Source organism: Notolepis coatsorum (assembly GCF_963971535.1).
Source record: "Notolepis coatsorum genome assembly, chromosome: 4".
Lineage (NCBI taxonomy): Eukaryota > Metazoa > Chordata > Actinopteri > Aulopiformes > Paralepididae > Notolepis > Notolepis coatsorum.
In genome coordinates, this window is record NC_140168.1 from 9,559,699 (window position 1) to 9,631,787 (window position 72,089).

Genomic DNA, 72,089 nt, shown 5'->3' on the forward strand with positions numbered 1-72,089 from the left:
ACCGCGACCATGTGGACCTATTCGCAGAGAGCGATGAGTACCAACCGAGACCTGCAGCAATACTGAGGAGCCGGACCAGACGCTCAAACCCTGTGCCACCACACGTCCAGGTACTGTCCACCCTGGAGCCAGCACTGAGGAGCCGGACCAGACGCTCAAACCCTGTGCCACCACACGTCCAGGTACTGTCCACCCTGGAGCCAGCACTGAGGAGCCGGACCAGACGCTCAAACCCTGTGCCACCACACGTCCAGGTACTGTCCACCTTGGAGCCAGCACTGAGGAGCCGGACCAGACACTCAAACACGTCCAGGTACTCTTGGGCACATCATCTCTCTCAGTGTTTTGCTATAATTTTTTTGGACTTTGATTTCACATGAGCCCATTTCAGCCGCTGTGCACTCCTCTCCTGACACCACGTTAACTTCACCTGTTAACTCGTCCTATGCCGCTTTTTCTGGGTATTGACACTACTAAATAAGATGTCACGCTAAGATGTCACGTTCTACGGTATATGGTCTTTATACTGGTATGTATACATACATGGTATGTACAGTACACTGTATGGCGCGACTCTACAGGGTGACTGGATTAGGAGGTAGAGCAGTCGTCTGGTAATCGGAAGGTTCCCGGTTCGGTTCCCGCTCCTCCCCGAGCGTGTTGGCACCTTGCATGGTTGCCTCCGCCATCTGTGTGTGAATGTGAGTAACAAAATTGTAAAGCGCTTTGCATAAAAGCACTATATAAATGCACCATTTACCATTTATATTAATACGACAGCTGAGCTCTCGCTCTCTCTCTCTACCCTCTCTCTCTCTCTACCCTCTCTCTCTCTCGGCTCTCTCTCTCTCTCTCGTGGTCTCTCTCTCGCTCTCTCTCTCGTAGTTATGGGTAATTCTAGTTTCAATAATTAATCTACAGTGTGAAGTTAACAATACAAAAATGTGAAAGTGTTTCTTTTTAGTTTTTCACCTACAATAAGGGTACAGTCGTATACTACTTGATGTTTTCAGATTACAGTGATAACGATAGGTTATGTAGATAACCTAGTTATATTAGTATAGGCTAAGCTCCCGCTCTGAGCCTTACGAGATACTCTATATCGCCTGTGATACCTAATGTATCTCCCACGAACAAAAACACATGCACCCCACCTGTATGGGGCCCCGCCCCTTATGGTGGCACCACCCATATAATCATGACTCTGGTCATGACACACCCTTCCTCGCCAAAAACCCGTCCCAGGAAAAGATCCCTCAAGAGGGAACTCAGGGCGCGCAGAGCGGGAGCTTAGCCTATACTAATATAACTAGGTTATCTACATAACCTATCGTTATATTTCGTATGGCATCGCTCCCGCTCTGAGCCTTACGAGATAATGGGGAAGAGCGGGTGCGAGACCCGACAGATGTACCCCCTGAGGACCCGTAAGCCCACATCAAGGGGTGCGGGGAGCCCTGTCACCCCATCCTTCCTAACGAAGGGGGGGCGCAGTCAACTCCACCTGAATGCGAACAAGAGGGAGCCAGAACCCCTTGAACACACCGTACAGGCGGAACCACGTGTGACTCAACACACTGCGGCCCATACCCATACACTCCCGCTACCCGACCAAAGGACGGGAAGCAGGAAAGGCCACAGACCCCAGAACCGCCTGGGAGACAGAACCCCCGGTCATGTCCATGAGGTAAAACCTTACAAAGGGGCCCGGCGAGGACCATGAAGCTGCAGCACAGATGTCCTCCACCGAGGCCCCACCCAGGAGAGCGGCAGAGGCAGCCACCCCACGAGTGGAGTGCGCCCTGACGCCCCCAGGGGGATCCTGCCCAGCCAGCGTGTAGCAGAGGGTAACACCCTCGCACAACCAATGGGACAGGCGCTGCTCCGACAGTGCCTTACCAGCACGAGCCCCACCGTAACAGACAAAAAGCTGGTCGGTAACCCTGAAATCCTGAGTACGGCTGAGGTAAATCCCCAAGCACGGACTGGACATGACAGGTGAAGGCCCGCATCTAACTCACCAGTGTGAGGAGGAGGACGAAACGCCTGAACCACAATATCCCGGGAGCGGAAGGAACTCCGGATATTCTCAGGCACGAAAGCAGGATTAGGTCGCAGAGTGACACCGCAATCGGTCCGAAAAGACAGGCACTCTGGACGTACCGAGAGAGCACAGAGCTCACCTACGCGTTTAGCGGAAGTGACAGCCAGAAGGAACGCGGTCCTGAAGGACAGCTGTCCCAACGGCGCCCGCTCGAGCGGCTCAAACGGGGCCAAGGACAACCGACCGAGGACCAATTGAAGATCCCAAGTCGGAGCCAAGGAGCGTTGCACCGGCTTAACGCCGTAAGCGCGACAGTGGAGGGAGCATGCGCATTCCAGATGGTAACACCATCAGGATCAAGAACCTGCACCCCTCAACGTACCCGTCCCAACAACTGACCTAACAGATGTATGGGGAAGAATCCCTGGCGGCACGGCATCGGTCCCAGACCTGCCTGGCCATGTCCAGACGCAATCCTCACCCGTCAGGATGAGGGCCGCCCCGCGACAGTACACCTGCACCCACATTCTCCCTGCCGGGGATGTGGGGAGCCCTTAGGCCGCGCAGATGGAGGACGCCCATAGCCAGCCGCCCGCCGCCTGGTGCAGACAGGGGGAGCGTACTCCTCCCTGTCTGTCGATACACGACACTGACGTCGTATCGTCCGTCCTGATCAACACCATTTGTGGACCAGAAGGACCGCTTTCAACACCAACACATTGAACGTAGCGCAGACCGGGCAGCATGGTTTGCCAGCTGCCCCCTACTGCGTTGGCCCGACGCATCACCAGCGAGGGAGGCGTCGGTGAAAACGCGACGTGAGACAGCGCCGTAACCGTCCTAGGACGGAACCTCCCGAGCGTGTTGACAACACGCTCCGAGATGGATGCCCATAGCCCTCCAACCGTTGACTGGGAAGAGGAATACTCTACATCCAGTCTACAGCAACCCCAGGCTGGTAGAGACCTGCCTGGTACGAGACCTGACGATCCACCTTGACCGCGAAGGACCAGAACGTCATCAGGGCAGAACACTCCGTAACCCCGGATGACGCAGAGGCCCCAGTGCGGCCTCCACGCACTTGGTGAAGATGCGGGGAGCCAGAGAAAACCGAACGGCAGCCTCTGGTACTCATACGCTAACCCTGCAAAGGAAGCGTAGGTAAGCCCTAGGATGGAAGATCGGGGATGCGCATACGCATCCTACAGGTCTATGGAGGAGAACCAGACCCCCACCTGACAGTGTTCAACAGGTAGGAGACGATCCAAAAAATGCTGAACCTTCCCATGGGACAGGTCCAGCCTGGGTCTTACACCCCTCCCTCCCGACTTCTCGGGCAGAGAACACCGGGAGGAGAACGCCACGACGATGGCTTGCTTCGTCCACAGAGATTGGATCTCGTCGACCAGAGCTGTCCCTGCTGGAGACCCCGACAACAGGGTCTGTACCAAACCTGAAAACGGGTGGGGTTGTGTAAACACAAGTCCCCGCCTCACCATTCTCTCCATCTACCTCGACATATGGTACTGCCGTAGTCATATGTGACGACACTCCCAACGCACCCGCCGTCACGTGGCGCAGGTCCGCCAGGAACTGTAGATAGTTGGCCCGGTCCCCCCCGCTGTGCGAAGACAACCCTGGAATCGTGCGAGGAGCGCGTTCCGTGTCGGAACACCTGACCCTGACACCACCCACGAGGCAATCGCACCCAAGGGGGAACCCCGACAGAAAAGGGCCTGTCTGATACGGGGGGCTTCCGATCAAAAAAAGCCCCCCCACTGAACACCCCTCCAGAACATGCTGAAGGAGTTGTTCCGCAGCCGGACATGCAAGGTGTAAGGCCCCCATGGGTTCCTACACACCGTAGCCCTGCAGTGATATCACTACCACCCCAAACCATGTGAGCTGCGACCACTTGCCAATATTCCAGGAGTGGGAGCACCAACATGATACCTGGCCTGGCGAAGGCGAGGCCGGGGAAGCCCGCACTGTGTGCCTCAAAAGGTTTCGAGCCCCCCTGCTGACAACACTTAAGTTGACAGACGTAACACCAGGCTCAACCAACACAGTTCAAGGTGTGGGAGCCGCTTGACAGCACAACATTCTCACGGACAGACCCAGGCTCAGCCATCAACTGGGTGTCAGCCCCTGTCTCCATGAGAAGCGAAGAATGGGGCCGCATACGCTTCAATGAAGGTTCGCGGCCCGCAGCCAAAGGAGAATGCTCAGAGCCCCGCCTCTGGGGATACCAGAGAGAGGATTGAACGGGGAGCGGGCTGCTCGCGGCAAAATGACGACGGAGTGGTTTACCAACACCGAAATCACCCAAAATGGCCGATCCCTCGGCCGCCAAGACTGTCGGCCTCGCGATACCCTGTCGATTCTCCAACCAGGGCACCACTGGCGGGGGAAACATGGCCGCCTGTCGAGGGCCCCGTCATCGCCGCTGACGAGGCCGTGCTCTCTCTTCTTCTGGCTGCGCGGTGTGAGGCGGTGTAGGGCCTAGGACAATACCGCCCGCGCTCCAGCAGAAGACCAAAATCCCCTGCGGAGAGGGGAACCCTGAGCGGTTATAGCTTGCGGCTGGGTCAAAGCTAATAACGTCAACATCCTCGACGGAGTGGTTTACCAACACCGTGCGCGATGTGTCGACGTCGGCCGGCCCTCAAGGCCCCTCCACCAGACACCATCTCGCCAGGCCGACCCATGGTGTCGGCCGGGCGGGGCATTGTTTCAATATATCAAAAACAAAGGACTGACGTTAACATGGAGCACCAGTGGTGATTGCAAACAGCACCCTCCACTGTGGTGTGGACCATGAAAAGGTTAAATGAATAAAAAGAGCTAAACCACAAAAACTGTAGAATGAGCAAACCCATACACACAAAGTTTAAGGGGAGACGGACCAGACCCGTCTTCATTCAAAATATTCACAACAGAACACCAGCCCTAGTTTAGCCCATTTACCAAAAAAGGTAAACAAAGCCCCCCCCCCGCACTACTCCCCCAGTATACCGATTGACCGTCAGTATGAATGGTTTGAGAGGAGAGAAAGCTGTAGCAAGACAGACCTTCTCATAGCAGAGTGACAAAATGAAACAATAGCCCCCTACACAGGGCCGCCCCAGGAGATGGGGGGCCTCGCGTCTAAAAACGCACAGGGCCTCACATTTCTCCCAAGCGGCCCTGCCCTTATACTACTGCAGCCTAACGCCAGGCAATGTGGAACCCAAGACAACAATTGCCTGTGCACAGACACGCAACATGTTTACCATGTCGGCTGGACCCATAGCCCCACTACCCGACGCCAACCCAGATGGGAACACCGTTCAACAAACCCCGCCGGAACACAAGGTAATACCTGGCTAGAACCTAGCCACGACCTACCCTGTTGTCAACCCATTTACCCGAAAAAGGTAAATAGAACTCAAAACCCCACAACAGCTACCGACTGACCTTCATTGATGAACCGGGCAAGAGGCGGGAGAGTGACAACATCTCACGGCGGAGACATTAAAACAGCATAGCAATTAGCAGTAGTGATAGCATGCGGCAGTAGCGATAGCATGTTAGCATAGCTTTAGATGTTTTAGCAGCACGCCCAAGACAGCTTGGAAACCGTTCCCTGCAGAGAACGTTCACCAAACCATCTTGCCCCTGGCGCCAACACACAACAAGGTTGTGTTAACAACACAAACCAGCATTACTAACACTAATACCCATGCCTGAAGACACAGGGCCTACCTGAGTACAAGCTGGCCCGACAGCCAGCCTTGTACAGCTGAACCTCGATGTGCAGTCATCAACCGAGGAACATCACAGGCCCGTCGTGTCGCCGAAAACATGCGTCGAAGATGCCAGGGGCCAGCAACCTCCGGTAAGCTTCCAACATTATTAATCTTCCTTAATCTTTTACATTCCGCTAGCTCGCATGGTGCAAAGCATCCAGTGCGCTGGGACGAAAATAGAGGAAGGGTGTGTCATGACCAGAGTCATGATTATATGGGTGGTGCCACCATAAGGGGCGGGGCCCCATACAGGTGGGGTGCATGTGTTTTTGTTCGTGGGAGATACATTAGGTATCACAGGCGATATAGAGTATCTCGTAAGGCTCAGAGCGGGAGCGATGCCATACGAAATATAACCTTCATTTCTCATTGTAAAATAGAATATCATATTTTTCATGGTTTGATGATTAGTCCTGCTTCTTGAAATAGCCTCGTAATAAAGCATATTTGAAAATGTAACTTTCTTTCTTCAGTATAACATGCTTTGTGATCTTGAGAAATTTGAAATGTATCATATATATATAATATTATTATATATATTATTATATATATATATTTAGTTTTTTGTATCAAAGTTTTTCTTTTACAAATTGAAATGTACACACTCAATATCTTTGTGTTTAATTGAGAGTAATAATACAAATTTTATACTCATTACTTCCTCCTTGGTTCAGCTGGTTCAAACCAGTTTGTTTGTTTGGTCATCGACCTTTGACCTCGTCTTACATAGCCATATATACCTCCAACAAGGTGGCCGGGGTAGAGTCTGGCTTTGAGCAATGAAGAAAGGACTAGTTGCTGTTTTCATCGCTGCTTTGGCAGCTTTCCTTGGACAAAGATTTCTAAAACTGAGGTAGGCTCTAATGTCAGAAGTTCTACAGATAACATAGCCTTACTGCTCATTTGAAATGCAATGCTGTTCCAGGTCAAATCCAGGCATGTCTGCACTGACCTCATACTTACCCATACTCTGTATGATAGCATGTACAACAGTGCTGTATCTACCGCATATATACATTTAGATTTAGATTCACTGCACATATATAGGTATATATATATATATCCATATCTGTCTGAATATACATGCATATAATCCTTATATATACCTACTTATACTGTACACCTGCATATAACCCATATATGATAGCATGTACAATAATGCTGTATATACCGTATATTTTTATATATTATTACCGTATATATCTCTACTCACATCTGTCTGTACATATCTGCACATAATCCTTTTACATATCTGTATATGCTGTATACATATCCCTTACCTACTCTTACTAGTTACGCTGCTGGCCAGTATGACTACTACCATACTGTCTTTATACATGTATCATTGTACATGTTAATATTACAACTCTGTACATACATCTGATTAGCACTACACCCTGTAGTACTAATCTATTTGATACCCAGTTTAATCACCTGTACATTGTATATTACTATTGCACTTTACAGTTAAATTTTTGCACTCTGGTTGGATGGCAAACTTATTTTCGTTGTACTGTACTTGTGCTGTATGATGACAATACATTTGAATCTAATCTAATCTGAACAATGTGGACAGATATCGAACAATGTTATTGATACAGACAATATAACATCAAAATGCAAAATTTCTGGTGTATCTTTGGAATGATTTTAAGTAGGGATGTCCGATATTATCGGCCGACCGATATTATCGGCCGATATCGGCAGTAAAATGTGATATCGGAAAATATCGGTATCGGTAAAAAAAAAAAAAAAAACAATAAACAATTTTTTAACATTTATTTAACCTTTATTTACCCAGGCAAGCAAGTAAGAACCAATTCTTATTTTATTTATTGTCAAAAGTATGCATGTTGGTTTAAAATGTTCATTTTTACTTTTTTAATGATCATATTTTGCACAGATAATGCCTACATTTAGAAAGCCTTTTGAATGCATCCAGTGAAATTATTAGTTACCTGAAATTATTCCGTTTTTTGGGGGGGAAACCCTGCATATATCGGTATCGGTTGATATCGGTATCGGTATCGGAAATTGGAGTTGGACAATATCGGAATATCGGTATCGGTAAAAAAGCCAATATCGAGCATCCCTAATTTTAAGTTTGCCCTTTTGCAGGGAAATGACCCTTGGCTACAGAGAATTGCCTCTGAAACACCTTCCCAACTGTCACCTGTTAAAGAATATTGGTAAGCAGCATGCCCTGTATCTGTCCATTTAACTGGCAGTGGGCCTACCCCTCCCACCCACTATACACAGACTTAGGTTCAGTGCTAGACTAACAATTGTGTGTATTGAGCCGTACTGTATTGTACCCATTCTGCAATCTGTTAATAACATTTAAAATGTTCAATCAATCAATGAATCACCCCTTAACCACAATTGTTAAGGAGATGCAGACCAGAGAAAGACTTTCGTCTTGTTTGCATCAGGGTCCCCCATTTTAAATTCATAATGAATTGTAAGTAAGGGTGCAATTAGCACCGTGCAATCCATTCTTTGTGGATCCCGCCCTAAGACTCCCAAGATGTAGCACTGAACGGTAGAGGAAGTCTTTCATTCCGACAGCCATCAGAATTTATAATGCATCACTGTGCCTCACTGCATCACTGAGCACAGGGTACCATCTTCCTGGACTTTTACTTTTAAACCAACATTGTACAATTTTACACTTTAAGTCTGTACACTGTATATTTCTGTATATTTTTACTGTATATTTTATATTAGAATGTATATACATAACATAGGAAATGTATATCCCAGACCGTATTTTATTCTTAGGCTTATTTTAATTCTTATTTGTGACTTTGTTTTTGTCTACCTAAATGTTTACTGTGAGCGATTTGTAGTGCCAAATTTCCCTCGGGATGAATAAAGTATTTCTATTATATTCTATTGAATCAACGTGTGCTACAAACACAAGCTGGAGTTACACTCATTCTTTCAGACAAGGATGCAAAGGTATAATATTAAGAGCTCAAGTCAACTGAGATAATAATCAGTAGATCAAGTGCCAACTTGCCACACCTTAGTATTAGTATCTCATTGTAATAGAGTGTCTAGTAACATCACATTTCTCCTTTTGTGCAGAATATGGTTCAGAGGATATCACCATACTCCGAGATGGACTGGCCATCATAAGCACAGTATGTTATCCTGTTCATCATGTGAAGTGTAAGACTGGTGGTAAAATCATACTGTGGTTTAGTAATCCCTGGCAATTGAAATAACTCACAGAATCTTCCACAATATATTACCTTCTGAATTACTTTACATTTTGGCTACGTTCACACTGCAAGCCTTTAGTGCTCAATTTCCAATTTATTGCTCAGATCCGTTTTTTGTTTGACTGTTCACATTATTTTTTAAATATCAGATTCCGGTGTGAACTGGTCACGTCACGCTTCTGAACTGAAAAAAATCAGATTTTTGCCTGCAGTGTGAACGTAGCCTTAGTCCATATGTGTTCTGAATTGCAGCAATGGTCTTAGGGAGTCGTTGATATCTGACATCACCGTGTACAAGTCCGTTAGCCTGTCGCGTATTTATCCCATAACACGCGTTGTGTCTTCTTGGTTGGACAGCGCATTGAATTAGTTGCTTATGCCGCGTTCACGTTACGTGGGAAGAAGCGGAAGAACCAGCTTCCGACTGGGAAAAACCATTCACGTCAGCCTCCTAGTGGTAATTCCTACTAGGACATATGGGATTTTTTTATAGACCCCGATATCTCCCACTTTGCGGCACGAATTGCGGAAGTATGGATGTGGGCGTTTCATCGAGTCAACGCGTGAATGCTTCCTAGTTGTAGCAACGAGATGTCCTCTGGTTCTTCCGCTTCTTCCCACGTAAAGGCGAACGCGGCATTATACCTCCGTGAACAATCTCGCTTGTGAAGTTTCTCAGAGTTCGCTCGGGTTAGTCCATTATTTCACATCCCATGGGGGTGTTTCATTACCTTATATGGATAATCATGCACAGGCATTGACGGTAAGAACAAATGGTATTTATCAACACGGAGTGTGGTACGACCCGTGTACGCACGTGTGATGAATCCAGATTTTTCTGTACGTACACACATTCTAAATTCTGTGCTTAATTTTAAGAACGAAAATAGAACACTTTCTAAGAATTGTTGATAAATGAGGGCCCGTAGCCTATAGCTTAAAACTCTTGAACAAATGAACTTCCAAACAAATTAACTTCCATTAATTTATGCTAAACTATGCTAGCTTGCAGACGTATAGCTTTCCTACTGAACGCACAGAGGGGAAATTGGTATCCCATCTTCTTGTCTTGAGAAGACGGTAAGTGCATTTTCCATGTCAGCGGTTTCCTTTCAACTATTTTACGACAATGATGATGATGATGATGATGATAATGATCATTGTTGTTACTACAATATTAATAATAATAAATGAATGAATAATAAATTGCCGTTGTTATAATCATTACTCTTGATATTATCATAATCCGACAACCACTGTATGCTTTTTCCTCTCACCTCTATCAGTGTGAATGACATTGGTGCGGTTGGAGTGGAGAGCTTCTACGCCACAAACGACCACTCCTTTCCCAGTGAAGGGCTGCACCTCCTCACTGTGCTGCTCGGTCTGCCCTGGTGTGATGTGATCTACTACAGTCCACAAGAAGTACGGGTGGCGGCGAATGGCTTCCTCTCTGCAAATGGCATCAACATGTCACCTGACAAAAGGTACTTGTTATTTCATTTCTCATGTCTTTAAACTAATCCGGAATGTTCAGTCTCTCTCTCTCTCTCTCTCTCTCTCTCTCTCTCTCTCTCTCTCTCTCTCTCTCTCTCTCTCTCTCTCTCTCTCTCTCTCTCTCTCTCTCTCTCTCTCTCTCTCTCTGTATATCTATGATTCTATTTTTTGTTTTTTTAACTTTTTCTCCAGTTTTTTTCTATTTTTCTCCCATCCCAATTTCGTATTGTCCAATTCTACCCTCCGCTGTCTCGAACGCGGTTAGGCCATGCCTCCCACAGGCCGGCTGCAATGTGGACGAAGCCTTGCATCACGTGCACCTCCGGTACACGAGGAGGCAGTCGTCGCATCTTTTCACCAGCACAGCGTGATCTCTCAGCGGCGAGGGTCTGCATGGGAGGGACACGCCGCCCTTGTTGCTTCCTGATTCTGCTGCACAGGCGCACCAACCGACCTGTAGGAGTCGCTGTCCACAACGTCCGATCCCCACCCACCAGCTTCCCACCCCTAACACTGCCAATTGCGTTAGTATGAACGGCCAGCCAAGCTGGTAGCAATGCCGAGAGCTGGGCTCGAACCCAGCATCTCCTGCATTAGTGGCGAGCACCTTGCCCACTGCGCCACCACTTAGCCGCCGTATATCTATGATTCTCTAAATTGATCACATAATATAGACAAAAGACTTAATCAAGGGTGTCCTATCTCACTGGGCTAAGGCGAATAGGCTACTGTGTACTCACAGGGTTGTGGTCTCTCTCTCTAAATTGAGTTTGTATACCGAAACATGTCCCGATACAGTAATATAACAAACATGCTTTTGTGTTCAGGTATGTATATGTTGCAGATATCCCAGATCACGAGATAGAGGTTTTTGAACGACGAGAAGGGGAACAATTAACACATGTTAAGGTGAGATATTGATCCGTCTTTTCTCATTTTGTAACGTGTACCGGAATGGCGGAGATAACGCTGCACTGTGGTGTGCAAGTACATGATTATTGTTGTCATGACTTTAAAGGCCCCATATTGTTTCAGATCTTTTGTATACCATTTCCTTGAATGTATGGAACACATTTGTTACCATAGGCGGTCTTAAGGTTCAGGGTGCCCGTTTCAAGGTCAAACATGGGGCCCTTATCTTATAGACCACCGCAACACCGGTATTCTGAAATCATGGGAGAGAGAGAGGGGGGGGGGGGGGGGGGGGGGGGGGCGAAAATGAATGAATGTGGAATCTATATGCCCGGCTCTTATAAAAGTCTATTGGATCATGTCTTCAGCACCCCCACAGCCGTAGCTACAACCACTTAATGTCAAGGCTTTCATCCACATTCATTCATTTTCTCCCCCCCCCCCCCCACTCTCTCTCCCATGAGCTCAATGTAATGCAGATGTGCAGTGGTCTATATCAACAATATTTACATGACTTGTGACTTGGTTTATGTCAGGAGCAAGGTTTCTTCTACAAGGTGAGAGACTTTGTCAGTAAACATCTTTCTGTGTTGGTGAAGTGCCTTTTAAAGTGTTTCCACCGCGCATCAGTTATCTACATTGACACAGTGCGCGCATTAGCTTTATCGGTGCAATGTGTGTTTTCCTGCTAGCAAGTGGGTAGTAGATTAAAGTAGGCAGAGTTCGTGGCTCCAAAAAGGACTAATTGATTGTTTGTGTCTAGGTATGCAATCACAAAGGGTAAGGTGTAGTGGTTAAAACCTCACCGCAAGAAGGTCCAGGGTTCGATTCCCGCTTGGGGACCAGGTTTCCATGATGCTAGTTACCCAGGTGGGGTATCTCCCAGGCCTTTCTGTGTGGAGTTTGCATGTTCTCCCCGTGCTCGCAAGGGTTTCCCCCCCCCCCCCCCCGATAAGATAAACCCAATGGAAAAACATGCACAACAACAAGATCGCTAACGCTGTGGCGTCCTTGACGAAGACGGACAGGAGCACTTGGATTAGTCCCCTGGCGCGGCTCACGTTGCGCCTGTCTGCTCCCGGCTGCCCTTGGGGGGGAAGGACGACGGGATGGGTTAATCGCAGAGACGAATCGCATACATGCATCGCATGCATGCCGATTAATGACCTCTGAGCACGTCCTAAATTATTATTATTATTCTGATTTGCTTGTATTAATCAGAAGACTTTTCTGTCAGGTGACAACCCTGGCCACGGCAAGCAGGACCAATGTCATTGTTCTCCCATGCCTATACAACACTTTAGACTGCTAAATCCACACCAATAGTTTTTGATCAAATGGGAACTTTAAAATAAAATACTTCTCCTCTGGATAAACCCTGGAAATGACATTTGAATCCTTCGATCAGTCCTCATGTTTGTAATGATGTTTTTCCATCCAGTCTGTAGCTGTTGGTTCACTTTGTGACAACATTGAGGTGGAGCGTGAGACAGGTGACTTATGGCTGGGTTGCCATCCTAACGCCATGAAGCTGACTGACCCAATTGACCCAAAAGACCCCCCTGGCTCTGAGGTACATCTTCTGTTTTCAATAAATCAATCATTTAAAGTCCTCAACGTTAAGCGTCCTCAACTTTGTCCATTTGCCCTTCTAAATATAGTGCTTATGTATGGCCAGAGCCCATGTAAACCCATGAACCCTATAAGCCAGCTAGCTAATTTGATGCTTAATGAAACATTTTACGAGTAGAATGTACGACTCTGAACTCTGTTGCCTATACTCAATTTATACCTACATACTGCTTTCACTATCTACAACTGCCCTACACTGTAATCATAATAATCTTAACTACCCACCTCATACTATAGTCTACCCATATACTCTGTATGATAGCATGTACAACAGGGCTCTATATACCGCTTATATACATTTATATATAAGGATTATATGCAGGTATATTCAGACAGATATCATATAATCCATATAACTCATAATAGCATGTACAATGCTGTATATACTAATGCTGTATATACCGTATATATATGTATTCTTACCGTATATATATCTATCCACATCTGTCTACTCTGTACATACCTACACTTAATCATAATCCTTTTACATATCTGTAGATAATATATATCTGTACATATTTCTTACCTATTCTTACTAGTTACGCTGCTGGCCAGTATGACTTACTACCATAGGCTACTGTCTTTATACCTGTATCACTGTACATATTAATACTACAACAATATTAATACAATACATTTTAAATAATCTAATCTAATTATTAACCATTCTTACCATAATGGAGTGGCGGTAGTGACATGTCAAAGCTGTGACTGTAGCAATATCAATAAGGTGTGAACAGGGTGGAAAGGAATCCTAACCTGAGCATGACATTAGAGCAAAATGGCCACTGTGTGTACAGACCCTCATCTGTACCTTTGTTTATACTGTTTATTTTTCTCCTATTTTTATATTCAGATCTAATTTGATTGCCTATATGTATGTCTTTCTACTATTACCCTGCCCATACCTGTTCCTCTCCTCCCCCATGCTGCTATGACACCTATATTTCCCCAAGGGGATCAATAAAGGAATATCTTATCTTAATATGGTCAATATCGTGCACATTTTCCTTTTTAGGTCATCCGCATCCAGAACATCCACTCCGAGCAGCCGGTGGTGACCCAGGTGTACGCTGACGACGGACATGTGATCATGGGCTCCTCTGTAGCAGCTCCCTACGGAGGAAAGCTGCTCATTGGGACGGTCTTCCATAGAGCCCTGTACTGTGATTGGAAATAGTTGATGATATATAAACTATGATCACCTTGTGTGATTGATTGATTGATTGAAAACTTTATTAACAGATTGCAGAATGGGTACAGTGCAGTACAGCTCAATACATACAATTGTTAAGGGGATGCAGACCAGAGAAAGACTTTCGTCTTGTTTACATCAGGGTCCCCCATTTTCAATTCATCATAACATATATGACATACATGACATACAGATAGACAGTACTGCTACATCTATACATTTATGACATACCATATTTGCAAATACAGTAGTTTGTGATACGAAAAGAGTCCAGAAAAGAGAGTATATACATTTGACGTAGCAACTGTACATTGGAGGAGGTTGGGTAGGTGGGGTGGGGGGGGACTGTACATTGGAGGTGGTTGGGTAGGTGGGGGAGGTTGGGTAGGAGGGGTGGGTGGGGGACACTGTACAACTGTACAAGCAAAACTGTACATTGGAATATTGACAAGACCATACTTGGTAATTTACTGTACATTGGAGGGGGTTGTGTTAGGACATTTACAGGGGCCAGTTTCGAATTGCAGTCTCCCGTAGGTATTTCTTTAGAGTGTTTTTTTATAAATGGGTAGTGATTCATATGTGGATAGAAAACTCTTGACATAATGTAATTTGTTTTCTTTATGGTAACCGTGTTGTATTATTACACTGTGAACACAATACAAATCTTCACCGTTTATAAAATGAAAGCAAAATGTGAACCGGAACATTAACATAACAACATTAGCTTGTAGATATGTTTTTTTTTGTATCCACTTTTTTTCCTGCTTTTCTCTGATTTTCTCCCATCCCAATTTCGTCATTATGCCAATTCCCCCCTCCCCTTCCTGGTCTTTGCTCGCATGTGCCCCCCACTGGTCGGTCTAGGGAGTCCTGAAGTCTAACAGATGCTTCCTCCGTCACATAGGAGACAGCCAGCAACCTCTTTTCACCTGCCAGCACGGACTCTCATTGGTGAAGTGTAATGCGTGGGAGGTCACACTACCTTCAACATATCCCTTCTTTGCTGTGCAGGCGCCCTGACCGACCTGTAGGAGTCGCTGTTTACAACGACCAGAATACCACTCCACCGGCTTCCCTTCCGCTGACTCTGCCAATTGAGCCAGTATGACGGCCAGCCAAGCCGGAGGCAACGCTGACAGCCGGGTTTGATACCGGTGTCTCTTGCGTTGGTGACGAGCGCTTAAGGCTCCCACATACTTCCTTCCGCAAGCTGCATCCGCATGTGCGCATGCGCGTGACGTAATTTGTGTAATGGCCCCAATCAGAGCCGGATGCGAGGTCCGTGCGGACGAGCGTGCTGACGAGAATTACACAAATTACGTCACACGCACCAATGCGCACGTGCGGCTGCGGCTTGCGGAAGGAAGTATGTGGGAGCCTTTAGACCACTGCGCCACCCAGCCACCCTAGCTTGTAGATATGTTATGTTAGATATGATAACTTGTTTTCTGTGGAAAGGTCAAGCCTCTTTTACACTACACATGTTGTCTAGAAAACAAAAGTACAGAACAGTACTCGTGAAATAAGGACTACTAGCATTGACAATGTTATACATCAGGGGTATTCAATTGAAATTCAAAGAGGTCTAGTCAGAGAAAATGTCCTCAAGCAAAGGTCTGGAACATCATGTCTAACTCGAGTTGTGGTTCAGTGCCATATACAGTACATATTGAAGTAGCCTAGTAGTTGTATCAACGTCTGTATGTAGTCAACAACTGACTATATGTAGTCCGTTTTCACATTGAAATGGAGGGACTGAAGTACTAATAATGAAATAAGGGTTGCATTTAAAAAACAAAATATATAATGGAGAGCTTTTGAAACGTGCAATTTTAAATAAATTCTTAATTTTTGAAAAATGAAATAAGTTTCAACCAATTTTATAATAAACCATCTCAACACATCTTAACAATTGAACAGCTTTGACGCTTCGTTTTCTTTCTTTCGCTCTTATATCAAACTTTCTCATGTTCAGTGAGGTTTTAAATCTGGGCTAGAATGTCTCGTGCACATTATGTAGGTGCTGACTAGTGAGTCTGGAACGATATTTGGTTTTAATGTCCATAGTGGAGAAAGCTGCCTCGCAGCATATTGATTAAAAGCTGTTTTCGCTGACTACTTTTCTCTTTTCAGAGCACGCCATGTGAAATTACTTTCCTCTGACTATTTCTCCGACAGTTGTCTGTCTCGTCTCTCTCCCCGACCCCTGACTGCCTGTGTGTCTCACTGACTCGAGTCGCAATGCTAATGAGAATGCACTGATTTGATTAGTGTCACGTGAGAAGATTCTGAGTCTAATAGACCATTGCACTTACGCGTTACATTGAGCTCATGGAGGAGAGCGCTGGGGGAGAAAATGAATGAATGTGGATGAGAGCCTCGACATTAAGTGGTTGTTGCTAAGGCTGTGGTGGTGCTGGAGACATGATCCAATAGATTTTTATATGCCTGGCTGAGTCTCCTGAACACGGAGTGACCAATCCCAAGTCGATCGGCACTTTCTCGGCCGAGCTATAGTCGCTTTTTCGCACCTACTCCCGAACTACGCATGTGCAGATTGATAGCCCTAGACTCCATGGGCAATCTGCAAATGCGTAGTTCGGCCATAGCGACAACCACTTAATGTTGAGGCTCTCATCCACATTAATAAATTTTTTCCCCTGCTCTCTCTCCCATGATTTCAGAATCCCGGAAGTGTTGCAGTGGTCTATTCCCTGGGCCGCTTAAAATAGAAACGCTCAGCCTGCGGTCTGCCTATTGTGGCCTGTGTTATACATGAACACAACTTCATCTGGTTGTCGTATAAAGAACATATTACACACTAAACTAGGCTCTTGCATTAGCCCTCACCCTTGTATATGGCAAATATAATCTGATGACGTCACACCATGATGTGTATTGGTAAACACCAGTGGTGGAAGTATCTCTACCTCTTGTCTGCCTGGTGCCCTCAAGGAGCTTTGTCAAACGTGGTTCCAAAAACTCTGCAGTTTCCATAAAGATGTTTACCCTTTCTCATCTTTATCCTCTTTCAAACCCCCCTCCACCACCTTGGATATTTTAAACCGAGTCTGTCCACCGTCCGGGTGCGGAACACTGTCCTCTTCTTCGGTGTTCATGACGGGTCCAAAGACGATGCCGCGGTCATCTTCTGAGTCCGTGCTTTCCTTACTCTGAGATCCTACCAGTGTGGGTTTCCCATTGCCGTCTTGGATAAGTGGTTGGCCCTCCTCTCCTCCGCCAGTCTGGCCCAGTGCAGCCACGGGCCTGATGAACACCTCACCGACGCTGATTCTGCGTCTCTGCCGCGGCGAGTGGTCCAGAGTCTGGATGCCGGCCGCCAAGATGTCACTGCAGCTTTTGGAGCGGCTGACATCCTCGATGGGCCTCCTCTTCGCAGCGTCTCCGATCTCCTTGATGACGGTGCTGTAGTCTTCCTCCTTGCCGGACATGAAGTTGAAGATGTCGATGACGGTGGGCCGTGCGTCCGGGGTGTCCCTGCTGTCCACGGGCAGGAGCGACTCGTCCGGGTGGAACCTGTGTTTATGCCTCCTTTTCTTTAGCACCTTGTGGGCCTCCACCACCATGTGGACGTTCCAGCTGAAGAACAGGGACAGCCAGGCCAGGCCCATGTAGATCCACACCTCCGCAAAGAATCTGTATAGCCGGGGGTACTCTATGTTAGGGTTGACACCTGAAGGAATAGAATAGAAATACTTTATTTATCCAGAGGGAAATTTGGCACTACAGATCGCTCCCAGTAAACAGTAAACATTTAGGTAGTCAAAAACTAAAGTTACGAATAAGAATAAGAATAAAATACTGTCCGGGATATACATTTTCTATGTTATGTATATACATTCTAAAATATAAAATATACAGAAATATACAGTAAAAACTGTAAAATTGTACAGTGTCGATTATTTTTTAAAGTCCAGGGAGATTTGATAGTACTGTCACCCTGTGTCCAGTGATCGGTAAATTCCTGTTTTCTTTAGTACTAAATCAAATAAAATGTTCACACACATTGTGAAATCTGTGAAAAAACATGTGATTACCCCAAGACTGGTAAAATAAAGTCCTTACCTCACATCAGATGTTCTGCAAAAAGATTAATCCAATTCCTGATCGCCATTCCAAATATCGATCGCGTTTATTGATCCAACGTTAGACCTCGAAACAGATAATCCACGCTGCTTTCGGTTGCCTCAATGAATGCAATAGTCTCAGGTTACATGGCTCAGAAGTCAAATGTGGAGCCCGGAGTTTTTTTTTCTCATGCATTTCCATTGACTCCATTCCAATGGGTGCAATACCATCCGAGAAACGATAGGGGGCGGTATTTGCCCTTTTCAAGCTCAGAGCCAGTCCCAATGATAACGTGAGGCTGGATGGATGAAAAATGTATGGATATCGCTAATAAAAGAAATAACGATTAAATAACGAGATTTCTCATCATTGGCACTCAACGCATGGCGGCCAACCGACGAGAAATCTTGTTTTTAATTGGTATTTTTTAGATTTCCATTCATTTTTCATCAATCTAGCCTCACGTTACCAGTGGGGAACTGGGAAAATACCACCCCATATCGTCTATCCAGATGGTATTGCACACCATTGGATTGGACTGAATGAAATAGATGGGAAAAAAGAGTCCGCATTCCACATTTTACTTGTCAGGCATGTAATCCGAGCCAAACCCACTCATTGCCGAGCCGCAGAACAGCGTGGAATATGTGTTTCGACCACCCAGCGTTGGATCAATAAACGCGATCGATATTTGGAATGGCGATCAGGAATTGGAATAATCTTTTTGGAGAACATCTGATCTGAGGTAAGGAATCTATTTTACCAGTCTTGGGATAATCAGAGCTGTTTTCACCTATATATCAACGTGTCCCATATGTGTGTGTGTGGCTGTGAGTGTGTGTGTGCTGATCAGGAAATAAGATAATCGATTTTTCAGCCCGCTTCTATAGCGTGCATAAGTACACATATACTATCGATAATCTAGCATTTATTTGAAAACTATTCATAAATAGGCAGAAAAATGACAACGTGTTTTGTGTATTACAGTAAAGGGCGATTCCTGCCGAATCTTTTCTGAAAGTTTAAAAAAACGAGCGTTTTTCAAAATGGTATAAAACGGAAATGAACCGATTAAAAAAACAATCCGTTTCGACAATGTTGACTGCAAACAAGTCATTGATAAGCGACGGGCGTATTAGACACATAGCCATAATTTAAGATATAGTTTATGCGTTCGCAAATATGATCGCCCTCCATTGACTACAGCGTTGGCACGCAAGCGCCTATTTCTGGCACCCCCTGCTGGCACGGAAAGTGTTAAAGCTTAAGATCCTCCCCTCTGTTGCAGAGTTTAAAACCTTGACCCTTTGTCAATCAAGTTGTACGTGTTTTTCATTGATTTGTTATCCTTGCTTTTTGCCTCGTCTTGTTGTCTTATTGTTATTATTGTATATGATTTAGCTTATTTCTGTATGTACACTCGACGTGGCTGTAAATGAGGGAAACCTCAGTTGCCTTTCGAGTTTAATTAACATGTTAAGCTGTAGCCCTATTTTCTGAAATGTCCCCTTAAGGTACATGCCTAAGTAAATGGAAGATTGCTCCACTTCTACAAGGTCAATTTGCATGCTCTTGGTATCTAGGAACATCTAGGGACCTGGGGGTATGTATTTCCAGTGTCAGAAATATTGTGTCTGTTACTAGGCTTGAGTAAATTGTAATGAAAAAAACCTAAACCCTATATTATGATTTATTTTTGCATCTGTGCCAGTGAATAACACCATGTTACAATTGAGCCGTAACCGAGGTCGCTCACTGAGCTCATTCACCACCTTCTTGAGATCAAGTGTACAAGAAATCTAAGCAAATGAATAAAGGGAAGATGATTAAACAGGAGGATTTGTAGATACAGTAATAAATGATAATCCATTTTAATTATAAATTCATATTTGACCTTGACCTTATTATGGCCAAATCATACATCTATGGATAGGGGAACTGCTCCTCTTTCCAATGGCAGGGTTAAACCTGGATTTAGTAATTTCCTCGCAGTTTTACGATAAAAGAGATATAATTAGCATTTTTCCGATAAATTCTTATTTTCAGTAAATCTTATAAAACATCGGTAAAAATGAAAATATACACTTTGACTGCTGTTTTGATAGGGTTATGGTATTTACTCTTGGCTAAACATTAACGCCCTCATGAGGACGATTCGCGACGCGCCACTTTGCCGACCTCTAGGGGCTCGGTGTGCATTTATTTTAATACAATATATAGATCATTCTAGCCCTATTTGTTGCCTGTCAATTGCCCTTTCAGGTGACAAAATCCGTTCAGCGGTTCTCGAGTTACATGCCGATATGTGAGGCGTGCGCAAAAGTACACATTCCCACCCCCGAACTCTGGGGGCTCTAGCTCCGTCAATCATTTGGCGATCTCAAACATTTTGGACAGGGTTGTAGCCAATGAGTGTGGCTTCCCAATGATACCCCATGATATGATAATTGGGGATCTAATACAGTCTCTATTGATCGATTTATGATAAAGAAAAGCAGGGTCCCCCAATTGGGGGACCTTACGGCTTAACAGGTTTTAAAGGTTTGAAAAAAGAGTGTGTTATACATCAGACCACTTTTGGTGCAAGACACAGACAAGATTCCTATTGACCGCCATTGTATTCAGCCTGTATAAGAACTGTCTGCAGAACGCTTACATTGTTTGAAATGTTTGTTTTGTTAGTGCATCAAGTTAAGTCAGGCAATTACTTTAACACTTTGAGTGCCAGCAGGGGGCGCACGATTTAGCGCTTGAGTGCCAACGCTCTATTCAATGAGAGGGCGAGCACATTTGCGAACGCATAAACTATATCTTAAATTATGGCTATGTGTCTAATACGCCAGTCGCTTATCAATGACTTGCTTGCAGTCAACATTGTCAAAACGGATTGTTTTTTCATTGGTACATTTCCGTTTTATACCATTTTGAAAAACGCTCGTTTTTGGACATTTACAGAAACATTTTTGATTCTGCAGGAATCGCCCTTTACTGGAATACACAAAAAACGTTGTAATTTTTCGGCCTAGTTATGAATCGTTTTCAAATAAACGCTAGATTATCGATAGTATATGTGTACTTATGCACGCTAGAGAAGTGGGCTGAAAAATCGATTATCTTATTTCACACATACACACATAGGGGACGCAGGATTAACGACCGGGCCGACCGGGCCGCGGCCCGTGGGCCTCGAGTGATGAGGGGCCTAAAAAAAAATAAAAAATTTAATTTTCTTTTTTCTTTTTTCTTTTTTTGGAGGCCCCTCGTCACTAGAGGCCCCAAATTTTGTTTAATTTTTTTTTTACTTAAATTTTTTTTTGCGGCCACAAGAGGCCCCAAATTTTTTTAAATCTTTTTTTAACTTTTATTTTTAATTTTTTTTGGAGGCCGCTCGTCACTCGAGGCCTTTTGGAGGCCCCTCGTCACTAGAGGCCCCAAATTATTATTATTATTTTTTTTACTTTTATTTTATTTTATTTTGGAGGCCCCTCGTCACTAGAGGCCCCAAATATTTGTTTATTTTTTTTTAACTTTTATTTTAAACATTTTTGGAGGCCCCTCGTCACTAGAGGCCCCACATTTTATTTAATTTTTTTTTTCTTATTTTGGAGATGTCATACTGTGACACTGAATGATTGGCACTGACTGACGCTCTCTGATTGGCCACTGACATGTTTGCCCAATCGCGTGACGAGCTGTGTCTTTGCCCATTTCCTCGTCAAACAGCCTGCAAACTACCTGGCGTTCTATCGCCATGCTCTAAGACAAACTCTAACCTTAACCAACTTCGAAAGAGTGCCTAAGCTTAACCGTCGAAAGAACTTGCCGTCAGCCCGTCACGCTCTAAGACAAACTCTAACCTTAACCAACTTCGAAAGAGTGCCTAAGCTTAACCAGTGTAGAAACAGGCATTGGCCAATCAGAGAGCGTCTTGCCAGAAATGCGGCTAGGTTTAGATATAACGCGACTAGGGGCCTCCACACTACACACTAGTACTAGTACTAAATACCTATATGTCCCTATGCCATAAATGTCATGTATGTTGTGTATGTCATAAATGTCTATATGAATTGAAAATGGGGGACCCTGATGTAAACAAGACAAACGTCTTTCTCAGGTCTGCATCCCCTGCCTTAACAATTGTGTGTATTGAGCCGTACTGTATTGTACCCATTCTGCAATCTGTTAAATAAAGTTTTCATTCATTCATTCATTCAGTAAAAAAAATAAAAGAGATACGAAAATTTGAAATATAGGCCTCTCTCTTATACATGCCTCCTCCTAATACAAGCCTGGTATCCACTACAGTTGAAACAAATACAAGCCGGGGTTACTATTAGAGGAATTACGGTATTCTATATATTTTTTAAAGTGACATATAAAAACGCCACTGTGCGTGCGTGCACGTGTGTGTGGGGGGGCCTCCACAAGAATCTGGCCCAGGGGCCTCTGAAGTCTTAATCTGGCCTTGGTTGAACGCCAACAACAAGTAAACTCGTTATTTGGTCCGTTTTTCTTTTTTTCGATTTTAATATTCTATTCAATGTCACGGACCTGTATGTTGCCGTTAAAAGGCATACTGGGACCCCGAGGGTGCAGTACCGGCTAGATCTGGCTAGGTGGCAGTATCGAGAATGCAGTAAACCCTGTTCCAGACGGGGCGCCCAAGTGGTGAACCATGTAACGCGCTGCGTCGTGGCACGGCCGACCCGGGTTCGATTCCCGGACCCCGCGTCATTTGCCGAATGTCTTTCCCCCACTCTGTCTCCCGCTCTTCCTCTCTCTCTCTCTCTCTCTCTCTCTCTCTCTCTCTCTCTCTCTCTCTCTCTCTCTCTCTCTCTCTCTCTCTCTCTCTCTCTCTCTCTCTCTCTACTGGACTGCCCAAAAAAAAAAAACGATAAACGCTAAAAAATAAATCTAAAAAAAAAAAAAAAAACTGTTCCAGACCGTGTGTTATGTTTAAATCCCTCCGGGTGCTAAATTTAGATGGAGCCGAGTAAATCGCTTCATCCGACCACTTTGAAACGCATCTGGTTGTGCCAAATTATGTCCGGGATCAGATGGACACCAATACTATCGCGATCGGACAATTGGAATATTCTTTTTGGAATACCCCCGACCAAAGGTAAGGACTATCCGACATCAATTTCAGCTTGATCCAACAATGTTTTCATATCGATCCAGCTGATCAGCGTCTGTAGTGTTCAACAAGAAAGCAGTTACTTGCCATCAAAGCATAAAATAACTACCCCCCCCTTCATGCATTCATGATGAAACATAATACCTATTATATACATTTGATTTGGAAATAGTAGCGTGTCCAGGCAAGAAACGCCAACGCTTATAGTACATGTAGTGCCCTATAAACCAGCTTTTCAGGAATTATCCCGGATCGCTCCTAAACTATACTTATATTCACCACGGGATAACGCACGAACGTATGCATGAAAAAATATCTCTTTTTTGCATGTTTGACGGAAGAAAGTCGATGTCAAATGACTATAGTATTGTCTCCATAGCTATAATATAGAATATAGATATAGCTCTACAAACAAGGTGACGCATTCCTATCTTTAAAGCGTGGCATAGCTAGAACAGGGCCAGGCTAATCCCTGGCGCTGAATGAGTTAAAGGACACGACAACTTCTTTTGAGGTGATGAAATCACTGCACTCAGGCATCAGTGATTCGGCAAAAAATAAATGCAGAGTATATATCTGCTTAGAAAACGAAAATGTCTTAATTTTTTTTCTTTCTTTTTCCACATGGTAAATACACAGGTCACAACATGTTTACAGGAACGTTTTGGAGTTGTATTTGGAGTGTATTTCGTGACTGTTTGGAAATAGGCTACACTGGCACACCTACTATGAGCCGTACTATATCGCGTTGAGCCGTACTGTATTGTACCCATTCTGCGATCTGTTAATAAAGTTTTCAATCAATCAATCAATCTGACTAGTGAGTCTGGAATGATATTTGGTTTTAATGTCCAGAGTGGAGAAGGCTGCCTCGCAGCATATTGATTAAAAGCTTTCAGTGAATGACGCTAAGCTAGGCTAACGGTGCGGCTGTTCCCTAAGCCTAATGCATGCACAGAGAAGAAAAGGATACAGTATGTATCTGCTTGTCTAACTCCAGGGTAGATGGCAAATAAGCTAATTCCCCAAAACGTTGGTGTGTTCCTTTAAGATAGATGAGCACAAAATAAGATAGTGTTAAAAATTGCACATTGATATCACAGATTGGAGCTTTGGTGTGGGAACTCTGACTATTCCAACCTACCTGCCACGTAGTCCCCAAAGCCGACGGTGGTGAGGGTGATGAAGGAGAAGTAGAGGCCCTCCAGGTAGCTCCAGCCCTCCAGAGACATGAACACTAGTGGGGGAATTACCAGGTGGACAAACAGGCCCCACAAAAGAAACATGGCTGTGCAGGTAAACTGGACCTTTTTCTGGCAAAAAGGAGAAAGGAAATACAATGTACTGCTATTTTATCAATGTTTATGTTTATGTTTATTTAGGATCCTTAGTCGTTTCCTTACAAACAACTCTTCTTCCTGGGGTCCACACACAAAGGACAAAATAAAATATAACCATCCAGTGATGTACATTCACACAGTTACAATAAAAACAATTGAAATAAAAAATATATATAAAAAGAAGAAGAATAATAAAAGAAAGAATATAGGAAGTTCTCTCACCAGAATAAAATTTTAACATATGCTTAGCACCACAATTATAGTCAGCCATCACCTCAGAGAATATTTTTAAAACAAATCTTACTTGTAACCTGGGTTAAACACAGTGGTAGTCTGTATTTGTACTTAATGCACACAACGCACGTTGTGCTACTTCTCTGGTCAGTATAACAATCAGTCATGCTTCATAGCACATTTCATAGTTTGACGCTTTAAACACATCAAAAGCCGGTAAAGCAAGTAGCAAGGCCAGTGGTAAAGCAGAAAATGTCAAATAAACTGGATTAAAAGAGGGTAGTGTTGTGGCTGATGGTTGTTTAACACAGCAGGAGACGATATTTCCAATTTTAACAAGTAGGTAATTTATTTAGGAAAAGAAGTTTTAACAGCAAAAGCTATGGCTCAGTAGACGGTCACCACAGTTGAAGGAAAAAACACTCTAACTCTCAATCCCTCTGCTTGTCCCCTAAATCCCCTCTCAGTCCTGCCCCCACATGACAGATATGATGACGTGTCATATCATGTCAGATATGACATGACGTACATTAAGATGACACGTAGATTTAACATCGGAGAGAGATAAAAACATTAAGAACATCGAAGAGAGATAAAGACATTAAGAAGAACATAGATTTAGATAAAAACATTAAGAACATCGAAGAGAGATAAACAAGATATGATGTACACACACGATATGATGTAAAACATTAAGAACATCGAAGAGAGATAAAGATTTAGTGAGATGTGTGTGTGTGTGTGTGTGTTTGTGTGTGTGTGTATGTGTGTGTGTGTCTGTGTGTGTGTGCGTCTGTGTACAGACGTGTGTGTATTGTATGTGTGTATTGTGTGTGTGTGTCTGTGTGTGTGTGCGTCTGTGTACAGACGTGTGTGTATTGTATGTGTGTATTGTGACACAGGGAATGTGTGTGTGTGTGTGTGTCGGTGTGTATGTCTGTGCGACTGTGTGTGTCTGTGTGTGTGTGTGTGTGTGTCTGTGTGACTGTGTGTGTCTGTGTGTCTGTGTGTGTGTGCTGTGTCTGTGTGTGTGTGCTGTGTATGTGTGTGTCTGTGTGTCTGTGTGTGTGTGCTGTGTCTGTGTGTGTGTGCTGTGTATGTGTGTGTCTGTGTGTCTGTGTGTGTGTGCTGTGTATGTATGAAAGAGAGAAAAGACACAAGATTAGAGCACACAATATGATGTACTGAAATGTCCATCTGCCTATCTTGAGGTTGTTTTAAGAACATCAGCCAGACTGTCGCCCTAGTGTCTTTGAGCCCTGCTAGTTGACCTATATTAAACTAGTCAAGACTAACCCCTTTCCTACCTCCACCCCCGTATACACATTTTCCACAACATTCCCCCATTTGGGGCTATCCCTAGTCCCACCCAAATCATATAACCAAGAAAATGTGAACGTCTAACTAAACGAGAAACCACAATTATATAATAAAAGTTTAAATGCCTAATCTAAACCAGAAACCTTACTTCATTCACTGGACCCCTAACGGACCAACAAAGGCTGACTACCGTTCTTACCAAAACACAAAACCGTTCCAAACAAGAGTAATAATAAAACATCAACAAAATACCCCAATTTATAATCCTAACCTGACAGACAAATCCCCCCAACCTCCACCGCTTACCAAATGAGCCACAGTTCCGGCCGGAAACCGCGACTCTCATCAGGGAAAGGAGAAGTTGACCGTCAGAACTAAACATAGAACATCCCTCCCAAAAGAAAATGACATTGTCTCTTCCATAACATTGAGTCCTAGTGTCCATCGCTCAGCCCCCTTTCCATGCCCACGCCATAGTCTCCTCACCGTATTGCCAAAAAGTCACATTTTGCCAATACCGCAACCACCACGCCACACCTCCAGTCCCCGTAGAAGCATGTCCCCATGCCTGGACGGGAGGCGCTGGTCCCGACCTCACCACGTGTCCCCCCATCTTCGACGGGAGGTGCCCATCTTGCCCACTGCGTTAGCCCCCCCCCTTTGTCCCTCCAGTCCCCAGAACCGATCCCCAGACCACTTCTTCTCAATGCTTCCTCAGGCTCAGAACCGACACTCTGCCGATGCCCCTTCCCATTCCGGTTTGACCAGGACCACGAGTAAAATAAACAAAAAATAATAAAAAAAATAAAAAATAATGCAATGATTTTCAATGGTTGCAATCTCTATGCCGAAGGATCATTAGAAAATCAGACTAAAATTCCTAGTTAAAGGAATAAACCAACAAAACTGCACTCAGACCATCCCCCGTCACTCTTAAAGGAAAGAACCAACAAAAAGAAAATGTCCCTACCTCACCATACCCCTAATCCTCTATCCCCTCGTCTCCCTCTAAGGCAGCATAAAGCTGAGGACATGGCCCGATTTGTGGCTCAATCTCTTTCTGTCCCACCATCAGCATTTGGCTCGTTACGTGTGAAGTTACCAGCCTACCCAAGAGAGGCATACCACAACAGAAAAGGAGAACCAATATCAACCCTGCCACCCCAATGGATATCCCCGTCTGCATCACTATGCTTCCCCACTGTCCCAATCTTTCCAACACCCCACTCCCCCACCATTCTTCATTCCGGCCAGAATTCCCCCTCAACTCCTCCCTCAAATCCTTCAGCTTAGCCATGGCCTCGGAGAACTTTCCCCCTGGCCCCACATTCGTCGGAATGAATGTGCAGCAGTACTGTCCAAACATGGAACAGACTCCACCCTTCTCCGCCATTAACCAGTTCAGAGCCTGTCTATTCTGCCACGCCACCGTACTGGTCGCGTGCATCTGGTCCCCCATTGCATCCAACGCCTCCTCGGTGTAGTTGAGATACCGCTGCTGATTGTAAAACAAATAGTTGATCCACCCGGTGTTCTTATTGACCGATATCCATGGCAGAATAGACTCAAACCCTGCCGCAATCTCATTCTTAGCCATGAACTCGGCTGGAATGCCCCTTGGCTGTCCTATGCTGTCCAGATACACCCTTGGGTCTGCCTTGTAGCTACGCTTCGTTCGAGAGATAGGAGACTCAGAAGGTCCTTCCGTCACTGATAATGGTAGGACCACCATTGGCATGATCGCCTGAACCCGGGCACATCTACCTGACCAATCTAAAGGAAGTGTATTCCTCAACCTCCTACCGCCGCAGAGCCAGTATTGGTCCGCCAGTGCCATATCCTGGACATGAAAAGGGCAAGCTACAGGCCGTGGGTTGGTATCCACTCCCTTTAACACGACCCCGTGTCCACACTTTCCTTCTTTCGTGCAGTTAGTCGTGATGCTCCAAATAGTAGTGCACCGCCCCTCTGCCACCTCCCCTACGTCCCGGGTCCCCTCCTTTTGCAAGCACTCGAAATCCTTGGTCAGCCATAGTTTGACACATCTGGGTATTGGCAACCCCGTCGCTACCCCCTGCACACGTACATCCAATTTCCTACAACGTTCCCGCATAGTGACATCCTTGAAATCCGTGACGTTTCCTGCCGCCTTAAAACGACTAGAGCCGAGAAACCCCAAACACTCTGCCTCGCACCAAGGGCGACTATTATGGGGCCCCTCCCATGCCTCTGCGTCCCTGTCACACTGAGCCCAACTGAACTTCGTGCCCTTCACCAGCAGCCTATCCGGACGTGCCTTGGAGCAGACATAACAATCCTCTATCTGATTCTGCGCGCTCGTGTACTGGACCCACTTAAACCACTCATTCCCTAAAGCCGCCCTATACATCGGGTCAGCCTCCGGGTCTTCCTCGTCATAGTCATAGTCGCCCCCATCTTGTTCCCCGGAAGGAAGCAAACCCCTCAACCTGGCCCAGAGTGAGCCCACTGAGTCCCTCAACGTTCCGGCTGTCCTCTGGAACATATCCTGTCCCCCCACCTCTTCCGACTCAGTGTCCTTGACCTCCCTTTTTCCCCTCACCCCTGTCCCCTGTGATTGGTTCGGGACAGGCTCAACCCTCCTATCTACCCCCACAACCCGATCCTCGTTAGTATAATGGTAAGTATCCCCGCCTGTAACGGGGGAATGGTCAAAATCAAAAACATGCCCTTGCGGTCCTACGGGAAACACCCCTTTTGGTTGTAGTCTTATCTTCTCCCCCCCTTCCTCGATGGAGGGCAGAGGGGGCGCCTGATTCTGAGCCTGGTCATGAAAGCCTGCCGGTACTTGAGCCTGAGCGGGACCCCGTGGGACTCCTACCCACTCAAACCCGTCATCCTCAAGGACGGGTCGACCGTGACGGTTCTCAATGACGTCGTTGTGCCCGGCCGACCGTCCGCACACTGCTGCCAACATCTGCGGGAGCATCAGCAGGCACTGCACCTTCCAGTTGCCGTCTCGGACCCTCCATGTCGGGTTCTGCATAACTGCGATCGATTGTATCCCCCAAGAGATCGCCGCTGGCCTTTATGCAGTGATTGAAGTGGAACCAGGTCGCTGATCCTTTGACTTGGACTGCCGTTCCAGTCGATCGGATCACCTCGTACGGGCCCTCTCTCCGGGGTGATGACCACTTTCTCTTGTGGACCTTTACGAAGACCAGGTCCCCAGGGATCAGTCTCGGTTTGGTGGCTTCCTTCTCCGCCTCCTTCACCCCCTTTTTCTCCTTTCTCTGCTCCTGTCGAAACACAGCTTCATGTATTTTAGTCACTTGCTGAAGATATTTTTTCAGATCTTGCTCAAAAATATCTAATGCCGGGCCCCTAGCCAGGTGTCTAAATGGCGGTGCTGGCATGCTGCGGCCTGTAAGCATTTCATGCGGTGTTAGCTGTGTTTGGCGGTTTACGCTGCTTCTAATAGCCATCAGAGCAAGTGGCAAAGCATCAATCCAGTTAAGCTTAGTTTGCATACAGATTTTCAACAGTTTGTTTTTAATGACCAGATTGGCCCTTTCCACCTTCCCCTGCGACCCGGGACTATAGACACAGGAAAGGCGCTGTCTTATACCTAATTTCTGCATCAGCCCTTTAACCACCTTGTCGATGAACTCGCGGCCATTATCGCTTTGTAATATCGTGGGAATTCCAAATCTCGGAATGACCTCGCGACACAGGAACTTGATCACTGTGTCCGCGTTCTTGTGTTTAGATGGAATGGCCTCAATCCAGCGACTAAAGCAGTCCTCTACTACCAGGAGGTATCGTTTGCCCTGCACTGGCGTTATCATATCTGTATAGTCCATAATCAGATGTCTGAATGGTCCCTCAGGGAGGGGTGTGTAAGCCGCCACTGTCGGTACTCCTTTGCGCACATTGCCCTGTAAGCATGTTAAACACCTGGCTAGTGTAACGTCAATTTGTGCCTGAAGCTTTGGGGACCAAAATCCCATTTTCGTGATTCGTTTCAGGGTCTCTGCTCTTCCACAGTGATCAACACCATGAGCCTCAGGTATCACCAAGGACAGAAGATCGATGGAGGCGACTATCAAACCGTTATGACTCCTCCACAGACCATCTGCCCCCCTTACAGCCCCCCTCTCCGTCCACGACTGTTTCTCGGCCTGCGTGGCTGAGTCCTGAAGATCACTCAAATTATCCTCAGTTACCTCAGTCGTCAGTTCGGCCGCAAACATCAGAACAGCCGTGGACGGCACCGCAGCCGCCGCCTTCGCGGCCTCGTCCGCCGCGTTGTTTCCCGTCGTCACAAAGGACAGGTCTTTTCTGTGTGCCTGGCACTTTACGATAGCAATGCTTTTGGGCAACTTTACAGCCTGAATAAGCGCCACAACCTGCTTGTGGTGAAGGATCGGTGAGCCGTCCGATTTCTTAAAGCCTCTTGCCTTCCAAATGGCCGCGAATAGGTGGCATACGCCATGCGCATACGCAGAGTCTGTAAAGATGTTAACCGTGCGATCTTTAGCTATTATGCATGCTTCTGTTAGTGCTATTAGTTCTGCAAGCTGGGCCGAACATGGTTGCATGCATTGTCCGGCCTTTCTTGTTAGTGTTTCTCCGTTAGGTTTGCACTGTACGACGGCGTATCCTGACCTTAAATTTTCCCCCTCCCGATAGCAGGACCCATCCACAAAAAGTGAGAGTTCTGCTATCGCGAGCGGGTCGACTCCCAAATCAGGACGGAGTTTCACGAAAGCCTGTACCTCCACCTCGCACTCATGCGGTTGACCCTCGCTCGGGAGTGGTACCAGATCCGCCGGGTTACTGCCGTGACATGTTTTTATCGTAACGTCCGAGTACTGCAGGAGCCTCATGTAAGCCTGTTGCCGTTGGCTGGTCAGAACAAATTTGCCTCTTTCAATCAAGTTTGCCAATTTGTGATGTGTCCAAATGCAAATGTCATATCCCATTGTCACGGCCGTTGCCTTCTCATACATCAAATGTGCTGCGGCCAGGGCCTGATAACAAGGTGGCAGACCCTGCTCTACCGGCGAAAGAGCTCTAGAGTAATATGCTATCGGTTGTTTTTTCCCACTCACCCCCTGTGTTTGAGTCAGGACAGCTGTCGCATGCTGCGCTCTATGTGAGACGAATAGGTGGAAACACTTCTCATAATCCGGCAGCGCCAGGGCAGGGGCCTGTAACAACAGACGCTTAATGTTTATGAACGCGTCCTCCCCCTCCTCGGTCCATGTCAAGGGAGCGCGAAGCTTGTCTGTACCCGCCTCTTTTATCATCATCCTCAACGGCGCTGTCGCTATCGTATAGTCCTCCACCCACTCAGAGCTGTACCCAGTCATCCCTAAAAACGTCATCATCTGTCGGACCGTCAATGGCCTAGGTGCCTTGGATACAGCTTCGTGTTGCGTGGTTGAGATGTTTTTTATGCCCTTTTGAATGACGCGAGACAAGTACTCAACTTTTGGCTGGCAGTACTGCAGTTTTTAACGGGATGCCTTGTGGCCTCCCACGGCCAATCCACTCAAAACTTTGATGGAGTCCTCATGGCACTGCTGACGTGTATCCGAGCAGATTAGAATGTCATCTGCATACAGTAAAACCGTGCTGAGTAGTGTGTCGCACACTCCTTGCAAGTCTTCCTTGAGCGCCTTCGAGAAGTAATGCGGCGAGTGCGCGAACCCTTGTGGCAACCGGGTGTAAGAGTATTGTTTCCCCCTGTGGGTAAAAGCAAACAGATACTGAGACTCTTTTTCCAATGGAACACTGAAGAATGCCTGCGTGAGATCAATGACCGTATAGTACTGCGAGCTACTCGGGATGTTTGTCAGGAGGGTGTGTGGATTAGCGACTTCCGCCTCTGGTCCAGACACCACGTCGTTCACCGCCCTCAAATCGTGTACCAGTCTGTACCTAGCCCTGTCCGCCTTTAGCACTGGGTGGATAGGTGTATTACATCTGGATTTGAAAGGGACGAGCACTCCCCCCTTTAACAGTCCCTCAATCTGATGTGATATAGCTTCCTCCGACTCTGGCTTCATTGTATACTGTCTGATAAAGGGTGGTCTACAACCCTTCTTTAACCTGACCTTCACTGGCTGTGCCGACAATATTAGACCCACATCTGTGTCGTGTTTTGACCACAACCGTTCCGGGGTGCGCGCCAACATGTCCTGTTCCAGCAAAGCATCCGCCTCTGGAATAACGCAAGGGTCTCCTGGTAATCTGATTACTTGCGGTTTTGCCAAAACTGAAAAGGAAATCATTATTTTTATGAAACTCCCATCTGCGCTGTTCCAAATTAGCGGAGATTCCGTGGAGACCCACCTTTGAGTCTCGGATTCCTGTATCATTGAACCTAGATGTTCGGATTCGTAACCAGGATTTATTCTCAGAGTGATGTGTGGGGCGGCGTCTCTTAGTCTATGTTGTTCCCGTAGATACTTACCCGTGTTAACCCTCAACGCCGCGCCCTGTCTCCCTACAATTATCGTAGATGAGTTAATCTGCACCTGCTCGGGCTGTCCCTGCAACCATGCCTTGTTCCTAACTAGGTCACTATTCGTCAAATATTGTAGTGTGCAATGTGCCTCCATGTTTGTTTGTCTAGACTGAGGCAGTTGGGTTTTCAGAAATGGCTCCCAGGGGTCACAGACCCTTTGCAGCTCTGCATCTATGTTGCCCAGCCAGAACACAGTGGCCTCTTTCTCCCCCGTCCCTTGTAGCATCATTTGGTACACGTCTTGTTCAATTTGAATCCCCTCAGGCGTACATAGGATTTTACAGCCTAGTTTACACATTGCATCTCGTCCCAAGAGATTGCGCGGGGTGCTGTCCGAAATTAATACAGGTATTGTTATGGTCTTGTTGTTATACGTCATAGAGATTGGATCTGATGTGGGTATTAATTGTGTTTTTCCCGAGAATCCGACCGTCCGAACATACTGTCCAGACTGGGGTAAGTGAGCGGCGTATTTTTGCTTTATGCAGGAAAAACCTGCTCCAGTGTCTGCCATCATCTCTGTTAATTTGCCCTCCACTAGGACCTGCAGAATAGGTTCTTGCTCAGCTCCCTTGGAAACCACAATCATTTGATTTCCCCCCGTCGCATTCTCTGGGCACCCCTAGTGATTACCCCCCTGGTTTCGGGGCCCTCCTGTCTCCCCCTGGTCGTGGGGCCCTAGTGACTCCCCCTGGCGCACGGGTCTTCCATACTCCGAGCCGGGACGGTATGGTTGCCTACATCTCATTTCCCTGTGTCCCTGCATGCCGCAGTTCCAACAGTGGAAACGGGGAAACTGTTGTTCGTTCCCCGGTCCCTGTGTAAACCGTGGGCCTGATTGCCCATTCCCTGCCTGCCGCCTGGACGCCTGGTTCTGTGAACTATAGCCATAGCTTCTCACTACCTGAGGTGCAGGCGGGGGTCCCTGGTCCTGCATGGGTGGAGAGGTAGCAGATGACACCATTACTGCCTGCAACCTCCTTTGGGGCTGCAGTTGTTGCTGAGTTAACTTCCTTGAGTCATTTCTATCCTGATCCCTGACTTTCTGCTCCTGAGCCCTTTGCTTCTCCACACTATGTGTTACATGTGCACAGAACAAAGGATAAGTCATGTCCATTAACCCCACCACGTCTTCCAGTCTATTCTTAACCACCTCTGGAAGCCCTCTCATCACACTTTCTCTAAACATCGCTCTCTGCAACGGGTCAATTTCTGGGTTGTGTCCTAGCTCACCTCTCCACTCCTTCAGTATTTTGTTCACATAGGTGCCAGGCCCTTCCGTCTCCATTATGGGGTTGCCCGCCAGTTTTGCCGGATTAATACGTGATGGATATTGATTCCTGAGTTTGTACCACAACGCCGCTCTATGCGCGTTGAATATGTCTCCATCATGGGCCTGCGTGTCGCATGCCACTCGCATCGATGTATCACCCATGATGTCCCGGCAGGCACCAATTCCTAGCAAGCGCGTCAACAGGGATTTGACGTCACCCACTGCTAGCAGAAAAGATGACGTATTTTCCTCAAACTGCGTGATCCACCTGGAGGCTCCTTCTGAAAGGTCCGGTAGTCTTGCTATTATGCCATCGATGTCTAGAGGTGACCATGGCATGTGAAAGATATCGTTCCCCTTTATTAGCAGGGGAAACTGGCCTGTACTTGTCACACTTCCCAGGAATGTAGGGGCGAAAGTCAGGGTTCCTGTAATGTTTCCTTTCTCCTGTGCTGGTTTCGTGTCGTTCTCATCTTCCTCCTCAGTCAACAGTTTGGTGTGGCCACACGCCCCGTGTTTCCCTGATGTCTGCTGTGCCACATTTTGACGGGCCTCTTCCTCTATCTTCCTCCCGACTCCCTCCCTCTGCCTGCCCAGGTTCTCTACCTCCTCTTCCTCTGCATCATACAACTTCCGACGTACTGTCTCGCCATATGCCGCCAGGACTTTCGGATAGAGATCCTGCGGGGTCAGTTTGGGGGGGGTATCTCGCCTAAGGGAGGTCTCTGATCTAGCGGAGGTTTCTGACCTAGCGGGGGTTTCTGACCTAGCGGGGGTCCCTAATTCCGTCTCCTCATATTCTCCTCTTATTGTCACAGTGCCCACCGGCAATTGCGTGACATAAGGTGGGGATGTTGGTTTCCCTATATCCGTCTCTCTCTGATTTAGCGCTAAAGCTTCCTGCCTGTATGCTCTCCCCTTCTGGGCGTAGAGCTTCATTACCCCCAACTCTTCTGTCCTCTTTTTCAACCTCTTTTTGCTGCTGTCGCCTGGCTTGTGGTTACGAATCATTACATTCATCTCTTCGCATACGTCGAGATCAAAAGTACCTCCGGAAGGCCATTTTGTGTCCCTGGCCTTTGTACGCCTCTGCCAACGGACACCAACCTTGAGAATTAGGTTCTTTATGAGCGGGTTCCGGTCTAACAGTATGTCCTCTGCTGTATGCATCATTGTTTAGTGTGTATGTGTGTTTATTGTGTTGTGTGTGTGTGTGTGTGGTTGTACTTCAGCTACTACTACTCTACAACTACTACTCCAGGACACAGTTAACCTAGATCTACTACTACTCTACAACTACTACTCCAGGACACAGTTAACCTGGATCTACAACTACAACTACCACTCCAGGACACAGTTAACCTGGATCTACTACTCCAGGACACAGTTAACCTGGTTCTACTCTACAACTACTACTCCAGGACACAGTTAACCTAGATCTACAACTACAACGCTACTACAACTCGGTGTGTGTGTGTCTGTGTGTGACTGTGTGTGTGTGTGTGTGTGTGTATGTCGGTGTGTGTGTCTGTGTGTGTGTGTATGTGTGTATGTCGGTGTGTGTGTGTGTTTGTGTGTGATTGTGTGTGTGTGTGTGTGTGACTGTGTGTGTGTGACTGTGTGTGTGTGCGTCACAACCCGCTGTCTACCGGGACACAGGAATGTGTGTGTGTGTGTGTGTCGGTGTGTGTGTGTCTGTGTGTGTGTGTGTGTGTGTGTGTGTCTTTGCTGTGTGTGTGTGTGTGTGACTGTGTGTGTGTGTGTGTGACTGTGTGTGTGTGTGTGTGTGTGTGACTGTGTGTGTGTGCGTACTGTGTGTGTGTGCGTCACAACCCGCTGTCTACCGGGACACAGGAATGTGTGTGTGTGTGTCGGTGTGTGTGTGTCTGTGTGTGTGTGTGTGTGTGTGTCTGTGTGTGTGTGTGTGTGTGACTGTGTGTGTGTGTGTGTGTGTGTGTGTGTGTGTGTGTGTGTGTGTGTGTGTGTCTGTGTGTAGTGACTGTGTGTGTGTGTGTGTGTGTGTGTGTGTGTGTGTGTGTGTGTGTGTCTGTGTGTAGTGACTGTGTGTGTGTGTGTGTGTGACTGTGTGTGTGTGCGTCACAACCCGCTGTCTACCGGGACACAGGAATGTGTGTGTGTGTGTGTGTGTCTGTGTGTGTGTGTGTGTGTGCTGTTTGTGTCTGTGTGTGACTGTGTGTGTGTGTGTGTGTGTGTGTGTGTATTGTATGTGTGACTGTGTGTGTGTGTGTGTGTGTGTGTGTGACTGTGTATGTGTGCGTGTGTGTGACTGTGTGTGTGTGCGTGTGTGTGACTGTGTGTGTGTGTGTGTGTGTGTGTAGGCCCAATAGTGCAAACAAGCTAGAGTCTCGTCTCACGCTGCCCAAATTGTTTTTTTTTTACTCTCTGCTCATATTATCACAGCTAGCCTCTCTGTAGCAACAACTTCACAAGCCAATAAGAAAACGAACAATAGTGTATCCGTAAACGTAATTAGTTTGACACAGAGAATGCCAGCTGTAATAGTGTGTTTTGAATAACAGCAGAGCGGCACCGGTTTTTGTTTTGAAAATTGAGAGTCTTATCTACAGAGGACAGAAGGCACAGTTATAACAAGGAAGTGGGGAATGTGGAGAGTGTCGTAAAGGGATCAGGGAAAGGGATCAGGGAGAAGTTTGAACAGATGGAGAAAATTTTTACCAGAGGTCGAAAACATGCAATTAAAATTGATTAGTGGCGCACTTATAGCCTGTTAAAAGAGGAATCGCCCTAGTGTAAACACCTCACCACTCGTGTTCGTTTTAGCCGTCCATCCAGACCTCGTCACACAGTCAGCTCAACTTTTTCCTCCCTCAGAATCTCTTACGGATATTCTAATCAAAAGCAAAAATGCTCACCTGTGTTTGTTTGTCGACACCGCCAGAATTTCTACGGGAGAGGTCCGGAGCTGGCCGTGTGAGGGGGCCCGGCAGGGCGGTCTACAGGTCAAGGGTCACCAAATGTTGTGGCTGATGGTTGTTTAACACAGCAGGAGACGATATTTCCAATTTTAACAAGTAGGTAATTTATTTAGGAAAAGAAGTTTTAACAGCAAAAGCTATGGCTCAGTAGACGGTCACCACAGTTGAAGGAAAAAACACTCTAACTCTCAATCCCTCTGCTTGTCCCCTAAATCCCCTCTCAGTCCTGCCCCCACATGACAGATATGATGACGTGTCATATCATGTCAGATATGACATGACGTACATTAAGATGACACGTAGATTTAACATCGGAGAGAGATAAAAACATTAAGAACATCGAAGAGAGATAAAGACATTAAGAAGAACATAGATTTAGATAAAAACATTAAGAACATCGAAGAGAGATAAACAAGATATGATGTACACACACGATATGATGTAAAACATTAAGAACATCGAAGAGAGATAAAGATTTAGTGAGATGTGTGTGTGTGTGTGTGTGTTTGTGTGTGTGTGTGTGTGTGTATGTGTGTGTGTGTCTGTGTGTGTGTGCGTCTGTGTACAGACGTGTGTGTATTGTATGTGTGTATTGTGTGTGTGTGTCTGTGTGTGTGTGCGTCTGTGTACAGACGTGTGTGTATTGTATGTGTGTATTGTGACACAGGGAATGTGTGTGTGTGTGTGTGTGTCGGTGTGTATGTCTGTGCGACTGTGTGTGTCTGTGTGTGTGTGTGTGTGTGTCTGTGTGACTGTGTGTGTCTGTGTGTCTGTGTGTGTGTGCTGTGTCTGTGTGTGTGTGCTGTGTATGTGTGTGTCTGTGTGTCTGTGTGTGTGTGCTGTGTCTGTGTGTGTGTGCTGTGTATGTGTGTGTCTGTGTGTCTGTGTGTGTGTGCTGTGTATGTATGAAAGAGAGAAAAGACACAAGATTAGAGCACACGATATGATGTACTGAAATGTCCATCTGCCTATCTTGAGGTTGTTTTAAGAACATCAGCTAGACTGTCGCCCTAGTGTCTTTGAGCCCTGCTAGTTGACCTATATTAAACTAGTCAAGACTAACCCCTTTCCTACCTCCACCCCCATATACACATTTTCCACAACAGTAGTAAAATAATCCCTACTGTATTCATGGTACTATGGTCTATTCCTATTGGACACTGAACACTTCCCTCGACAGCCACAGGTGAATGACCTATCTCAAGCCCCACCCTCTTTTCTTGATCCTCCAATCACAACGGTTGCTTCCCTCCGTCCGACACGAAGCACCGGCAATGTCACTCAGGGTTAGCTACTCTAGTAGCGGTTGACAGGTACCTGCCCTCATGCTTCATCATGTGAGGCTATTCGGACCTGTGTCTTGTGTCCAAATTCATCTAGATTGTGTTTAGATCCAGTGGAGATAACTTCTGAATTCAAATTTGGAGTGCAGCTAGCTCTTTCTAGTGTGTCCCTTAATGTAATCACGTTAAAATAATGTTGTGTTCCAAAAGATGGCCTTTGTGTTTGGTGACAAATAACAAGGGGTGCCTTGTGTATGCTCCCCAAAACTATGTGTTTCTCTCACCAGGATATGTATCTGTGATACTGTTTCCACGTTAAGCAGAATCACATTTTTACATCTACAATAAGATTACTACAGACAAAAGACTTAATAAAGGGTGTCCTATCTCACTGGGCTAAGGCAAATAGGCTACTATGTACATAATGTATATATGTACTCACAAGGTTGTGGTCTCTCACTGTCTCTCGTCCCAACTTTATGACATTAATAATGGTTTAGTGATTGCTTACAATCATTCGGCATGGGGCTACCGAAGGAGCGCGGCGAGAGCACATTGTAATAAAGGATTCTGATTACATAAAAGTTACTACACACAACTGGATTCGTTTTAACTTGATTTTCTAATATATATGCACTGTTGAATAAGACGGTCCTTAGAGATAGAATCTGTAATGCCGTCAAATAGCGACCTCTAGGCAAAAGAACCCTGCTTGGTATTGCACTTGTTTTGTTCTGAGCGGGTTGGAGTTGAGTGGGTACTGGAGAGGGGTTGCTACCGCTGGCCACACCTCAGGCTTTGCCAAGAGAGGTTTGAAAAGAGAAATGAGAGGTCTGGAGAAAATAATTTGCATACACACACTGCCAACAGAGTCCCGATTCTTACCACTGAGATGCCTCTGCGGATCAGGACCTGGGACAGACGCTTGGCCCGGTCCCCGAAGAAAGAGCCCAACTCGCTTATCCACACTAGACACAGCGGGATCCCACAGAGACCATACAGGATGCAGAACACACGGCCGCCGGCCGTCTTTGGAGCTACGTTACCATAGCCTGCAAATCATAAAGAGAGCCTGTTTGTATGTGAAATCAGAATCTACAAATCGCATCCTGCCTGACTGGAACCATTTACAAACATTTTAAACTGGACAATTTCATCTCCAAATAAGCTTTCAATGATACTATCATAGACATTTATACTGACACATGCAACTGATACTAAACTAGCACCTGTATCTGCCTGTGTGCTGTGGCTGTTTTGTTTTGCTCTGTTTGTCTTACCATGTTTTAACTTGTTTTAATCTTGTTCTGTTTTAACTTTGTATTTCTTTTACCCCCTGCCCCTATCCCTCAAAAGGCTGTGCCTTTTGCCAGGTCGCCATTGTAAATAATAATTTGTTCTTAATGACTTACCTGGATAGGGTGGCTACGTGGCGTAGTGGGCAAGGCACTCGCCACGAAATCTGGAGACGCTGGGCTCGCCTGTTCGAGCCCAGCGCTCCACATTTGCTTTCAGTTTAGCTGGTCGTCCGTACTAATACACATTGGCCGTATTAGGGGGTGGGAAACTGATGGGTGGGGATCGGGCGTTGTGGACAGCGACTCCTACAAGTCGGTTGGTGCGCCTGCGCAGTAGAATCAGGAAGTGTCGGGGGCAGCGTGAGCCTCCCACGCGTTACTCCTCGCCACTGAGAGATCGAGCTGCGCAGGTGAAAAGATGCGACTGCTGTTACCTCAAGTACCGGAGGGGACTTGTGCTATGTATGACTTAGTCCACATTGCAGCCGGCTTGTGGGAGGCAAGAAACAGCGTTCGTGACAGGGGAGGGTTGAATTGGATGATACGAAATTGGGATGGGAGAAAAAATAGAAAAATGGGAGAAAAAGTGGATAAAAAAAATATGACTTACTTGGTTAAATAAAGGTTAAATAAAATTTTATAAATGAAATACAAGTGAAAGGAAGAGTGGGAGTGAGGCAGGGAACTGCTGACAGAAGACTAAGGGACTAAGTCTTTCACAGTATAATCATGGAGGCCTGTGCATCCAGAAATGTCCCTATGCGAAGTGCATTTAGAATGTGGAACGGCCGTGCCCAAGTTCGTTACCCCACCCCATTTATGGCTTATAAAACAGCTACAAACCCATAGACGTATTTATTTTTATTTTGCTAGATTAAAACATGCCATACAATTTGTATGAATGGTTGGATCACATAAAATAAGTATAGTATTCACAGTAGTATTGTTTTAGACTGTCTATGTCTATCTATTTTTCTCGTATTTTTATATTCATCTAATTTTATTGCCTTATATTTATGTCTTTCTACTATTACCCTGCCCATACCTGTACCTCCCCTCCCCCCTTCCCCCTGTTTCTATGACGCCCAAATTTCCCCAAGGGGATCAATTAAGTATTCGGTCCACGGAGGACGCCATATCCCATGTGCTGCACACAGCAGCATCACACCTGGACAAAAGGCAGGGGAACTATGTGAGAATGCTGTTCATCGACTACAGCTCAGCATTCAATACCATAGTCCCCTCCAAACTCGTAGCCAAGCTCAGGGACCTGGGCTTGAACTATGACCTCTGCCAGTGGGTCTTGGACTTCCTGACAGGAAGACCCCAGGTGGTGAGAGCAGGCAACTGCACCTCCTCATCCATCACTCTCAACACAGGGGCCCCCCAGGGCTGTGTTCTGAGCCCCCTCCTCTACTCGCTGTACACACATGACTGTGTGGCACAGCGGAAAAACACAATTATCAAGTTTGCTGACGAATACAGTTGTGGTGGGCCTGATCTCTGCAAACGATGAGAGGGCCTACCTGGAAGAGGTAGAGGACCTGGCGCGATGGTGTCGGGAGAACAGCCTCTCCCTGAACATCAGCAAAACGAAAGAGATGATTGTGGACTTTAGGAGGTCAGGGGCCAGGGACTAAAGCCCCCTCAGCATCGACGGGGCACCGGTCGAGAGAGTGAGCAGTTTTAAGTACCTCAGAGTCCACATATCCGAGGACTTGACATGGACCACACACATTGACAGTGTAGTGAAGAAGGCACGGAAACGCCTCTACTTCCTTAGGCGCCTAGGAAAGTTCAAAGTGAGTCAGAAGATCCTCAAGAACTTCTACTTGTGCACAATAGAGAGCATCCTGACTGGTAACATCACCTCCTGGTTTGGGAATAGCACTGCACAAGACCGTAACAGACTACAGAGAGTGGCCCGTTCAGCCGAGCGCACAATTGGAGGTGGGCTTCCCACTCTCCAGGACGTTTATAACAACCGTTGCAGGGCCAAGGCTAAGAGAATAATCAAAGAATCTAGTCACCCCAAACAACTACATCTTTGAACTGCTGCGGTCAGGCAAGCGTTACCGGCAGCGTGGCTACATGAGTAGAGCTCCGGACTCATGATCGGAAGATAACCGGTTTGAGCCCCGGTCAAGGCTGCTGTGGGAAAGTGGTGTTGTTGTCCAGCAGGGGGCAAACTTGAAACTTGTCTTCAATCAATATCTTATCTTGGATGAAAGAAAGTAAATTAAACTAGACAATCTCTGTAGAAATTGTGAAGTGTGGTTCGTTGACTTTGTGGTCAACATGAAAATGTGTGAATGGGTAGGTGGTGTGGGTGGTGATGGCAGTGGAGCAGGAGGGGTGGTGGTAGTGACGGTGGTGACTGTGAACCTTGGGCTATTATCCTATTATTAAACTACAGAAAAGAGCTATTAGAATAATAAACAAAGCTAGTTACCTTGATTCGACAAATCCATTATTCATAAAGTCCTGCACATTCAAATGTGTAGATATGGTGTACATAAAAACCTTGGAAATAATTTTTTGTGCTAAGAGTAAAAGTCTACCAGTTTGTCTCTTTCAACCAAGAGAAGGAAATTATCATTTAAGAGGGTTATGTATTCTTAAAACATGTAAAAAGGTGGGCGCCCTCGTGGCGCATACCATAGTGCCTCGCGCACCTACGCGGCCAACCCGGGTTCGATCCCAGCTCCGGTCGTTATTTGTCGCATGTCCTCCCCACCTCTCCTCCTGTTCGCCCTCTCCTCTGTCGGTCCTGCCTGACCAATAAAGCTGTAAAAATGCTAATTTAAAAAATAATAATAATAATAATAATAAACATATAAAAGGGTAAGAACTAATGTAAAAGCTAGATGTGTTTCAATTTTAGGAGTTAAATTATGGAATAGCCTTAGTGACAGGTTGAAGTTGTGTACTTCTCAGGGGAGATTTAAAAAAGGATAAAATAATTCAGGAGTACAGTTTTGAGTAAAAACATCAAACATTTGTTTTTTCTTTCAAAAAATTATATCTTGCAGCATATTTTAAGTTTTTCTTTCTTATATTAAAATATATTTAGTTTTTAAAAATTTGTAAGGGATAGGCAAAAATAAGCATGTGCTTCAGCCTATTCCTTTTTTTCGGTCGTTGATTTTGGATTTTGTGTGTGAGCTTGCCTTGAATATGTACATTTGTGATTTTTTTTCTTTTTTCTTTTCCTTTTGTAAGTCCACACGGGTGTGTTTGATTTGTCTGTAAACAAGGCCGAAAAATAAACATCATTCATTCATTCATTCATTCAAGTGGCCTTGATGTCAGAGATCAGATTGGGAATTTGGCCAGGAATGCCTTGGAACGCCCTGCTCTTTGCGCCCTGGACAACCAAGTTCAGTCGGGACCTCGGTTTAACGTTTCAAACGAAGGAAGGCACTCCCGTACAGTGTCCCCATCACTGTAACAGGGGCATTGTTACTGCCATGTCCAGAGGACACACAGTGCTCCCTGCTGGAGGAGTGGGAAGAGTCGCGGGCCTACATGTGGCATAATTGTGATGTGCATATAACTCAAATCAAATCAAATCTGTACATATCCCTTACATACTCTTACTAGTTAGGCTGCTGGCCAGTATGACTACTACCATAGTGTCTTTATACCTGTATCACTGTACATATTAATATTACAACTCTGTACATCCATCTGACTAATCACCTGTTACACACGTTAATGTTCTATTTTCAAAGAATATGTCAGTCTCTAACCTATAGTAGTGACAATAGTAGCAGCAAAGATGACAGAGTTGCCCCAGTGCCAGTTGTTGATATGCTTCTCCCCTGTGATGGTCACACCTTGTCCAGCAGCCTCTGACACCACCTAGAGATGGAGTATGGCATATCATACAGTACAAACGTCAATATTCAACATTATCCTGACCATGCAATGAGACCGCATGAAGGTTACCAGGGTGTTAAAAGTAACATGTGTCAAAAAGCCATTATTGAGGAAAACTGAAATGTATAGGGGCATAAATACGTTCATTTTGACATGTATTTGTAGTTGTAAGATCAATCCAACTCACATTGTCAATGTGATGAATCACAAGAAGGTACTCTTTAACTATGAATGAAAACATTGTTCCTCTGAATCATACATTCCAACAATAAACATGTTCCCCCTTACCCACAGTAGAATGCTATCTATCCATCCAGATCGTTTTGTTGTGACTTGCCTAGTTTTCAATATAGCTGCTGTAGATATATCTGCCATCACCCATCACACAATGGAAGTGAATGGCACCCAGTTTGTGTCACTCCAAGTGCTAAAAAGCGTGAGTAGGCCTTGTTGTGAGCTATTTGATGTAGGAACTGTTTTCTGCTAAAGAATGGGGGTGTACTTCTGTAGAAAATAGTTCCAAAATTAAACCGTAAACACCATGGCCTGTAGATGATCTTGAGTCTGGGGGGGGGGGGCTGTTTTAGTGCTACAATATGCTACTGGGGTGATGGCAGATGTGTCTCTATATGAAAAATATCTCCAAAATTCAACAAATCACAACGAAACTATCTGGGTGGATTCTCCGGATTCCATACAATAGTTTACGAGTTGTGACGTTTCACTGACCCTTCACCTTTTGTGGCACAAACAAACTTTATTATGAACAGGAGTATCATGAGACATCATGTTGCCACGCTGGGATTGCTAAAAATCGCTCAAACCACCTGGATCAAGAAAGAAAGGTTGAATAGTGTGGTTGAAGCTGCTGGCTTGCATGTTTAGTCCTGACCCACCCACCCCCTCCTAATGTACAGTCCCCTCCCCATCATATACTCTGTCAGGATCTATGAACAGTACTGTATAATTGCATATCGTATATGTCACAAATGTAAAAGTACTAAATACCTGTATGTCATGTATGTCCCTATGCCATAAATGTCATGTATGTTGTGTATGTCATAAATGTCACTATGAATTGAAAATGGGGGACCCTGATGTAAACAAGACAAACGTCTTTCTCTGGTCTGCATCCCCTTAACAATTGTGTGTATTGATTGATTGATACGTTTATTAACAGATTGCAGAATGGGTACAGTACAGTACAGCTCAATACATACAATTGTTAAGGGGATGCAGAACAGAGAAAGACTTTCGTCTTGTTTACATCAGGGTCCCCCATTTTCAATTCATCATATATTGAGCCGTACTGTATTGTTCTTGTACCCATTCTGCAATCTGTTAAATAAAGTTTTCATTCATTCACGTTACGACCTAACTGGCGCACACCCGAAAGGCGAAAGCTATGACCTCGTATTTGGTCACATGATAATTGTCCGACTTTACGAGTTGACGAGGACCTGCCGAATCAGTGCACGGTTACTCACGCGCACCGTGAGACGTGAAACAAACACCACACCCTCCGCAAATATTTGCGGTTGCATTGTGCGTGGCACGGGGCGGGGTAGGTACAGTAGGGAGTGGGCCGCCCTCAGGTAAAGCACATTTGAATAACTAGTGATATGCCTCTCAACTCTTACTTTTGTATACTACAATACAATTTTTTCCCCTGTTTTGGAGTCTTCATTTGTTAAGAATATATGTCTTATGCTTCAGCCTGTACCTTTTCAGTCACTGCCAAATCATAGACCGTTGAATGATTACATTATTGTGTTGTGTGTAATGACTCATTATGACTGAATAAAACTACTACTACTACACAACTACAACAACATACAACGTACAAATACAGGGACTTGTGCTCATTTGATTACTGCAAGCCCTACGACCTGCTTTACATAAAGTTTGAGTTATCTTTCTTTAGCCCATAACCAGTTAAACGTGTTCCTATATTGTCCTGGACTCCTGACAAGCACACAGGGTCTAAACTAGCCTATATACTTGCTGATTCTTTCCAGAACTTAACTTGTTGTTACCACGTAGCTCGCCTCTGTTGTTAACCAAGTTATTGTGATGTGAATGGGCCGAAGTGATGACGTCACGAGCAGGGACTCAAGTGGCTCATTATTGAACACAGGTGCTTGCGGATTGTGTGCGGGATGAGACGCTGAGACTGTGTGATAAGCGAGTGGGACTCAGAGATCGAGGTTGGAGCACGCACGCACGCAGTAACCAGACTCTGTTAGGGCCCGGGGGGTGGGGTCGATCGTGGAGAGTTATCCGCCGGCGATGAAGACAAGCTAGATAGCCGTCCATAGTTCCCGGTAGCAAGAGGAGGGGAGGCTTACCCTCCTGGAGATAGGTAGGGACGGGACATAGAGGGTCTGCGTTACATCGCTCCCAAAAGACTTTATACTTGGCTCGTCCTCGCGGACACCGAGTACGTTACCAGGTGACAAACCCAACTGTATCCTGGAGGACCACCGTGTGCCGGAACATTCGTCCGGAGAGTGGACAGGGTCCAACGCTTCGACCCTCGGAGGGGGTCGCGCCGTGCGGCGAGTTAAGTCCACTGTTACCCACATTTGCACTTAGTATAGGATTTTGTATTACAGTCTATTTTTATAACTGTGTAGGCCTACTGTATATATATATTGTATATGGGATATTGTGTAATTTCTATTTACCTTATCTGTATGATACCGTGCCCTTAATTAACCTGCATATTCGACTAGTCCTTTTATATGCCCTATTTATTATATAGCCCAGGCTGGTATATGTTGTATAGATATTGTGTGACCCATTGAAGGGGAACAGGGGAACCAAGAGGGAGGGGTAATTCGGACCTGGGGGAGTCTGCTATAATTAGTGTGTTCAATTGATCCATTATCTACCAGTGCCTATTTGGGAGTGTGATTAGCGGGCCGTGTGTGTGATTAGACATCTCCTTTGTATAACGTGCCGTGCCTCTTAAAGAGGATGTTTTGACGTGGGTTACTGTAATACGACGTATGCATGTTTATAATTGCGTGCCTCATATAAGAGGGTGACTTGAGTTACGGTTGCAGACGACCTTTTACGGGGCCCGATTAGTCCCCCCAATTAGAGACCCCTAGTACCTGTATGAATTATTTAGGTGTTGTAATAAAGTGTCTTATTAGACGTGAGGCCGTGCCAAGCGAGAGAGGTGGCGTAGGGTACAGCGAGAGTGTGGGCTGATAGCGGTAGGCGATGCCCTAGATATTTCACATGGACCAGAGCTGGTCTGATAAAGAGTGTGTGACTATTGTTGTGTATGTACCGTACCTCGTTCAAACTAAGGGTTGTTGCCCATATATAAAGTGTGCTGTGAGATGTGCTCCACCTAGAGGTGAAGGGTTTACCTATAGATGTGATAGTGCTGTAGTGCTGTAATGTATAGAGTGATTAACTTAGAGGTGATATAAATTTACCTGGGGGACGTCTGTCTATACCTGCTGCATTCTTTGGTTCTGTTAAACCCTGCATGTCACAGAAGGGAAAGGTGTATCGGCTTCATGGCTCATAGGTTTTAATTAATAGCTCAGATCATTGTTTAGCATAGGACTTAAATAAAATAAAGTTGGTATTCCTTGTAAACCCGGTTGTGAAGTTGGTTATTTTCGGCATCTGGATAAATAGCAGTTTCCCTGCTAAATAGCAGTTTCTCCTGCTACTGGTATAACTCACGTATTTATTACAGTACTTAACCCTAGAGTCACCCTTGTCACAGTTCTGGTCAAAAAGCCAATTTTTTACGTGTGTTTGTGGATAGCGTTGGCTAGATTGTATGTATATGCCAAAAAAGTTGCTCAGTATCACATCTCGGACTCACATTACAATAATCCATGTTTGTTTTTGAAAAACAATCACTATTAAGCGCGTGAACAACAAGTGTCACACCTTTCACCCTAGTCGCAGAACTGGACAAGTTAGGGTTAGGGGGTTATGGTTAGAGTAACCCTAACCCTAACCCTAACCCTAATTTAAGAAATGGTTCAAATCCTCATGTATGGTGACTGAGGACTGAAGTTAATAATGATATTCATGAAAGAAAATTGGAACAATACATGAAAAAGTTTTTACTGAGATCACATGTTTCGGTCACTATAGGGAGACAGGTAGTGGTTTTTTGAAGGTTGACTCGAGGGTTAAGTACATTTAAAGAAACTGTTTGACTTTTACTCAAGTGTGTTTTTATACTCTGACTTTTACGTGAGTACGATTTTGAGACGGTACCCATACTTTCACTTAAGTATAATTTCTGGGTACTTTTCACACCCCTGTGAATTACATGAACGTTCCTGTACCTCTTGATGAGGACGGATTGTCCATTCCATGGTATGTCTATCTGTTGTATTCTGTAGTAGTAGTTATAATACTCATGTGAAGGGGTGGGTACCTTTTTATAACAAGTAACACTTGAATTGGTACTTTTTTGGATTTACAATGGATTTGACTAACTACTAATTAGTAACAAAATATATAAAAGTCATAATACAAAAGATTGTGTATCTTGTAGTTTAACTTGTATCCAACTTCAATGTGTAAAGTCTCACCCAGCACTGGGAGGGATTGATTGATTGATTGATTGATTGATTGATTGATTGATTGATTGATTGATTGAAAACTTTATTAACAGATTGCAGAATGGGTACAATACAGTACAGCTCAATACACACAATTGTTAAGGAGATGCAGACCAGAGAAAGACTTTCGTCTTGTTTACATCAGGGTCCCCCATTTTCAATTAATCAGGACATATGACATACATGACATACAGATAGACAGTACTATACTATCTATACATTTATGACATACCAGATTTGCAAATATAGTACTGTTTGTGATACAAAAATAGTCCAGAAAAGAGAGTATATACTGTACATTTGACGTAAAAACTGTACATTGGAGGAGGTTGGGTAGGTGGGGTGGGGTTGGGGGGGGGGGTTATCCTGTGTAGGAGGGGCGGTGATTGAAATCTGCACGAAACCGAAAGTATAAAGATGCTGAATACTCTGACTTGAAACAAGGACAAGTACATAGAACACATGAGGTAAGTTCCATTATATTGTGTCGTTCATGTAGTAGGTTAAAGCTTTTACAGTAACCTTTAAATGGCTTTATTTAAAATGTATTTTAAATAGCCCTAAATCCAAAATGATAGCCTACTGTAATCCGAGGCGACGACGTGTCTTATGAGAAAATACTGTTTGTAAATCGAACATAACGTTTTAATGTAGAACGAACTTCTTGGAAGAAAAACAATGTTCTTGCAACAGAGAAATGCAGCCTTTCCAGTTCATGTTGGAAAGAGTCTGATCATATGAGCTAAAAACTGAAGTATGTTATTTTGTTGCAAGACATTGTCGGCTGTCCTAGAATACTTCCTTCCTATTATGTCATAATGTGTGTCGATTTTATAATAACCGTATCCGCACATTACGACTTTTAATCTGTAGAACGAGCTTCTTAGAAGAAAACCAATGTTCTGGCAACAGGGAATTGCAGCCTTAGTTGCGTCAGAGATGATTTGTGAATTATGGTCAATAAATCTTTATTGCGCCTCAGAGATACAACGCTCAACGTGATGTGATGCAAAAGCTGCTTTTATGGAAATGTTCCCTCCCTGCCTGGACATATTTTACATATTATATGTATTATGGTACTGTACTGTACGTGATGACGCTTTTATCCATTCCATTTCCATGGCATGTCATAGTATCTGTTGCATGAAGGGGGTGGGTATAGCCATGTATACGTTTCAACACGCTACTACTACCATAGAGGCTATAGAGTTGTGAATCGCGCGGAGCGGCAATTTCGTTTCCTTTTTTGCGTTCACAAGTTGCGGTGCCGACAGCAATGAAGGAAACGTTTTTCGTAATTTGGATCTGAATGAATGAATGAATGAATGAACACTTTATTAACAGATTGCAGAATGGGTACAATACAGTACAGCTCAATACAGACAATTGTTAAGGAGATGCAGACCAGAGAAAGACTTTCGTCTTGTTTACATCAGGGTCCCCCATTTTCAATTAATCAGGACATATGACATACATGACATACAGATAGACAGTACTATACATCTATACATTTATGACATACCAGATTTGCAAATATAGTACTGTTTGTGATACAAAAATAGTCCAGAAAAGAGAGTATATACATTTGACGTAAAAACTGTACATTGGAGGAGGTTGGGTAGGTGGGGTGGGGTTGGGGGGGGGGGGGGGGTTATCCTGTGTATTGATTGATTGATTGAAAAGTTTATTAACAGATTGCAGAATGGGTACAGTACAGTACAGCTCAATACATACAATTGTTAAGGGGATGCAGACCAGAGAAAGACTTTCGTCTTGTTTACATCAGGGTCCCCCATTTTCAATTCATCATAACATATATGACATACATGACATACAGATAGACAGTACTGCTACATCTATACATTTATGACATATCAGATTTCCAAATACAGTACTGTTTGTGATACAAAAGTGTCCAGAAAAGGAGTGTATATAATTTGGCGTAGAAACTGTACATTGGAGGAGGTTGGTGGGGTGGGGTGGCGTTGGGTGGGTTGGGTGAGGGCTGTACATTGGAGGTGGGGGGGGGGGGGGGTTGAGTAGGGGACACACACACATTTTACACTGTACATTGGAATACTGACAAAGCCTTACTTGGTAATTTACTGTACAACTAGGTTAGGACATTTGTAGGAGGGGCGGTGATTGAAATCTGCACAAAACCGAAAGTATAAAGATGCTGAATACTCTGACTTGAAACAAGGACAAGTACATAGAACACATGAGGTAAGTTCCATTATTGTGTCGTTCATGTAGTAGGTTAAAGCTTTTACAGTAACCTTTAAATGGCTTTATTTAAAATGTATTTTAAATAGCCCTAAATCCAAAATGATAGCCTACTGTAATCCGAGGCGACGACGTGTCTTATGAGAAAATACTGTTTGTAAATCGAACATAACGTTTTAATGTAGAACGAACTTCTTGGAAGAAAAACAATGTTCTTGCAACAGAGTTCATGTTGGAAAGAGTCTGATCATATGAGCTAAAAACTGAAGTATGTTATTTTGTTGCAAGACATTGTCGGCTGTCCTAGAATACTTCCTTCCTATTATGTCATAATGTGTGTCGATTTTATAATAACCGTATCCGCACATTACGACCTTTATTCTGTAGAACGAGCTTCTTAGAAGAAAACCAATGTTCTGGCAACAGGGAATTGCAGCCTTAGTTGCGTCAGAGATGATTTGTGAATTATGGTCAATAAATCTTTATTGCGCCTCAGAGATACAACGCTCAACGTGATGTGATGCAAAAGCTGCGTTTATGGAAATGTTCCCTCCCTGCCTGGACATATTTTACATATTATATGTATTATGGTACTGTACTGTACGTGATGACGCTTTTATCCATTCCATTTCCATGGCATGTCATAGTATCTGTTGCATGAAGGGGGTGGGTATAGCCATGTATACGTTTCAACACGCTACTACTACCATAGAGGCTAGAGTTGTGAATCGCGCGGAGCGGCAATTTCGTTTCCTTTTTTGCGTTCACAAGTTGCGGTGCCGAAAGCAATGAAGGAAACGTTTTTCGTAATTTGGATCTGAATGAATGAATGAATGAATGAATGAACACTTTATTAACAGATTGCAGAATGGGTACAATACAGTACAGCTCAATACACACAATTGTTAAGGAGATGCAGACCAGAGAAAGACTTTCGTCTTGTTTACATCAGGGTCCCCCATTTTCAATTAATCAGGACATATGACATACATGACATACAGATAGACAGTACTATACATCTATACATTTATGACATACCAGATTTGCAAATATAGTACTGTTTGTGATACAAAAATAGTCCAGAAAAGAGAGTATATACATTTGACGTAAAAACTGTACATTGGAGGAGGTTGGGTAGGTGGGGTGGGGTTGGGGGGGGGGGTTATCCTGTGTATTGATTGATTGATTGAAAAGTTTATTAACAGATTGCAGAATGGGTACAGTACAGTACAGCTCAATACATACAATTGTTAAGGGGATGCAGACCAGAGAAAGACTTTTGTCTTGTTTACATCAGGGTCCCCCATTTTCAATTCATCATAACATATATGACATACATGACATACAGATAGACAGTACTATACATCTATACATTTATGACATACCAGATTTCCAAATACAGTACTGTTTGTGATACAAAAGTGTCCAGAAAAGGAGTGTATATAATTTGGCGTAGAAACTGTACATTGGAGGAGGTTGGATGGGTGGGGTGGCGTTGGGTGGGTTGGGTGAGGGCTGTACATTGGAGGTGGGGGGGGGGGGGTTGAGTAGGGGACACACACACATTTTACACTGTACATTGGAATACTGACAAAGCCTTACTTGGTAATTTACTGTACAACTAGGTTAGGACATTTGTAGGAGGGGCGGTGATTGAAATCTGCACAAAACCGAAAGTATAAAGATGCTGAATACTCTGACTTGAAACAAGGACAAGTACATAGAACAAGTGAGGTAAGTTCCATTATTGTGTCGTTCATGTAGTAGGTTAAAGCTTTTACAGTAACCTTTAAATGGCTTTATTTAAAATGTATTTTAAATAGCCCTAAATCCAAAATGATAGCCTACTGTAATCCGAGGCGACGACGTGTCTTATGAGAAAATACTGTTTGTAAATCGAACATAACGTTTTAATGTAGAACGAACTTCTTGGAAGAAAAACAATGTTCTTGCAACAGAGTTCATGTTGGAAAGAGTCTGATCATATGAGCTAAAAACTGAAGTATGTTATTTTGTTGCAAGACATTGTCGGCTGTCCTAGAATACTTCCTTCCTATTATGTCATAATGTGTGTCGATTTTATAATAACCGTATCCGCACATTACGACTTTTAATCTGTAGAACGAGCTTCTTAGAAGAAAACCAATGTTCTGGCAACAGGGAATTGCAGCCTTAGTTGCGTCAGAGATGATTTGTGAATTATGGTCAAATGTCAAGTTAGACCGCGCTCTCAAGATACGACACTGGGTGCTGAAATCCCATTAAGTATTATATAAAAGAAGCAGTGAAGCCAGACCAGCACTCTCAGGTTCAAAATTTAATGGCAGCCTGAAACAAACATGTTTCGGAAATATGTATTCCTTCTTCAGTGTTATAGCTTGCAATGGACTTGCAGTCAAGATAATGGTTATATACACACACGTGGTTAATTACACACAGGTGGTTAATGATTTGGCAGGAAATGACATCACAGCGCAGGTGTGCCTGAGTCTATTGGTCCTCAATGACAAAAGAAAAGACCTATCAAAATAGAGTCTGTTAGTAAATACAAATTATACAAATATACCATGTATAAAAGACATATAAAAAGACATAAAAAACACAAAAGCAAAAGCAAAAATTGCATTACATTACCATACCAGAAACTTGCTATGTAACATGCCCATAGTTTATAGGGCTAATTTAGCCCCTATACTTTTTTCTTTTTTCTTTTAAGCATCAAAGGATAAACATACCTCTTGGAGGAAACAACCACTTGGATTAAACCATATAGATAAAAGGTACTTAAAGGAAACAGGTTAAAACGTTCTCTTCATTCATTCCTCTAGGTTCTATGCAATCAAACAGGTGGATATAATAACATTCCCGTTGTAACAGTAACTTATGTCTGTCTCCCCCTCTCGCGGGCCTGTGGACTAACTCAAGTCCCATATATCTGAGATCGTTAACGGTATGTTTACACCTGGAAAAGTGTCTAGCTACTGACGACTTTATATCTGAATTTCTCACTGAACACTTATGTTCACTGATTCTTGTTTTAAAGGCTCTGGTTGTCTTCCCCACATAAGAAAAATCACACGGGCATTTTAGTAGATACACCAGATTGGCTGAATTACACGTGATACGCCCTTTAACAGGTATTTTTTTGTTCGTTTTCGGGTGCGTGTAAAATTTCTCTTTGATCATGCCTTGACACTGTACACAGGCTTGACATGGAAAATTTCCATCAGGGATATTAGACAAAAAATGTGTAGGTTTCCTTACGGGCAAGTCGGTTTTAACTAATAGGTTGGATAAATTCGCTTGTCTTTTATAAAAGTAATTAGGCGAATGTTGAAACGCTGTCCCTATTATTGGATCCGACTGTAGAATATGCCAATATTTATTGACAATGCTCCGTATGCCTTTCGTAATGGGGCTAAAAGTGGACACGAAAGATACTTTGTCTGTGTTTTCTTTTTTCTTTTTGGGGATAAACAACGAGGCCCTATCAACATTCGCCTAATTACTTTTATAAAAGACAAGCGAATTTATCCAACCTATTAGTTAAAACCGACTTGCCCGTAAGGAAACCTACACATTTTTTGTCTAATATCCCTGATGGAAATTTTCCATGTCAAGCCTGTGTACAGTGTCAAGGCATGATCAAAGAGAAATTTTACACGCACCCGAAAACGAACAAAAAAATACCTGTTAAAGGGCGTATCACGTGTAATTCAGCCAATCTGGTGTATCTACTAAAATGCCCGTGTGATTTTTCTTATGTGGGGAAGACAACCAGAGCCTTTAAAACAAGAATCAGTGAACATAAGTGTTCAGTGAGAAATTCAGATATAAAGTCGTCAGTAGCTAGACACTTTTCCAGGTGTAAACATACCGTTAACGATCTCAGATATATGGGACTTGAGTTAGTCCACAGGCCCGCGAGAGGGGGAGACAGACATAAGTTACTGTTACAACGGGAATGTTATTATATCCACCTGTTTGATTGCATAGAACCTAGAGGAATGAATGAAGAGAACGTTTTAACCTGTTTCCTTTAAGTACCTTTTATCTATATGGTTTAATCCAAGTGGTTGTTTCCTCCAAGAGGTATGTTTATCCTTTGATGCTTAAAAGAAAAAAGAAAAAAGTATAGGGGCTGAATTATGGTCAATAAATCTTTATTGCGCCTCAGACAAAGCCTTACTTGGTAATTTACTGTACAACTAGGTTAGGACATTTGTAGGAGGGGCGGTGATTGAAATCTGCACAAAACCGAAAGTATACAGATGCTGAATACTCTGACTTGAAACAAGGACAAGTACATAGAACACATGAGGTAAGTTCCATTATTGTGTCGTTCATGTAGTAGGTTAAAGCTTTTACAGTAACCTTTAAATGGCTTTATTTAAAATGTATTTTAAATAGCCCTAAATCCAAAATGATAGCCTACTGTAATCCGAGGCGACGACGTGTCTTATGAGAAAATACTGTTTGTAAATCGAACATAACGTTTTAATGTAGAACGAACTTCTTGGAAGAAAAACAATGTTCTTGCAACAGAGTTCATGTTGGAAAGAGTCTGATCATATGAGCTAAAAACTGAAGTATGTTATTTTGTTGCAAGACATTGTCGGCTGTCCTAGAATACTTCCTTCCTATTATGTCATAATGTGTGTCGATTTTATAATAACCGTATCCGCACATTACGACTTTTAATCTGTAGAACGAGCTTCTTAGAAGAAAACCAATGTTCTGGCAACAGGGAATTGCAGCCTTAGTTGCGTCAGAGATGATTTGTGAATTATGGTCAATAAATCTTTATTGCGCCTCAGAGATACAACGCTCAACGTGATGTGATGCAAAAGCTGCGTTTATGGAAATGTTCCCTCCCTGCCTGGACATATTTTACATATTATATGTATTATGGTACTGTACTGTACGTGATGACGCTTTTATCCATTCCATTTCCATGGCATGTCATAGTATCTGTTGCATGAAGGGGGTGGGTATAGCCATGTATACGTTTCAACACGCTACTACTACCATAGAGGCTAGAGTTGTGAATCGCGCGGAGCGGCAATTTCGTTTCCTTTTTTGCGTTCACAAGTTGCGCAATGAAGGAAACGTTTTTCGTAATTTGGATCTGAATGAATGAATGAATGAACACTTTATTTAACAGATTGCAGAATGGGTACAATACGGATCTAGTCGGGCCACGTAGCATTATGTCGACAAAATAGAATAGAATAAACAAGTCTAAAACAAAGAATTTTAAACGAAGTTTAGCCTATTAAATCATTTTATAAGCGTTTGTTTATGGTCTGTGTGAGAACTGAGAAGCTCATCTGCAGAACAACAGCCAGCCCAGCTTTCTCTGTCCCCACGCTGGCGGTATATAAAGCAGACAGAGATAATAAATACTATGGTTCCCAAAGTCGGGGTCGCGACCCAAAGGTGGGCCGCGAGCAGCCACGGGAGGGCCGCGAGATGATTAAAAAAAGAAAAAGAAATACTTTTTTTTTTCTTTTTTCTTTTTATGCCACTGAACTTCAGGCCAGGACAGTGTTTCTAGTTGTATTCTAAAATTCTATTCTATTGTATTCTAAAATGTGACTATATGGTTTTATATTAACTTAATAAATAAACAAAAACGAAAAATATACTTACTTCAACGAACATTTCAAACTAAATAACAGATTATGTACATAAAACGCTGAAAACAACCGAAGCAACAATAGTATTTTAATGCGGCTATTATTATTATCATTATTATTTTGCAACAAGTTAGCCCTCTCATAAATAGCACATATAAACGAATAACTAACTTGAACTAACTTAATAGGATTGAAGTGATATTTGGCAAATCGGTCACCTGGCAAAAAAAAAAAAAAAAAAAAGCCTGACGATGTGCATTGGGCCGCGGCTCTCTGACGCCTTATTTTCTGGGTCCCAGCCTGAAAAGTTTGGGAACCCCACTAGAGTAAGAAAAGGGCAGTTTACTCACCTATTTCAATGGCATACGACGAGCCTTGCGTTGTGCAAAATCCTCGACAATGTCTTTAATGTCCAACTCCCGGGCTCTGGTGTTTTCAATGGACAGGATTGCAAGCCCACTCAGTCTCTCCTGACCCATGGCGCTCCGCAGGTAGGTCTTAATACGTTTTAACTTGGAGAAGGATCGCTCGGCTGTCGCCACAGTCACAGGTAACGTCAGGAATAATAATATAATTAGGTGGGGGGATTGATTGATTGATTGATTGAAATGTTTATTAACATATTGCAGAATGGGTACAATACAGTACAGCTCAATACACACAATTGTTAAGGGGATGCAGACCAGAGAAAGATTAAGATTAAGATTTGTTTATTAAGGACAATGCAAATTAATGAACATCATTTACATGAGTGTATGCATAACATCACAGCATGACAAGGACGTAAATATGCCGGGAATAGCACAGGGCTCATTTCCACCCGTAGTCCTAACATAAAACAAACACAAAACGGACCTTACAACGTTCATTCATAAAAACTGACATCACTGACATGACCACGCACACTCGCATGACATTCAGTCAGTACAACATCACTAACATCCCTAATGAGTGCATATTTGGCTGTCTAACAGCCATTTCCTGAGTTGGCCCCTAAAGAAAGACTTTCGTCTTGTTTACATCAGGGTCCCCCATTTTCAATTCATCATAACATATTATGACATACATGACATACAGATAGACAGTACTGCTACATCTCTACATTTATGACATACCAGATTTACAAATACAGTACTGTTTGTGATACAAAAAGAGTCTAAAAAAGAGAGTATATTTGATGAAGAAACTGTACATTGGAGGAGGTTGGGTAGGTGGGGTGGAGGGGGGGTGGGGAAACTGTACATTGGAGGTGGTTGGGTGGGGGGGGGGGGGGGTAACTGTACATTGGATAATCGACGATCCCTTACTTGGTCCCAAGAAGAGGGTCTCGTGTATTATTGGGTTAGGACATTTACTGTATATTGGAGGGGGTTGGGTTAGGACATTTACAGGGGCCAGTTTCGAATTGCAGTCTCCCGTAGGTGCTCTTTGAGAGTGGTTTTGAAAGTGGGTAGTGATTCACATTCCTTTACAGCTGTGGGTAGGGCGTTCCACATTGATGTGGCATAATTGCGAAAGGTGTTTAGTCCCTTGTTTGAGCCGAATCTGGGTTTAATTAACATGATTTGTGGTGCTCCCTCTGGTGTTGTGGTCGTATTCACTGACCTTTGGGAAGTATTTTGACATGTACTGTACATGGGTACCTTAGTCGTGTAGTGTATCTTGTAGACCAGGCCCATTGCAAGTTGCTGTACTCTGTCGTCTACTCTAAGCCATCCTAGGTTGTCAAAATGGGCAGGGGTGAGGTGGGTTTTAGGAGTAAGGTCAAGTAGTCTGACCAGTTTGTTTTGTGATGTTTGTAATCTTGTTTTTAGTGCATTTGAGGTGCTTTGGTACCATGAGTAAAACATTTAACATAGTTGTTAAGTTATTTAAAAAGAAAACAGGTGGACAGGAATTCAACAGGGTGGAAAGGACCCTAGGGTGGAATCACCAACAATGATATATTATACACTCCATATATAGTAACAACAGGAAAATATACCAATTTAAATTAAAAAGGAAGCAAGGTGCAGTCCATTTGGACAAAACAGTAACAAAAAATAATCAAAAAAACAAAAACAACGGGATCAGTAGTTTAAAAGAAAAGAGTCAGGGGGGGGAGGGGGTGGGCTACTTTGGAGCAGCGCCATGTTGCACGAAGGAAAGTTTGAACAGGTGTGTTTTTAGGTGTGTTTTGAAGAGGTTGATGGTCTCGGAGCCTTAGGTCGCTTTCACATATAGTTTTGGTGGACTCGGTGCGGTTCTGGTGGTGAAGTTGCAACATTGTTGCATTCTTCATTTGGTTCGTCTGCGTTCACATAGCAATTTGTGAGGCGCACTGAACTTTCTGAACAATGTCACGCGGTCGAAAAGGGCGCGTCTATTGGACAGTGGAAATGTGTGTGTGTGGCTGCGAGCCTGTGTGTGCGCGCGCGCGCGTGTGTGTCTGTGTGTGGACTGCGAGCCCTCCAGATCAGCGGAGGCGAGTTTTGACGTGGCATTGATCCATTGTTCTATTGAAGCCCATTACCACCATCCTCTCGCTAAACAACTTGTACACCACGTTGTTTTTATGAGTGCCCACAAGTAGCTGTTTTATTTGGTCTTCTGCCCATATGTGTACAGTGTGCTTGTTTTGCAGTGAATGCCATTTGCCTCTGTAATAATATAATAAGCCGCGTTTTTTCTTCCTTCTTCCCAAGATGCACAGTTAGATAGATAGATAGATAGATAGATAGATAGATAGATAGATATATAGATAGATAGATAGATAGATAGATAGATAGATAGATAGATAGATAGATAGATAGATAGATAGATAGATAGATAGATAGATAGATAGATAGATAGATAGATAGATAGATAGATAGATAGATAGATAGATAGATAGATAGATAGATAGATGGATAGATGGATGGATGGATGGATGGATGGATGGATGGATGGATGGATGGATGGATGGATGGATGGATGGATGGATGGATGGATGGATGGATGGATGGATAGATAGATAGGTAGATAGATAGATAGATAGATAGATAGATAGATAGATAGATAGATAGATAGATAGATCATATCTATCTATACTGGGCGAACAGGGAGCTGAGGGAGAAACCTGCGGACAATGAATGCCTTATTCATGTTGACTTCAGTAAGAATTATGGCTGCAAGTACACTAATGAGGTTCAGTCTGTCCACTTTGGGGGATCCCATCAGCAAGCCACCCTCCACACTGGTGCTCTGTACACATCCTCCCAGTCCCCTCTGAGCATTTGTTCCATCTCCCCTTCTCTGAGGCACGACCCATCGGCCATCTGGGCCCACCTGTACCAGGTGCTGGATTTGACCTTTTGTTTAGTGCTTGAGGCTCTTCAATCAGGCGCAACCTGACTGTCAACATACCAGCTGAGATCTCTGCGAGGCCAGAAGGATTTGTTGACACCATTTCAATGCCGTAGACTAGAGGAAAACAACATCCAGGTGAACTGCATGGTATCAACAAATTCTTCTGGCCTTGGCCTCGCAGAGATCTCAGCTGGTATGTTGACAGTCAGCTTTGTCAGGTTTGGGTCGAGATGAGGGGAGATTACAGGTTTGATCATATTTACAATAACCCTTTTGAAACACTTCATGACCACACTTGTTAATGTAATGGGCCTAAAGTCCTTGTTGTCAACTGGAATAGGAATGATAGACTTTTTCCACAGCTCAGGGTCTGTGTAACTCTCAATAGAACTTTGGAAGATGGGGCACCAAGCCTCCGTTAGCTCGGCTGCACACTGCTTAAGCAGGAAGGAGGGCAAGCCGTCTGGGCCCACAGATCTATTGCTCCCTGCCTTTGTGAAAACTGACTGTACCTGTTTTGGGTAAATTTTCACACAATCAACAGAGACAAATTGAGGAGGGTCAAGCGCCATGAAAGGAGAAGTGTTCTGTGCATCAAATCTTAAAAATAAGTCATTACGTTTATTAGCTCTGTTCTCGTCATTTAAGGTAATTAGCTGCTTTTTGTTAGAGTTCATGTTCGTTATTTTCTTCATAGAGTCCCACAGAGTTTTGTTGTCCATAGATCTGAAGCTCTGTTCAGCTTTAGCTCTGTTTTTCCCTGGCATTTCTTAGCTGCAGGTTGATCTCTTTCTGTGCTGCAGCTGCATCTGCCCTGTCCTTGGTGATGTGGGCCCACTTCTTATTGTTTATACAGGCCTCAACCTCTTTGGTGATGTGGGCCCACTTCTTATTGTTTATACAGGCCTCAACCTCTTTGGTGATGTGGGCCCACTTCTTATTGTTTATACAGGCCTCAACCTCTTTGGTGATGTGGGCCCACTTCTTATTGTTTATACAGGCCTCAACCTCTTTGGTGATGTGGGCCCACTTCTTATTGTTTATACAGGCCTCAACCTCTTTGGTGATGTGGGCCCACTTTTTATTGTTTATACAGGCCTCAACCTCTTTGGTGATGTGGGCCCACTTCTTATTGTTTATACAGGCCTCAACCTCTTTGGTGATGTGGGCCCACTTCTTATTGTTTATACAGGCCTCAACCTCTTTGGTGATGTGGGCCCACTTCTTATTGTTTATACAGGCCTCAACCTCTTTGGTGATGTGGGCCCACTTCTTATTGTTTATACAGGCCTCAACCTCTTTGGTGATGTGGGCCCACTTCTTATTGTTTATACAGGCCTCAACCTCTTTGGTGATGTGGGCCCACTTTTTATTGTTTATACAGGCCTTGACCTCTTTGGTGATGTGCGGCTTATTGTTGCATGGGAAAGTGAACAATCACCTTTTGTGGGACCACATTGTCAATGCAGAATCTGATGTAGTCAGTTGTAGATTCCTTCGCCACATCTAGCTCCTGATTGTGGAAAATGCTCTAATCCATGGAAGCAAAACAGCCTCTCAAAGTCTCTATACTGTCCTTAGTCCACTGCAACACAGTCTTTTCCTGGGGCTTACTGTATTTCAGCGCTGTTTTGTAAGTGGGCAAGAGATTGACTGTAAAGTCCAATGCATACGCCGGGCGATTTTTGCCAGGCGACCGATTTTTTAAGACAGGCGACTGACAGAATTGTATCGCTTCCATTGTTATGAATGAGAGAACCCACACAGCAGCAGATTTTCGAGCGACGATCGCGCAGCAACTTCTGTCACCTGGCTAAATATCGCCTCAATCCAATTTTTTTTAGGCAGACACGACTTCTACTGGTGTATCATTTGTAAAATAAATAAATGTATCAATACATTCATTGATCAATAACCTACGTATTATTACCATATTACTTGTTAATTATTATCATTCAAATAAGCTTTGTTCTTATTTGACACAAATTATCAAACCAAGATGAATTTCCCTATATTGGGATTGAAGTGTAAACCTAACTTTCACCAATCTTCACTTAAAAATAATAATAATAAAAAAAATATATATATATATATAAAAGGTTACTTAATCAAACAAAGATGAATGTCCCTATTGGGATTAATAGTGCAATAACTTGCTTTTTCACCAAATTTCACTTAAAACAAATAAAAGGTGCCTCTTGATCATCAAACAGGAATGAATTTCCCTATTGCGATTAATAAAGTGCAAATCTAACTTTCACCAAACATCACTTTTTGTAAAATAAAAGGTGACAAAAAAAATCGTTTTGAAAATCGTTTTCTTTTGGAAGATCGTCCTAAATCATTCATTTGAATCGCCCAGCCCTACTATACTACTACTATTACTACTACTACTATACTACTACTATACTACTACTACTACTACTACTACTACTACTACTACTACTACTACTACTACTACTACTACTACTACTACTACTACTATTACTACTACTACTTCTATTACTATTGCTACTACTACTACTACTACTACTACTACTACTACTACTACTACTACTACTACTACTACTACTACTGCTGCTGCTACTACTACTACTACTACTACTACTACTACTACTACTACTACTACTACTACTACTACTACTACTACTACTACTACTACTACTACTACTACTACTACTATTACTGCTACTACTATTACTACTACTATTATTATTACTACTACTAATACTATTACTATACTATTACAACTTCTTCTCATGTCTTTCTGTTTGCAGTGATGGAGAGGAACGTGAAAACCCTGTTGAAGAGAATTCTGGGTCAACTGAAGGCTGATCAACTAAATGAGTTTATATGGAACCTGACTAACCCTGGTGAAGATGGCCTTCTTCCAGACATATCACGTGGTGATCTGCCACAGAAGTCCCCAACGCAAGATGTTGTGGACAAGATAGTGGAGACCCATGAAGATGATGCTGTCATTATTGTCTGTAGAATTCTGAGGGTGATGCAACAAAACAAACTGGCCACAGATTTGGAGACTCTTCTTGGTCTCAAAATAGGTACAGCAGTGATGCATGATACATATTCATTCTTAGCCTACAATAATTAATCTGGAGTAGAAATGTATGAATTTAGAGGTTTAATGTGGAGTAGAGATGTATGAATTTAGATGTTTAATCTGGAGTAGAGATTTCTGGGTCAACTGAAGCCTGATCGAATTTATATGGTACCTGACTAAAGAGGGCACAGATGGCCTTTCAGACATACCACCTGGTGATCTGCCATGTGGTTCCTCAAAGCTACATGTTGTGGACATGATAGTGGCGCACTGGCGACCCATGCAGATGATGCCAGCCATCATTATCACCTGTAGAAATCTGAGGGAGATGAGCCTAATCAAACTGGCCTTAAATTAGGAGAAAGCAGGCATCATAATAGGTACAGCAGCGATGCATGATACATATTCATGGAAAAATAGAAGACATCGTACAGTCAAGTGTTCCTGTTGCTCTTTTGATTTTTTTTTTAATATTTTTCCATTACAGCAGCTCCAGCTCCACCCCAAGCTGCCTTCCCAGCTTCAGCTCCACCCCAAGTTGACGTTGAACATGATGTTGGAAGTAATGCCATTGCAGAAAGGGTACGCAAAGCTTTTCCTTTGTAACAAAGTATATCTGTTGCTAAATAGAGATACTCCAGGTTAGGGTTGGACGGTATGGTCTTAAATGTATATCACCGTATAATTTGAAGCATAGACGGTAACGGTATATATCACGGTATATTCATTTATCTTAAAATGTCTATATAAATGCTTCTGAAGGGGTAAAACACTGGCAGCTATTACTGTACTCTTGTATTACTAGGACATATTTCACATAGTACAGCGGTATTTAAGAACATTTATTGTGCAAAACTGCAATAGAAATTCGTGAATTCATTAACAAATCGATTGATTTGAAATCAATTACAAAGTTGTCATTGGAGCAAATTGTGTTTTCTTTTTTTTTGTATACGTGTACACTTTCCTGCAGACGGAGTGCTACACACTGACCCATAATCCTCGTGGGTTATGTTTAATCATCAACAACGAGCATTTTGCGGGGAATGAGCTGAAGAATCGACCAGGAACTCGGGAGGACGAGAGTAAGTACCACTGTATTTGATTAGCTCAGGGCCAGATGCCACTCTGATCCGGTGTGTGTGTCTCTCTCTCTCTCTCTCTCTCTCTCTCTCTACAGCTAGGGCTGAGCCCGAACATTCGGACCTTCGTTCGTTACGTTGTCATTCGAATTCTAAATCAACATTCAAATTTTTTATTAAGAAATATTATTATTATTTTATCTTTTAATAATTTTTTTCATGTGTCTATTCATTCTGTTTAAACCAATGGGGTTTTTCTTCACAGTTGCAGATAAAGATTAGGCTACACTAATATTATAGTATTAAAACTGATGAGTTATATTCATTAAAGAAAGTTGATTTAATAAAAAAAATATATATACTAATTTAATCAGATTAATCACTTTATTCAAATTGAGGATTTAGTTTGAGGATATTTATATATATATTTTTTTATTATTAAAAACGAAGGTTCGAACGTCCGTTCGAAAAACCCTGACGAAGTTCGCAGCCCAAAAACGGGCTTCGGGGAAACAGCCCTATCTACAGCTAGAGTCGATGTAGTTCTCTCTGTTCAGAGTTGGCATTAATCATCTTTGATATGCTATTCAAAGTTCTCTCCGTCCATCTCTCACAGAGGCTCTGCGTAGCGTCTTCTCCAGGCTCGGCTTCGAGGTGAAAGTGCATAAAGATATGACCGCGAACGAAACACGGAAAGTCCTGGAGTCTCTGGGAAAAGAGGATTTCAGGATGGCAGACGCCTTGGTGAGTGACATGACATTACAGTTTATCCAAATGTACATAATCTCTAGCGATATGCAATCCCCGTTCTTTCAGACGGCTCGACTGAAGTCATGACCCATTCGACCTCTTAATACCCACCCACTACCGTCTGACACTGTGATTGTTATTTTGTATATTGTTATTTTGTATATTGTTGTTATTTTGTATATTGTACAGTATTGTAACATTGTTTTATTGTATAGTATTTTATGTTTCACTTTTATTACTTGTGTGATTTTATATTTGCTTCCACTACTGCACCTTAAGTTTTGAGTCCCAAATCTCGTTGTATGCCAATATAATGACAATAAAGGCATATAATCGAATCTAATCGGACCTCAGGTGGTGTGCGTGCTGTCCCACGGAGATATGGGGTGCGTGTTCGGGACCGACGGGCAGGAGGTGTCTCTCCGCGAATTAACCCAGCCCTTCACGGGCGGGCACACCCCCACCCTGGCGGGGAAAACCCTGGCGGGGAAACCCAAGCTCTTCTTCATCCAGGCGTGCCAGGGCAGGGCTTACCAGCGGGGCGTGTTGCCCTGCCCCTCGACACCGAGGGAGGGAGAGGGGGGCAAGCGGAGCAGCTGGCAGGAGGACGCCAGCTCGGTCCCCCGGGCCGCTGACGTCCTGGTGGGCATGGCGACGGTGGAGGAGTGCAAGTCGTTCCGCAACACTAGCACGGGTTCCATCTACATCCAGGAGCTGTGTCGGCAGCTGGAGAGGGCTGCGGATAGGTGAGAGGCGGGAGGGGCTCCAGAGACCAACGCACGTGATGTGAACCATAGACGTATATAAAGGCTAGATGACTCACCCGCGCTGCTGGCCAATGGAGACCGACGTTGCCACATGGCGGCCATCTTGCCACAGGCAGCACGCCCACTCATAACATGAATGTCTATGGTGCCTGTACTATTGAAATAACCATAGCTTGCTCAACTTTCAACCGATTTTCAAAACGGTTTGGTTTGTTATAAACGCCAGAGATGTAGTTATCATATTGCATTACTTATAATGGACTTTCATATGAAAATAATTTCAACATGTCCAAGCGTCCTGAATCATAGCCACGTAAATAATGTTTGTAATAAACCAAACCGTTTGTACATCGGTTGAAAATTGAGCACGCTATGGTTATTTCAATAGTACATGCACCATAGACATTCATGTTATGAGTGGGCGTGCTGCCTGTGGCAAGGTGAACTACGCTGGAGACTCCGCCTTGCACCATCTAGTTATATATATCTAGGATGTGAACAGCTCGGCTTAAAACTCACACGTCACAGAGGGTTAAAGGGGAATACCGCCCAATTTAATTCACAGATTCCCAGGGCCTTAAACGGTGTAATACAAAACAAAACAAAAAAAGTGAAAGCTCAAACAGGGTATCTGCAGGGTATTAAAATGTCTTAAATTCATAATTCTCTATTTAAGGCCTTAAAAGGTTTTAAAAAGTCTTACATTTAATTTGCATGGGATATATATTGAATATATTAAATGTTTTTGTATTCAAGGCGTTGTTTCTTGCAGGGCTACCAGGAGCTTGGTGCGTCTGGCAAGAGCTTATATGGAACGCGCAAGAATTTTGCGCAAGTGCAGCCGCCAGTTTGCATGGATAAAAATGGACTCCAATCTTACATTTAAAAAAAACAAATCAAATCGGTAGTAAACAACGCAAAGTTTCACTTATCAAACTTCCGTCACATCAGAAACTCTCGGTCAACAAAAGCAGCAGCACTGTATTTTAATGCCATTATTATGTCACATTTAACATACTGTGGGGCGGCGTGGCTCAGGGGTAGAGCGGGGCGTCCAATGATCGAAGGGTTGGTGGTTCGAATCCCGCTCAAGCCCATGTCCATCCCATTGCCGTTGTGTCCTTGGGCAAGACACTTAACCTACTTGCCTCGTATGAATGTGTATGCATGTGAATGAATGTTGGTGGTGGTCGGAGGGGCCGTAGGCGTTGATTATTCGCCACGCTTCCGTGAGTCTGCCTCAGGGCAGCTCTGGCTGCAATTGTAGCTTACCACCACCGGTATGACTGTGTATGAACGAATAATGGACTCTGTGAAGCGCTCTGAGTCAGAGCAACAGTCAGTCAGAGAAGAGCGCTATATAAATCCAATCCATTATTACTGTCTGACTAGCTGGACACAAGCCTCCTGTACAACACTACGATCTGAAAAGGTAGTTTACCATCAGGCTGTGAAAGTTCTGGACAGGAAAACAAACAGCCACCACCATTGTCATAGCATAGCAAACCAGAACCTACTGAGCTGGGACAATCTCGTCAAATTCAAAGATGCCTGCCTTACCTATAAAATCCTACATGGCTTGGCTCCTCCCCCCCTCTGTACTTTCATAAAACAGAAAGCATCTGCTGACAGATATACCAGGTCTGTAGTCAGAGGGGACTGTGTAGTCCCAAACAGGAGGTCTGCTTTTAGTCAGGCAGCCTTTTCCATGAGAGCAGCCCACACCTGGGAACAGTCTGCCAATACGGCTCAGGGAGTATCAAAGTTACATTTCATTTCAAACTAACTTAAAATCATGGTTGAGAGATGGTCATGTGTGCGACCATTTTAACTGAGGGGTTGTGATGTATTGTAATGTATTTTAATGTATTTATTTGTATGTATTTTAGTGTATTGTAACCTATACTGATTCCTACTGTGTTTTAATTATTGTACTATGTCTTAATTATTGTAGTGCTCATGTCACCTGCCCCAGAGACTACAGTTGAAAATTAGCCAAGCTGGCTAAACTGGCATATTTACAGTCAAATGTTCCTTAATATGCACTGTCTCTGTATTTTAAACCAATAAATACAAGTTCAGTGTCGCTATGTGTTTTTTATTAAAATATTTTGCTAGTATGGTCGTGAAATTGGTATAAAATTGCTATTAAAAAGGTCTTTAAAAGTCTTAAATTGTACTTGTTGAAACCTGCAGATACCCTTAAAACCCACTCACAAATACTGCCCAATTTAATTAAGTAATTATGATTCCCAGGGCCTTAAACGGTCTAATACAAAACAAAGTGAAAGCTCAAACATTTAATTAAGACCTTTCACATCCTGATGTCTTTCATTACAGTGCCAGCAGTTCTTAATCGGAAAATGTACTCTTATTAAATAATATATATTTAATAAGAGTATATATAATAGTATATAAATTCCTTCTCAGTGGGGCTGTACGGGGGACGTGACATCTCATGCAGGACAGGCCGAAGCACGTAGCGATGGCAAACTGTTTAAGCTGAAACACAATACCTTTCCTTTCTGTAATGTTTACCTACTGTCTTCTGTGCAGCAAGGAGGACATTCTCACAGTCCTGACGCGTGTGAACCGGGAGGTCAGCAGAGGAGAGTACAAGGAGGAGAGGCACAAGCAAATGCCAGAGCCAAAATACACGCTCACCAAGAAACTCATCCTCACCTTCGTCTGAGAAGGCTGTGACCAAGTTGGAAAACGTGCCAAATCTGGGAATTGACTGAGATATCCCATAATAACGACTTCTCAAGTCATGTGTATTATGTATGTGGACATTTGAACCCTTGCATTGAAGAACCATATGAATCCCGTCTTGCCATGTTTTGGACAGCCCATGTATTAGCAAGTTGATCCATATCGCTTGCAGTGTGAAATGTGAATGCGATGCATCAGAAGAAAGTACTCGATTTCTACTGCCTTTGATAATAAAGTTTTAAAACATTGTTCCTCCTTATATGGTTCTTAGTCCGAAATACTAATTTGATCTTGAGAATAATGTGCTATTATATGCATGCTGTATGCTAAGTTTGAATGTTTATTGTTGGTGGTGTGTTGTCAAAGAAAGTTTGTTGAATGTGATCTGCCGTTTAAGTTTTGTTTTGTTTGTCACATATAATATTGATATTGAAGTGAAGATATAATGTTTGTAATGTTTGTGCTGGAGCCACTTGATCCAGAACAGCAACTCCGGTCAGAGAGCAGAGCGGACACAGAGACAGAACAGTCCTTTGTATTTTAATGTTGTTCAAGAGGCTTGAGCGATTGAGTGAGTGAATCTAGCAGAGAATGAGTGAGTGCACATTGTTAGCATTGTGATAATGCTGAATAGCATCCTTTCAGTTTTGTGCATTCTGAATACCAGCATGTTATACTTACCTCTGCTAATTACTTGTTCTGTTATTGGGTTGCAGGAAACCACTCAATCATTCTGATCCTCATTCAAATACAAAGGACTATTCTCGGCCTGTGTCCGCTCTGCTCTCTGACCGCAGTTGCCGTTCTGGATAAAGTGGCTCCAGCAAAAAAACATTACAAACATTATATCTTCAATACCTCATATGATAATTGCCTAAGTAATTTTTCCAAGATGTTTGGAAAAGAAGAAAAAACACATTTTCCAGCAAATGTGTAAAGAGTTTTTCATTTATATTTTTATATAAGTGAACTTATATTTAATAAGTGCCACAAGGTGTATCAACAAGTTTGCAAAAAATACAGTAAAAAGAATAAAGTCCAAACACTATACAATATATAAACTAAAGTACAACCTAAAGGACAAATGAAGTACAAAATGCAAACGTTAGGTAGGGAGGGATGTAGTGCAAATATTTTTGTAATGGAGAGATTGGTGTATGGTGTATATATATTTTGAACTCTTGCACTGTTTGTATTTCATGTGTTTTGGATAGACTACAGATGGAAATGAGCTTCTGCTAAATCTGGTGCAAACATATTTTCATGTAACAATGATTAATGTAAATGCACATTGTCTATAAAAAAGATGGTGTAGTGTTAAAGAGTTTGATCTTGCGTTCATTCACTGGTGGTGTTGGATTGATTGATTGATTGATTGATTGATTGATGAATGAATTAAAACTTTATTTAACAGATTGCAGAATGGGTATACAATACAGTACGGCTCAATACACACAATTGTTAAGGGGATGCAGACCAGAGAAAGACGTTTGCCTTGTTTACATCAGGGTCCCCCATTTTCAATTCATAGTGACATTTATGACATACACAACATACATGACATCATGATATTCATGGCATAGTACACTCATTTGAGTAGTGGAAAAGGGGTAGGATTAAAAAAGTGTATACTTCTTCTTACTCCTTTTCGAACATGTAGATTGAGTTGTGTTTTGCTTTTGTTATTGTTTGTTTGTATTCATTGCATGTTCGAAATAAAGATTTCAAATAAAAAATAAATAAATAGGGACATACATGACATACAGTGATACAGGTATATAGTACTGTTACATTTGTGACATATACGATATGCAAATATACAGTACTGATATTATAGATTACATTAATTGGAAACTTTTCAACATGCTGCCTGCTGTTGAAACAGCTTTGGTTTCTTGTCAAGCTGTGCTTAATTTAACACAGGAAACCCAGAATGCCACACCTCTCTCGCTGTATTACCACATCTCGAGATAAAGCTGGGAACGAGGTTATTACCACACTGAATGAATGAATGAATGAAAACTTTATTTAACAGATTGCAGAATGGGTACAATACAGTACGGCTCAATACATACAATTGTTAAGGGGATGCAGACCTGAGAAAGACGTTTGTCTTGTTTCCATCAGGGTCCCCCATTTTCAATTCATATAGACATATATGACATACATGACATACAGATAGTCAGTACTGCTACATCTATACATTTATGACATACCAGATTTGCAAATACAGTACTGTTTGTGATACAGAAGGAGTCAAGAAAAGGGAGTATATACATTTGACGTAGAAACTGTACATTGGAGGTTGGGTGGGGGGGGTTGGGTACATTGGGATATTGACAACCATACTGGGTAATTTACATTGGAGGTGGTTGGGGGGGGGGGGGGGGGCGGGGGGCACACTGTATAAACAAGTAACACTGTACATTGAGGGGGGGGGGGGAGGAGACACTGTACAAACAAACACAATTGTACATTGAACTATTGACAAAACCATACTAGGTAAATGACTGTACATTGGAGGGGGTTGGAATGATTGGGTTATTACTCGGTAGTTACTCGCGCACTAGTCACACACACACACTGTATGGAAGGCATGGGCAGAATCCACTGGTCTCCATGTTGGCTCCCCGGGCTCCACCCTGGTCTCCATGTTGGCTCCCCGGGCTCCACCCTGTAACTCACGCACAAAGTTCCAGGAAATGTTCGCAACAAGCCTGACATCTGGCCGCTGCTGCATCTGCTAGTGCTACACAGAACATAATAAGGAGCGGCTTGGTTTAACGTCGGACAAGAAGAAAGGACGGGGCGGTCTGAATGAATGAATGAATGAAAACTTTATTTAACAGATTGCAGAATGGGTACAATACAGTACGGCTCAATACATACAGGGGATGCAGACCTGAGAAAGACGTTTGTCTTGTTTCCATCAGGGTCCCCCATTTTCAATTCATATAGAGGATGAGGTTTTCGGAGGAGATGGTGGGAGGCTCAGTGTTGCAGTGCTGGTATAACTCGGTATAACGGCGTTATACCTCACTCACTGAGGCTGAAGTACGCGCAATCGCTTTTTACATGGCATTATCCAACCGGACTCCCGGAGAAGCATGCAGCTGCAGAGCCGCAGAGCCAGCGGCGCTCTCTGGGCCGCGCGCTGACGGCCGCGCTGTGAGGCAATAGTATCCAGCTGCAGGACGAGAGCAGCCAAAAAAAACTGTGCATGCGCGCGCACGCGCGCACGTGCACGCGCGTGGAGCGTTTGACCTACTGTCAATTTGCCACTGCAACACTGGGGAGGGGGGATGTAAGGGGGTGATAGCTGGGGTACCGGTTGAGGTTAGCGTGGAGCAGCTGGTGGAAGGGCTAGGGAAGGACGGGCGTAATGGCATAGTTAAGGGCAGTGTGCGATCCATATCAGGATCTTTGGGGGAGCGGGGGGGGGGGGGGGGGTTGGTCAGGCGCAAAAAAAAATCTCAAAGCGCTTCCCTAAGTCTCGCAACTGCCGTGAGAGAGAGAGAGAGAGAGAGAGAGAGAGAGACGCCCGCGGAGAGAGAGAGAGAGAGAGAGAGAGAGAGAGAGGGGGGGGGGGGGGAGAGAGAGAGACGCCCGCGAGAGAGAGAGAGAGAGACGCCCGCGGAAAGAGAGAGAGAGCCTGCTTGCCTCAACGACTACCGCCCTGTAGCTCTCACCTCCATAGCCATGAAGTGCTTTGAGAAGCTAGTAAAGGGCTACATCTGCTCCTCCCTCCCCATCAACATGGACCCCCTGCAATTTGCATACCGCCCCAACAGGTCCACGGAGGACGCCATATCCCATGTGCTGCACACAGCAGCATCACACCTGGACAAGAGGCAGGGGAACTATGTGAGAATGCTATTCATCGACTACAGCTCGGCATTCAATACCATAGTCCCCTCCATACTCATAGCCAAGCTCAGGGACCTGGGCTTGGGCTATGACCTCTGCCAGTGGGTCTTGGACTTCCTGACTGGCAGACCCCAGGTGGTGAGAGCAGGCAACTGCACCTCCTCATCCATCACCCTCAACATAGGGGCCCCCCAGGGCTGTGTTCTGAGTCCCCTCCTCTACTCCCTGTACACACACGACTGTGTGGCTCAGCGGAGTAGCAATACAATCGTCAAATTTGCTGACGACAGTGGTGGTGGGCCTGATCTCTGCCAACGACGAGAGGGCCTACCTGGAAGAGGTCAAGGTCCTGGCGGGATGGTGCCAGGAAAACAGCCTCTCCCTGAACGTCAGCAAAACAAAGGAGATGATTGTGGACTTCAGGAG

General features: G+C 44.0%; 3 protein-coding genes across 3 annotated transcripts; 2 read left to right on the plus strand and 1 right to left on the minus strand.

Annotated features, from left to right (window-relative positions):
- Positions 1-7,954: 7,954 nt before the first annotated feature.
- Positions 7,955-14,280, plus strand: LOC311227653 (serum paraoxonase/arylesterase 2-like; the record flags this gene model as incomplete). Its single annotated transcript, XM_084313374.1, has 6 exons — positions 7,955-8,021; positions 8,923-9,006; positions 10,372-10,546; positions 11,592-11,598; positions 12,910-13,041; positions 14,119-14,280. The coding sequence occupies 6 exons, from the start codon at positions 7,955-7,957 to the stop codon at positions 14,278-14,280; spliced, it is 627 nt and encodes a 208-aa protein (XP_084169500.1).
- A 3,023-nt stretch (positions 14,281-17,303) lies between these two features.
- LOC311227654 (potassium channel subfamily K member 5-like) lies at positions 17,304-46,124 on the minus strand (the record flags this gene model as incomplete). Its single annotated transcript, XM_084313375.1, has 6 exons — positions 17,304-17,992; positions 24,669-24,837; positions 39,331-39,497; positions 43,496-43,607; positions 45,974-45,977; positions 46,075-46,124. 6 exons carry the CDS (start codon positions 46,122-46,124, stop codon positions 17,304-17,306), a joined length of 1,191 nt encoding a protein of 396 aa, XP_084169501.1.
- Positions 46,125-54,693: 8,569 nt separating this feature from the next.
- On the plus strand, positions 54,694-69,102 carry LOC311227132 (caspase-8-like). Its single transcript, XM_084312674.1, has 7 exons — positions 54,694-54,779; positions 62,202-62,486; positions 62,973-63,067; positions 63,459-63,570; positions 64,184-64,311; positions 64,672-65,063; positions 67,641-69,102. Exons 2-7 carry the CDS (start codon positions 62,204-62,206, stop codon positions 67,774-67,776), a joined length of 1,146 nt encoding a protein of 381 aa, XP_084168800.1. The 5' UTR covers positions 54,694-54,779; positions 62,202-62,203; the 3' UTR covers positions 67,777-69,102.
- The last annotated feature ends 2,987 nt before the right edge of the window (positions 69,103-72,089 follow it).

Coding starts and splice junctions, on each gene's coding strand:
- LOC311227132 (XM_084312674.1), top strand. CDS start 62,204: ATGGAGAGGAACGTGAAAACCCTGTTGAAGAGAATTCTGGGTCAACTG. Junction 62,487..62,972: donor TCTTCTTGGTCTCAAAATAG/GTACAGCAGTGA, acceptor TTTCCATTACAG/CAGCTCCAGCTCCACCCCAA. Junction 65,064..67,640: donor CTGGAGAGGGCTGCGGATAG/GTGAGAGGCGGG, acceptor TCTTCTGTGCAG/CAAGGAGGACATTCTCACAG.